A 72,089-nucleotide genomic window follows, 5' to 3' on the forward strand; every position below is an offset into this window, starting at 1 on the left:
TCCATAATAGAAAAAAACCCAAACCATAGTTCAAATAACTTTATAATCCAAAAAATAAATAAATTTAGGGAACTTTAAATAAAATAAGACTCGTATGTCCGTATGTCATGTCCGATCCTAGTATCATTCAATATATATTTCCAAAATAATACATGTTATACATACAATCAATTAGACATCATATCAATGAACCTTTCATATCAATATCAAATAATTAACTATTTAGTCAACCAAACAATTTTGCAAACATGGCTTTAGTCAAGGCCGGTAACGTACCTGATTTAGCCACTTTACCACATTCACTTAGTTGATTAAATAAGCCTGACCAGCAAGCTTAATCCACATTTATATCATATAAAATATTATCAAAATATTCAAGTTTAATAAGTTAGGACCCACACTTTTTTTTTGAACTATTGCAGTACACTAATGAAACCCGCAATTTCTCCTAAAGACCTTAAATTCAGCCTAAATTACAAATAAATATTTTATCAAATTAAGATACTTTTTAATCAGCCCTAAAACACCCTCTTATGGGTTCAGATCAAACAACATATTTATAACAATTTTCTGATTCCAAATTAACTAGGCTCTTACACTAGTTTGATGCGAAGCATATGCTTGAACATTTAGCAGCTTCGCTATCGGTTTGGGGAGTTTGGATTGGCACCTAACACCATTACGTACTAAAAAATAAGTATTTATATAATCATAAAATTATTTAAGCCAATAAATTATCAATTTCTCCTATAATTAAGTCGAAACTATGCACTAGCCGACAAACTACCACATATACGCTTCTCGAATTGTCAGATCTGAATTGTCGAATTATCAAGATTGAATTTCCATAAGTCACATATGATTAAATGATGATTAGAAAGGGTTCTTGGGATCAAAATATTTCTAGAAAGAGATGAGAAAATTTAAAGAAAATGGCATCCACTTTTGGTGCCTCTAGGCAAATCAAGGTTGATTTAAAAAGCCAACTGAAAAAACTTTTAAAGGATGTAAAAATACCCATAAAATCATTAAAATTTCCCCCAAATCTAGATTTTGAAATTTGGGTATTCCCTTGAAATATTCATCAAGAAAATTAAAGAAAAGACTTACACAAGCTAGAAGAAAGGGGCAGCAATGGCACTTCTTGGGAACCAATGAGGATCATTCTTGGAGGTCAAAGATTTCAGATTTATTACTGGAAAAATAAGGGAAAATGGAAGCAAGAAGGAGGAGATAATGGTGCAAGATCTTGTGGCAAAAGAAAAGAAAAATAATATGGTGGTTTAAGGTGGTTTCAGTGACGACAACAAGAGGAAAATAAAGAAAATTTTGAAGAAAATAGAGGAGAGGAAGAGAGAGGGATGGCTAAAGTGGAGTAAAAACAATTAAGTGATGATAAAATTAATTAAAAGTAGTATTTATACCCAAGTTTAACTAGGTATGGATAGCACACACAAGGAAAAGGAGATTTTTGAAAAACTAAATTATTTGCAAGGAAAGGGAATCAAACTTGAGACCTTAATTTAATTTTCATGCTTCCTCATTTTTCTTTTAACCACTAGGCTAATTACTGATCTTTGAAATAATTTTTCATTCCTATTAAGCTATTTGGAATGTTACATCTGTACCTCTGTAATGTCTTAAGTAGGGGAACAGTTAGGAAGCTGCTCATAAATATTTAGTTGTGTAAGAAAGTGATAGAAAAATCTGTTTGCTTTAGTGGTTATGTGTTCTGGGAGTGTTTGAGAAGTCTTGGGTTCAAGCTTGGGTAGGTGCACAAAGTTTTGTTTCTTAAAGGAATAAGCACTGTCTCTTGGCAGTAAGCTTTTACATAATTGTGGGGAAAACATGTCATAAAATACCTACAGGTCTAGGGGTAAGTGGCGTGTGGATTCCATGAGGTCTGAAGTTCGAATCCTACGATGCACAAGGGAGTGTTTTATTTTGCTAAAAATGCTATGGAGGATTTGTGGTTTGATTGGAACACTAATGTGTTTGAGGGGAATTCGACCTAAGTAATTGAGGGATTTGAAGAGGGATTTTAGGAAAGATTAGGGGAGGAAAAAGTGAGATTTGAAATATGGTGCCGAAGTTTGCTTCTTTTCATTTTTAATTAAGGCTAAATACTGTTGTTGTCGCTCAGGTATTTGTCATTTTAGGTCTATTTCGATTTTGCTCTCCACAACGGTGCCTTACTGATCAACTATCTCCTCTCCCTCTCTTTTTATTTTGGGTTTTTGTTCTTGATTGATTGCTTCTCTCTTTTTCCTCCTTCCCTTCCCAATCAGTTTCTTATTGACCAATTGCTTCTCTCCCTCTTTGTGCCGATTCTTCTTAACCTATTGTTGGCTTTGGTGGTAATGCAATTACTCGGTTTTGCTTTTCCTCTCCCTTTCTCCCTCTTTGTCTTTTTAGTCTTTCACTTATCATCGTTGCTGGTTTCTGATAGGGGGTAGTCGTGCCAGTGTTTTCTCTGTCAAAGCGGGTGTTTCCAGTTTTCGTGTTAGCTGTTGGCCGACTGCTCTTTTCTCTAAATCTTGGTTTTGCATTTTGGTAGGTTCCTGCTTGGTTTCTGCCCTTTCGATTTTCTCTATGCTGTGCTAATCCTGTATTTAACACCTTCTTTTAATGTTGATCTGCTAGCAGTATTGGGAGATCAATCTCAGTTAACAGTTTAAGTGGGTTAAGCCACTATTATTCATTCAAGGCAAGTATTAAGGATGTTTTGGATAAATGTTTAAAACGGGTTGTTAACCTATTTTTTAGTGATTAAAGGTAGGTATTGATTGAATGTAGTTTCGGTGCCCATGCGCTATTCGCGCATTCTTGTATATTAGGTGTGTAAACACTGCCCAAACTGTGAATCGACAAAAGTCAAAAAATACGACTATTGATGCTACACGAGTGTGCGATCGCTTGTGTGGTAAACTGAACACGTAAAACATGGGCGTTTGATAGTAGAGGCCACCATTGATGTGAGCACGCTCGAGGCATCTTCAAGTGCAAACCAAGATCTAAACAAGCTGCCTAAAGGACTTATAACTCAAGCTCATGCTAAACATTTCCTAGAAGCTATTTTAGCTTCTAATGCAAAACCTTGGTTCAAAACAAGGGCCAATGCTCACAAAATCAACTTGAAGCAACTATCCAAAGGACCCGTGCATTGTTGGCAAGCTGATCCTAGCTCATTTCCAGCTCCTCGAGCTCTGTCCAGCTCAACTCAGCTCATTTGAGCTCGTTTCAACTCGTTTGAGCTCAACCGAGCTTACTTTCAGCTCCTTCTTTCTTCCTTTCAATAAACTAAGTCTTAATTTAGTTTATAATTAAGTTTGCTACAGCTCATGCCAAAACCCTAGCTCAATTTCAACTCATTAAGTGTTTTGACTATTTTTGAGCTAGCCAAATTTACTTCATAAGTTGACTTATAATTATTATGTTTGAATTTAGTTAATTTCATTAAATTGTTTAATTATTAATTATGATTTTTATGAATAGTTATATTTTAATTAATTGTGTGTTAATTCATGTAGGTTAGCCGAATTTGGAAGATACATTCATGGCATTTAATGCAAGGTGCATGAACGGGAATGTTCATTGAACAGGAGGATACATGCATGGACCGGTTCAATGTTTGGAGGACATACATTCATGTACATGGAAGGTTAATGCATATTGAAAGGTGCATCTCCTTTGGACGGCACACATGCATGAATGGGGGTAATCAATGCAAGTGCATGTACGCAGGTTCAAGGCCCCTTCCAAGTTCCATGTACAACCGATGCATGTGGGAGGACCCTTGGAGTTTCCTAAGCACCTATTCGGCCAAGAGACACCCTTTGGGAGTTTCATGCATCCCATGGTCGAACCTAGACAATCCCATTGGCTTCCAAAGCTTGCTCATACATGAAGCTGCCCATTCACCTCCCATTCGGCCGAACATGGACAAGGACACCATCGGTCATTTTTCTAGAAGGTTCATGTCTTAATTTAGGTTCATTACTTAATCATTAAGTTCATGAATGGACTATTCGGTTAGCATAAGAAACTAGTATCAATAGTTTGTTGATTTCATTTGTAAGGACTTTTGCCAAAATTGTTAATGAACATTTGTTCTTGTGAGGTTGCTTCCTCTCATATCTCGTACAAGTTTCGAAAGACTTATCTGGCTTGTGCTAGTGGCGTCCATCGTCTTGTTTGAACTTATCACCAATCTTGGTGTGGCATTCACCTATCCATCTATCCATACTTTACCTTAACAATATAGGAACCGGGGTGACACTTCTTAGTGTTGAATCATTCCTGACGTTGAGTTTGTTTTTCCATCCCCCATCTTTCAACTTTCTTTCTTGTAACCAAACCAACCCATTTATCCATCACCCATCTTTGCTACACATAACCGAACCTATTAGTAAACTTACCCTTCTTGAAACCTTCCGCTTATTCTAATCCATTATTTTACTTTTATTACTAAAATCCGAGGCGCGAACGACTCTCTCAAACTACGATCTGGCAACTACGTGAATTCGACTCATCTACCCGGGCCGGATCATATCATTTGGTATCAGAGCTTGTAAATTGAGAGGCGTTGACGTTCGTAACAAGATCGAAATAGGTTTGTAGTTAAAAAAATTTCGAATTAAAAAAAATCAAGTTGTAATTTTTGTTCTCTCTCTTGTAATAGTGATATTGTGAAGTATTAAAAAAAAGAGACAAAAAAATACGAAATTAAAAAAAAAAGAAGGAAAGTGTGTGATCAAGATCTATTCTTTTGTTTACATTTTTGTTCTGACCTTCAATCTTTCTTTCCAGCAACTTTTACCCCCCCAAAACGCCACACTACACCAAAGACTATTTTTCTTTTAGCCTACCTGATACAACCCCACCTCCCGAGTTGTCGGCTGCCAATGAAGATCCTCTCGAATTGCCCATAGGACCAATCACCCGAGCTCGAGCAAAGAGATTCAAAGACGCAACAACAGCCTTAGTTGATAGAGTTTGGGGTGAAACCGTTGCTGGACTTCTTGAAAGCTCTTGGACCAGCAAGCCAAGCAAACCATGCATACTCCTTCAAGCTCAAATCAGCTCAAATCAGCTCAACTTCAACTTAACTTAGCTCAACGAGCTCGTTTCAGCTCATTTCATTATTGCGTTTATTATGCTAGAATAAATCATTTAAGTTGCTGTTAGTTTTATTAGTTATTTGTTTTAATAATTAATTTGTCATAATCTGTGATACGATCGCGACCTGGAGTGCATCAAGTTCGAGCAAGAATTCAATGGTGCTGCCTCAAGGACCAATTACGCGAGCTCGAGCTAAGCAATTCAAGGAGGCCGTTTCGGCCTTAGTTAATCAAGTGTGGGGCGAGGCTTTGGTTGGAGAAATAAATCGAGTTGGGACCAGCTTAATAAAGTGTCCTTGCAACATTTTGCAAACTAATTTTAGCTCAATTTCCTCTCCTTGAACCCGTTCCAACTAAATTGAACTTTTATTTATTTCTTTCAGCTTTGCATTTAGTTTGCATTTTAATACTTGCATTTAAGCCTCTTAGTTTAATAAATGAGTTGCTGGTCATTAATACAACTCATCTTAGTTTAATAAATGAGTTGCTGGTCATTAATACAACTCATCTTAGTTTAATTAAATGAGTTTATTTAATGAATTTAATTTAATGAGTTGCTTCTTTAATTAATCTAGTTACTAGGTTAATTTATTGGTGCATGAGTTAAAGTTCATTAAATACTTCTTTTAATTAACTAGTTGTTGGAATAAATGATGCATAAGTGTGTGTTCATTTATTTACGTAGTTGTTAATTTGTTTAAAGTTTAATAATTGAATAAATGTGACGGTTACATATGTTTTAATTGCAGGTGACTTTTCAATTCACAAAGGCTGTTACGCATTCAATAAAGGAGACTTTTCAAGTTATTTTGGTTACAAAAGAGGGGGCTGTTATAAAGGAAGCATTAAGGACTTTTTGGAATATTTTTGTTAATGATATTCTGCCAAATTTGTGAGGCAAACTTTTCTCTGTTTTCGTTCAAAGATTTGTTGGCTACCTAGTGTTCTAGTTGTGTCATCCATTTTCTTTGTTGAAAACCGAACTTATCACTACTCGTAGTGTGGCGTTCAAACATACCAAGGTTCCTACTTTGCTAAGTAGCGGGTCGAGGTTCTCATATTCTCCATCCGGCCACCTTGAAAACTTATAAACATTTGGGTCAATATTTTCTAATTTCGTGTTTGTTTTTGAGATCATTTTCATTTTCATTTCCATTCCATTCCATCTTTTCGTTTCATTATAACCAAACCTACAAAAACTTTATATCCATAAACCCATCTACATAAACTTCATATCCATAAAGCCATCTTTGAATCCTTTTACATAGCTTCCGCCATTATTTACGTTAAAACATCCTTTTGAACAAATCGAACGCTACTTCTTCGTAGACGATCGGGCAAACTCACATACGACTCGACTCACCCCGAGGCGGATCGTATCAATCTGGACATGTTTTAATTATGTTCTAAATTAAGTGATACGATCTGCCTCGGAAGAGTCGAGTCGTATTAGTGTGCCCGATCGTCAACAAGAAGTTACGTTAGGTTTAATTGAAAAGGTCAGATGAAGGAAAGAAGGTATTGGTTTTGGGCTCGGATTAGAATAGGTAAGAAGAGTTTGAAAATTTGGGTTTGGAGTCCGAATAGGTATGGATGAAGGAATTGGTTCAATTAGGTAAATGGAGAAATAGGGTTGAACAAAAAGTGCAAACAAGAACCAATACCGATTTGGTATCGACCCGTTGTTTATAAGCTCTTTTAGTTCGGTTTGGAATTGGTAAAGGAAAAACCTCGACCCACTATCTAACAAGATAGGAACCTCGGTATGTTTGAACGCCACACTACGAGTAGTGATAAGTTCGGTTTCGACAAAGAGCAACGGTTGACACACTAGAACGCTAGGAAGCCAATCGAATCTTTGAACGAAATTTGAGAAAAGTTTTTGCCTAACAAATTTGGTAGCATAACATTAACAAAAGTCCAAAAAAAGTCCTTTACAAAGTAACACAAGCCACAATTTATATTGAATGCAAGGGATAGCCGAATAGGCTCTTGAGGTAGCTAAATGGTTTCTGAAAATTCCAGAATTTTTGATGAAGCTTCCTTGAAGTTTCTTGTGCATGGAGAATGGTAATGGGCAGCTTCTAGATGCCTTGATTCAATAGAAAAATTAAATGAATTGTTTGGGAGCTAAAATGTCATCAATAGGCTCGGCCAAATGCTTGAATTTGGAATTAATACTGCTGCTTGATTCAGCCGAATGTTCATGTGATTAAGGAGCTGTCTAGAGCACTTCAATAGTCTTAGAATGTGAACAAACCGATTTGAACAGCCACACATGTGTGAACAAACAAAACCGAACAGCCCTTGGTGTGAAAGGAATAATCGGGTGAGTGTGAACAGCCTTAATTTGTCTTGGGCAGCCAATCGGTCTTCTTGAAGAGTTGTAAGGTTTGGCTAAATGGTCACTTAGGGAACACCAAAGATCAGCACACCAATTTTAAATCATCCATGCACCTATGCCGTCAAGGGTAATGTACCTACAACATTTAATTCAGCAAATTAAATCCTTTTAGACACATTAAATTCGACAACATAAATAAATCTTGCACCATAAATTAGGCTGGACATAATTAATCTTTGTAATAGTTAAGACATATTTAATTGGTCCTAATTAATTAAGTACTTAATTTAGAACATAATTAAAACATGTCCAGATTATGACAAATTAATTATTAAAACAAATAACTAATAAAACTAACAGCAACTTAAATGATTTATTCCAGCATAATAAACACAATAATGAAATGAGCTGAAACGAGCTCGTTGAGCTAAGTTAAGCTGAAGTTGAGCTGATTTGAGCTGATTTGAGCTTGAAGGAGTATGCATTGTTTGCTTGGCTTGCTGGTCCAAGAGCTTTCAAGAAGTCCAGCAACGGTTTCATCCCAAACTCTATCAACTAAGGTTGTTGTTGCGTCTTTGAATCTCTTTGCTCGAGCTCGGGTGATCGGTCCTATGGGCAATTCGAGAGGATCTTCATTGGCAGCCCACAACTCGGGAGGTGTGGTTGTATCATTAAGTACTTAATTAATTAGGACCAATTAAATATGTCTTAACTATTACAAAGATTAATTATGTCCAGCCTAATTTATGGTGCAAGATTTATTTGTCTATGTTGCCGAATTTAATGTGTCTAAAAGGGATTTAATTTGCTGAATTAAATGTTGTAAGTACATTACCCTTTGGACGGCATAGGTGCATGTATGATTTAAAATTGGTGTGCTGATCTTTGGTGTCCCCTAAGTGACCATTCAACCAAACCTTACAACTCTTCAAGAAGACCGATTGGCTGCCCAAGACAAATTAAGGCTGTTCACACCCACCCGATTATTCCTTTCACACCAAGGGCTGTTCGGTTTTGTTTGTTCACACATGTGTGGCTGTTCAAATCGGTTTGTTCACATTCTAAGACTACTGAAGTGCTCTAGACAGCTCCTTAATCACATGAACATTCGGCTGAATCAAGCAGCAGCATTAATTCCAAATTCAAGCATTTGGCCGAACCTATTGATGACATTTCAGCTCCCAAACAATTCATTCAATTTTTCTATTGAATCAAGGCATCTAGAAGCTGGCCCTTACCGTTCTCCATGCACAAGAAACTTCAAGGAAGCTTCATCAAAAATTCTGGAATTTTCAGCAACCATTTAGCTACCTCAAGAGCCTATTCGGCTATCCCTTGCATTCACTATAAATTGTGGCTTGTGTTAAATATATATATATATTGCTCACTGATTCGCACACAACCTTTCAAATTAGCAATTATAAGATGGTTCCGCACATAGCCCATCCTTATCGATAATTTACGATGGTTTTACCCTTACTCACATATATGTCATAGGCATTTTTACCTATGCTTCTCAATTCACATTCATGATTCAATTCCAATCGATTTAACATGCCTAAGTACATATCGCATACCTGAATAATTTACTTTACGGAACGAATCCACATATCGTATTAGCCCATAGTCTTGTAGCACCACACTTTTAATGGTTTACCTCATCGAAGTTCACATTTAATCACTTTAGTGCCAAGCCATATTTGGCTACCACAAAGGACTAATAATAATAATTTTATACACATCATGGTTTCCTTTAAGTATTTAATAATCACAAATCGTGATATCTCCATCAGCACATAAACAGCATAGTTTATTCATTGTAACACTCATTTAGTGCATCAATTTTCCAAATCCAATTCAACTTAAGGATAATAGCCATAATCGGCTTATAGCCTTAAACCATTACATATTCGGCACATTAACTAAATAAAATTTACATTCCCTTTACCATATTAATTTAACTCTTGGGCATATAAAAAGGAATCAAGCTTAAACATTTAAGAACTTACCTCAAATGTTGCCGAACGATTACAACGACTATTCGATTACTATCTCTTTTCTCTTATCCGAATTTGCCCCTCTATGCTCTTGAGTTTAAAATTTAAAGATTTTAAACTAGTCATTATTCGACTATTCAAGCATCACTTTCAAAATATAATATATATATATTCAACTTTCACACCTACTGATCATAGTAAGCTTATAAGAAATCAATAAGTAACTCATTAACAAATTTTTGTCAATGTTTACCACATAATCATAATTTCACTGCAAGCTGTCTTCCTGAGCAACAGTCACTAAATCATTTATAACTGGAGGTACGAAACTCCAAATCAAGTGCCGTTAATTTTCTCTGAAAATATAGCCATATATCTTTTACCCATAAAATTTTCAGGATTTTTGGTTTGCCCAATCAATACCATATTTTTCTTAAATTTTCCCTTATATCACTACTTGACTAATCTGACCACTCTTCACTACGAATCAAATTTCTCATTGTACAGAATTCAAAATATATTCTCGTTTATTTAATTTGAAACTAGACTCATTAAGGAGTCTAAGCATATAAACTTCATCTTATAACCATTTTTTTATAATTTATAATGATTTTATAAAAATAGAATAGAGGATCTAGAAGTCATTCTGACCCTGTCCCACATCACTTCAAATATCTCATCATCGGTAATTCTTTTGCTTACACGGTTTCTTTTATAAAAAACTAGACTCATTAAGATTTAATTACATAATTTATTCAGATTCTAACTCATCTCCCACAATTTATGGTGATTTTCCAAAATCACGTTACTGCTGCTATCCCAAACAGATTTATTACCAATTCACTCTTTCACACATACCTTGCATGCATATTATTTAAACATGCATATCACAAATCAATCATCACATACCTATAACTTCACTTAAGCATAATCTTCCTTTCATCATTTTAAAGCACAACATTACTCAATATTATCCAAGTTCACATTCGGCCATAATACACACAACATGTTAGCATATTTTCCCCCCCCTTAGCATCTAAGGCACATGCATGCTCATTTGTTTGGCTCAACTTCATCTATTCTCCATTTTTTATCAAAAGAACATGAAACAACAACCATTTCTCTCATTTCCATTCATGACCGAATGCTCACAACACAACCAAAAATCAAAAATATGCTTCATGGGTTAAGGTAGAAACAAGAAAAACCCATGAACATCAAGATAGAAGCAAAGCACCATGAACTCACCTTGGATTTTCTTCCCCAAGTGACTGAACATTCAAGAGCTCTTTTCCTCTCCTTTCTCTTCTATTTCCGGCTACCATGAACAAGGATGGACAAACTTTTCCCTTCTATCATTTTGTTATTTTTAGTCTTTATTTTATGGCATAAAATGACACAAATCAATTAGTACCATAACTTCATGTCTTAAATTATTATTATCTAATGCACATGTTGCTTCCCACCAACATCATGGCCGGCCAATACACATAAAATGGGGAGTTTGACATGCAAATCCTCCCATTTTACACTACAAATTATTTGCCCACTACAATTTGGCCTATAGCATTTTCAGAAATTTTCACATAGGTCCTATTTCATAATTTTACTCTCAAATGACAAAATCAAAGCATGAAATTTTCACACATGCACTTTCACATATAATAAACACAGAGTATAACATTTAATTATTTCTGTGACTCAGTTTTGTGATCCCGAAACCACTTTCCGACTAGGGCCAAATTAGGGCTGTCACACCTTTTATCTTCAGCAATTAACTAAGGTTATTTCAAGCATTAATTTCATTTTAAACTAATGTAGAGAAGCCAATAGTTATGTCTCTTCACTTGATTCTAATGTAGATGAAAAGGCATGTCTCTTCACTTTATTGATGACTTAATGAACCCTTAATGTGCTATTTGGTGTCCCTTCATCTCCTTTAAACTGAATGTCAAAAGACTTGTGCATTCATCTCTTTAATTGGCTCATTAACTATCTTTGAATGCTTTAAAACTGGATAGATTTGAAGAGACACTCTTGGACCATTTGAACAGCCACCATGATGATCTTTGAAGGCTTGAAAAATGTCCAAACTTGAAAAGTCAATTAGCCATATGAAAAATTACCTATTGTAACACCCCAAACCTGGCCTAGACGTTATGGCCGAACCTGGGGTGTCACATTGAAGTGTTTCTCAAAAACCTTGTTTTCATTGAAAACTCTTCTTTAAAATAAAAACCTTGAGTAAAATCCCAGCTTGTATTTGTTGCTTTCAAAGCGAGGTGTATAAAAAAAAACTATTCTCTCTTGTATGATAATAATGAATTTGTAAAATCTCTTTTTAGTTGCAGAAGCTTTATTTAAAACAGATGATCTATGAAAACTTGTCATTTAAAAATTAAGTTGCGGAAACGTAGTATTTAAAAAAAAAGTTATGGTTTAGGAAAAACCATGTTCTACTTCTAACAAATAAAAAGCAAAAAAATAATAATAATCCTAATCTAAAATAACAACCAGAGGAAAGGCCTTATTACACCTCAAATAAAAAAATAATTTAAAATCAAAATATTAAAAATTACATAAAAGACTAAGTCTAAACTTTTTGCTAGTTGGCCACCTCCGAGTCCCTTCATCCGTCGAATCGCCTACTGAGGATCACCTGAAAAAAATTAAAAGGAGGGGGGTGAGTTTCGAAAACTCAGTGTGTACAACCCTCAATGAGTATAAAGCAATCATCAGTCATTTTGAGCCTGAGCCCAATTCAATAACGATGGCCTTTGGGCCTTAGCCCATATTAGCCTCAATTGGGTTGAAGCCCACACTGCAATAATATCACAATAATATCCTACATGCAATGTTGTGCAACCCACCCCAATAATCCAACCGCTACGCACAAACTCTGTCCCCCGGTACACATCATGTGGGGATATAAATATCGAACCACCCATCCGATACACATCAACGGTAGCCCGATTGTGGTACTACCTTCATTGCAGCAAGCTGCTAATCAAATATTGGGCTTAATAGCCATCGGTGGATCCACAATCGTCAAGCAACCATACGATCCTCATATACTTCCTCTGTTCCATAATTCCCAACCCATATGCAACCTAAACAGAATATCATATGAATACAGCAGGTATACATGTAACATCTATAAATCTTACATCCAACACATAGGGGTATTTTAGTCATTTTTCGCCCTTAGGGGAATTTCGATAATTTTCCTTTATTATGGGTTTATTACCTATCTCGGCCCGTTAACAAGTTGCCGTTGGCTAAAGTAAACAGATACTATGCGCCAGGTAGGACTCCAGCGAAAGAGGAGGTGAGTCATTAAGGTGCCAAGCTCTCCCTAGAGCCAATCCTAGACATGCATATACCCATTGCCACACTTTAACCCTATGACTTGTCCACAGTCACGCTTAATTAATTAATTAAGTTTTATGTCTGTTTAAGCAGTTATTAGATACTAGGCCCAAAACCCCTTACAAAGCCCAAACAAGTCTACATACATGCATATGGCCCACTAGGCCCAATCACATTCATATGGCCTATTAGGCCCAAATCATGTTCATATGGCCCATTAGGCCCAAATCACGTTTATATGGCCCATTAGGCCCAAATCACGTTCATATGGCCCATCCAGCCCGAATCAATTCCAAGCCATGTAACCAACTTGACTAGTTCATCACTTGTTACCAAATCAACAAATTCGCTTATTTTGGGCCCACGGCCCGTCGGGCCAATTTAGCCCATTCTGGCCCAGATGGCCTAAGTACGACCCAAATCCATGAGATCGCTTATGGGGCCTCTGTCAATGTATCTATTTCCCCCTTACGAGTGTTTGCGCACTCGCAAGACTATCGTAGCCAGACTTTCGGCTTTTCGACATTTCGGGATTTACCGAACTAACGTGTGTGCAATGTATGTACACACCTTATCACTTGGAGTACTAAGTATTCATAATCGCCCGAGCCTATATTCAACATTATACTCCATTAGTCACATCCGATTAATTCAAAATAAATCCACTACTTACCAAAGAACAACCTATACTTGCCTTGACTAGATTGATCGGCTGCGATCTGCCTACGTAACTTGAAATCTGATGTAGTCCCCCTTCCATATCCAGGCAGAAAGTCCCTAACAGCTGACACTTTACGTCGCTTAAACTTGGGAGCCTCTATCCCAACCTCTCTGCTAGAACCCCCTTTTTCTAGCAACTAATACTTAGCCAGCGATCACACTCCTGAATGAGAGGGAGAAAGAGAAATAAATGGACAAACCATAGGTTAACGAAAGTAATGGTATTGAAAGGATAAAGAAAAATCAACTTTTAAGAGTGTAGAAACGAAAGAACTTAGAAATATTTAACAAAAGCCGAAGAAGATCTAATTCACTTACTGATCGCGAGATTGCTTGCCAACAAGGAATCAACCACGAAAGTGTATGAATCGACTCTTAAATGAAAAAGAAGCAACCGGCTAAGTTAAAGAGGGAAAAGGTTGATTTGATTAAAATAGGGAAGAAAAGATCAAGAGTTTGGCTTAGAGGTAAGAGGAAATGAAAGGTTTGAGATTATTTAGGTATTTGCAAAAAAAAAAAAACAAAAGAGTCAAGAGGTTGGAAGAAATTTCCCCCAAGAATATGCGACTGAAGCACACAAAAACAACAAATGCCCTTACTTGCCCATACGACACACGTATATATACTAAAAAAAATAAAAACCTACACTTCCCAATTGACTTAAACTGGTCAAGTTAAATTCCCTTCAATTTCTCTAATTTTATCACCATCATATCCACACTTAATCCTTATCCTTATCTCCACAGTAACCTTGATTTTAGCCAACAATTGCATTCAAATTGCTTCCACCGAATGGTAATCCTTCCTTGCGTTGCACAGAAAAATTGAATTCCCTTTTGCGCATGAAACCACTCGAACTCCAGCCCTTCAACTTTCCAACACGCTAGTAGCCACTGCATCGTCACCTATCTTGTGCTACCATTCTATCACAATTAACTATGAGGCTTATATGCCTAAGTCTCAGTTTCCTTAACAAATAAAAATTTAAAACTTTACCAGGCCTGGGATTCGAACCTACAACCTCTCAGATCCATAACATGCTTCTCGCCACTGCCCCCCAGGCGCTCTTGTGCCATATTTACACCAAACATATTTATAAGGCCTAAACGCTAGCTTCCCTACTAATCATATGCGCAATAAAAAATTTTGCTAAGGCCAGAAATTGAACCCTGGACTTCCTGCTTTATACCAAGTCTTTTGCCACTAGGCCAAGCGTTTCCTTGTGTCAGATTTTACCAGGCCTTATTAATAAGCCTCCCACCTAATGCTCAGGGTCTTTTAGAAAAAAAATGCAAAATTTTGTTAAAGCCCTGGATCGAACCCAGGACTTTTTCCACACTACCAACCCTTCCTAAATCACTTAACAATTAAACTAAACATGTAATTATAAAATATTTAAACACATTTAAGTTATTAAAGCCGTCTTCTAACCGATCCCAAACTCAAGGCCCATTACTTCTAGGCCCAAAATTCAGGGTGTTACACCTACAAGGTAGATAATTAAGCATTGAAGACACTCATAAGAATTAGCACTATAAACACTCATGCACAAATTCATTAATGAACATGCAGCTCAAATAACCTTATTTAAAATGAAAATAAATACACTTTAATTTATGCAGTAAAAAGTAACGGCCAGATTAAATAAAATACTTATATAAACAAACTCAAACATATTTAACAACTAAGATGCTTAAATGCATGTTTAAGATGTAAACTAAATGAACAAATGAGTTACTTATTGCATGACTTAATTTAATGATGCAAACTTTAACTAACAAGGGAGTTACATAATGCATGTCATAATTTATGATGCAAACTTAACTAACATGATAGTTACATAATGCATGACTTTATTAAATGTAGAACACCTAATAATGATGTTCAAACTATGATATAATTAAAGACTCATACTAATGATGTTCAAACTATGACATAATTAAAGAAACAAACTAAAATAACTTGTAACGCCCCAATTTTTGGGTTTTCTGTGTTTCTGTGATTTTTAAAATTTTTTGTGTGTTCTGGTTGGTTAAAATATATATTTTAGTAGGTTAGTGGGCCTTTGGAAGGCCCAAACTTAAGTTAAATCTGTGGTAGTCTTCGAAATTTTAATTTTATGAACAGGTGATGCAATTGGCGTTTGGGCTTTAAGAGTAAAGGGGTAAAAGATGACACAAAAAGGAGTGTGGTGTAATGGCAAGGTGGCGCCAGTTAATGGACAAGGAAGTGATGCCATAGAGGAAGCAAGGGGTCCAAGGTTCAAGTCTTGGCTCTTGCAATATATTTTAGTTTCTCTTTTCAATAAATCTGGAAGCAAGTAGGTGTGCTTTAAAGTTTAATGTGTTGGATTTATGACACAAATGAGTTGATGGCCTAGTGGTGGTGGCGTGAGTTGGCATGTGAGAGGACTTTGGTTCGAATCCCTTGGCACGAAAAGGTTGATTATTTTGCTATGTTGGGACCGCAAAGTTGGTGTTGGTTTTAAACTCTGGTGATGGAGGGATCCCACAGCGGGAAGCTAACATAAGAGTAGATGAAGATCTGGCTTTAAATAGAGCAAACCATGAGGAGACTAGGCATACCCTTCTTGGCTGATCCCTTTTGCTTTGTGACGTGCTCATTTGGGTTGGGCGTCAGCTAAGAGTGTTTGAAGCGCGGATTAACTGCAGTCTCCTAATAGGTGTGTATTTCTCATTACTCTAGCAGTAAGACGGCTATTTTGGGCCGCGATGGGCTGAAATGGGCCATGTGGTCCCAGTGGGTTCGTAGGTCCAAGTGGATAAGTTGTAGAATTACTAAAATACCCCTGTAGGGTAGGACTACAGATTTACCCCTGGAGGGTAAAATGACTATTTTGCCCCTCGTGCGTAAATGACTAACTTGTGGGATGATTGGGTTAGTTGACGTGGATTTATGTTAGTTATCGTTAATTTGTAAGTCTAATGTGTTAGTGATCGATTGTAGGATTATCGCGTGGGAGATATCGTCATCAATCGTCATCAACCAGGTGTGTAAACGACACCCTCCCTTAGACTGAATCGGTAAAAGCCGAAATACCAAAACGTTGGTATTTTGTGAACTCACGAGCGTGCGAGCACTCGTGAGACAGTTGTTAATGAATATGGTGCATTTGGATTATTAGAGTGCAGAGTGTGTATTTTCGTGCACAACGGTATTTTTGGGCTTAATGGGCCGAAAACGGGCCAATGGGCCAACGGCCCCACTTTGGTAAAAAGACAAGGTAAGTACTTCTGATTACTTGGTAAATGTTAGAATGAGCATGAAACATTAGCAATAGGTAATAATTATTGAAATACCCTTATGCATGCAAAATTACGATTTTACCCCTAGGGTTTTTTTCTGAAAAGCATGATGTTCTGTTTCTGTATACGCATGCCATGCAACAGAAAACTGAAGAGTAACGGCAGCAAGTGATTGAGTTCAGTAGTTCCTCATATAAAATTATTGACTCTAGAGATATAGTAATATGGAGAAGACAAAATTATTTCAAGCAAGCGATGAACCGAAGCGCCCTTGTTTCAAAGAGAGGAGGACAGGTTATTCACATTTCATTTGATGGTCAAAGGCGAATTGAAAGCTAAGCAGTGGTAATTCTAAAGATTCCCATATTATTTCTGTTGCATGGGACATGGGTTTATATTGATGGAGGAAGCGTTCTGGCAGCCTCGCTGCAATTTGGTGGCCTCATCACATATATCTGTTCTGGTGACTTCGTCACAATATCTGGTAGCCTCGTTGCAATCTGGTGGCTTCACCACATATATATATCTGTTCTGGTGGCCTAGCCACAATATCTATATCTGGTGACTTCGTCACAGTATCTGGCAACCTCGCTGCAATTTCTGTGGTGTGTAGCTGTTGGGTGGGTCGAGTAGTCTCCCCACATGGTGTAAGGCTGGTACGGAGGTGTTACGGATGGCTCTGGGTTGGGATTTCTGCATTCATGATATATTTGTTCTATATCTGCTATGGGCCTATGGTTTCATTCTGATTTCTATACTGGGCCAAGGCCCAGATAAGTCTGACTCTGAGGTTTGATCTGTTTTGGGCTATGGTTGGGTTATGTTACACACTAAGTTTACCGAACTCACCCTTTATTTTCATCTCTGCAGGAAATCCCCAACCATAGTGGGCTTGAAGCTGTGAGGGATTCGGAGTGGCCACATCATCTACAAAGTTGGTTTTTCTAAGTTAGTTTATTTTTTTTATTTTTATATTCTGATTTAATTTTGGGTTTTAAGTTGTAATAAGGCTTCTATTTAAATTTCTTTTTTCCACTATGGTTTTATTTTCTGATTATATTTATACTATGACGAAACTGCTAGTGTTAGGCTGTGCGGGTTTTCAAAATTAAAATGAACATTTTCAAGGCTCAACAAGCACAATAAATGGATAGCCTAAAGATTGATAAACCGGCTTTTCATTCAATCACTGTTTTTACAAAGACCACCCCAATCACTTAAACCAGTGAATGCATACTAAGTTGTAAGTCTATGTGACACGTCAGATCTGGCCATAACATCTGGGCCAAGTTTGGGGTGTTGCATTTAGTGGTATCAGAGCCAGGTTGCAACAACTCGACTGTGGAACGGGTCTAAAAATAGGAGTTTGTAAAGAAACACTGAATAAAGGTTTTTGAAAATCGTTTTTCTTTGGAACTTGATCATAAATTCTTTCGAGAATGTTTCCAATATTTTCTCTTTACAAATAGATGATTTTAAAGATTAAAATCAGTTTTCTAAAATTAGGTTTTTTAGAAGGTGGCACACCGAATCTCCAGTCCAAGTCTGTAAGTTTTCTGAGCCTTTCTGATTATTTCTGAAATATCTGTATATGCTTGTACAAAACCTTATCATGGTACTTTAGTTAGGGTAACACTGGAACTATAGAAACTCTGATAAGTAGACTGAGACTGTAGCTAGGCTACCGCAAAAGGAAACAAACTCAAACTCTAAATTACTGTTATTCATAAGACATCTGTAATAAACACTGAAATATTAAATTGATTCATAAATTTCTTAATCAGATAATACGAAATGAGTACACGAGTAGCTTGTGGAAGAGGCCATGGACGTGGCCGAGGTACTGCTCAAGTTGAATCTTCATCTTTAAGACATGCGCCGGCAACAGATGCACCGGTACCACTAGCAACGGAGGTAGAGTCTCATGATAAAGGTGCCGGGGACGATGCTCTATCCCAGGCAATGCTCCAAGTTTTGGAAAGGGTTCTTTGGGGCAAATCGGAAATAAAATTCGGGTCAATTTACGGCGGCTCCGCCAATGGAGCAAAGATATTTAGAGGCGTGTCTGGTGTAGCTCGAATGTGGTGAGTATTGGTTAGAAGCCATAGAGCGGATTATGGATGATCTGGATCGCTCTGTGGAGCGGTGAAGAAGCCATATCGTTACTCGGGGATGAGGCTTATTAGTGGTGCCTCACGGTGAGAGATGGAACTCTTGTTGACATGTGACTTGGGAGTCATTTAAGACGACCTTCAAAGGAAAGTATGTTGGGGCTAGTTACGTGGGCCTTCATGGAAAGAATTTCGAACTGGTCCAAGGGAGTAAGTCGATGGTGAGTATGAGTCTGAGTTTACGAGGCCGAGCCAGTATGCTTCGGGATTGTAGCTACAGAGTATGAGCTTAGCGTACGCTTCAAGGATGGTCTGAAAGATGAACTTAGGGTGCTGATTACTTGTAGTAGGGAGCGTAACCCATTTGCTTTAGTGGAGAAAGCTAAGATAGCTAAGGAAGTGAAGCATCTGAAAAGATGAAATCGTGAGAAAGATCGGAACCATTTTAGGAGAGATTCAGGACTTTCAGGTGGTATGAACAGGAATGTTAAGAGAGCAAGGGTAATGGAGCCGATTCGGCGATCTGATGAATCTTTGTTAGACAATGAGGTTGTAGGAATTGTGGGAAGATGCATATGGGCGAGTGTCAGAAACATTCTGGTGCTTTTTTCTGATGCGGATCTATAGAGCATAGGTTAAGGATTGTCCCCAGTAACCAGATCAGGTTCAAGTTTTAGAGCAGAGGGTCACTCAACCAGTGAGAGGTAGACCATAGTTTCTGAGAGGACGTGGGCAAGGCAGAGGTGGTAATGGAAACGATCGAGAAAGAGGAGCGCCTGGCAAGGGTACTGGATTTGCTGAGGCTCATCAGCCGGTGTTGGTGTATGCAGCTCATCGCCGAGAGGAGGGTGATGCACCTGACGTCATAACTGGTACGTTTATAATTTCCAGTATGCCACACACTGCGTTGATAGATGTTGGATCTACCCATTCATATGTTGCATGTGCTATATCTGGGTCGCTGAGTGTGCGCTCTGAGGAGACCGTGAGTGGGGTATCTGTACTAAGTCCTTTGGGTCACTTGCTTAGGGTAGATAAACTGTATAGAGATGTGCCTATAGAAACTCAAGGAAAAGTTTTCTCTGGAGATTTGATGGAGCTACCTTTCAGAGAATTTGATCTCATTTTGGGAATGGATTGGCTTGTTAAGCATAGGTAGGGCTACTCTGGATTGTGCTGCTAAGCGAATAATGTTAAAGACCATGAAGAATAAGAAGGTTTTGGTGATAGGCGAGCGTAGGGATTATCTGTCTAATGTGGTGCCAGCATTGAGAGCTGAGAAGTGGATTCAAAAGGGATGTGAGGCTTATTTGGCATTTGTAAGCCAATTGGAAACTGAGGATTTGACAGTGGATAAAGTTAGAACCGTCAAGGATTTTTAAGATGTTTTTCTAGAGGAGCTTCCAGGTTTGCCCCCGAACTGAGAGGTTGAGTTTGGAATCGACTTGTTTCCTGGAACGGCACCGGTGTCCATTGCATCTTATAGGATGGCATTGAAGGAGTTGGTGGAGCTGAAAGCCCAAATTCAAGAGTTATTGGATAGAGGCCTCATTAGACCAAGTGTGTCTCCGTGGGGAGCACCGATGTTATTCGTAAAGAAGAAAGATGGGTCAATGCGGATGTGCATCGATTATCGGTAGTTGAACAAATTGACGATTAAGGACAAGTACCCATTGCCGAGAATCGATGATTTATTCGACCAATTTAGAGGAGCTTCAGTATTTTCCAAGATTGACCTTCAATCTGGGTATCATCAGTTGAAGGTTAAGGAGGTGGATATTCACAAGACGGTATTCAGAACTCTGTATGGTCACTATGAGTTCTTGGTTATGCCATTTGGGTTGACGAACGCACCTGCGGCATTTATAGATCTGATGAATCGAGTGTTCCAGCCATACTTGGATCGATTCATGGTCGTCTTTATCGACGATATTCTGGTTTATTCTGAAACTGAGGAGAAGCATGGTGAGCATCTTCGTATAGTGCTGCAAGTGCTTAGGGAGAAGGAGCTTTATGCGAAATTCAGTAAGTGTGAGTTCTGGTTGAGAGAGGTAACTTTCTTGGGGCCTGTTATCTCTACTGAAGGGATCAAGATGGACCCTCGAAAGATTGAAGCGATTCTAGAATGGAAGCCACCGAGGTCAGTGTCGGAAATTTGAAGTTTTCTGGGTTTAGCTGGGTACTATAGAAGGTTTGTGGAAGGATTTTTTGTGATGGCAGCGCCTTTGACAAAGCTTATAAGGAAGGAAGTACCGTTTGTTTGGGTGAGAAACAACAGGAATCTTTTGAGAAGCTGAAGAAAGTTCTGACCGAGGCACTGTCTTGATTCAAATAGAGTCTAGAAAAGATTTTCTTGTATGCGTGATGCATCACATGTAGGGTTGGGCTATGTCTTGATGCAAGAGGGTAAAGTGGTTGCTTATGCATCACGACAGCTTAAACCACATGAAGTTAACTATCCTACTCATGATCTGGAGTTGGCAGCGGTAATCTCTACGCTTAAGATTTGGAGACATTACCTGTACAGAGAAAGGTGTATTATATACACAGGTCATAAGAGTCTTAAGTACTTGCTGACTCAGAAGGAGCTAAACCTTAGGCAGCGGAGATGGATAGAGTTGCTTAAGGATTATGACTACGCGATTGAGTATCACCCAGGCAAAGCTAATGTGGTGGCTGATGCCCTAAGTCGTAGAACTATAACTGATCTAAGAGCCATGTTTACTCGTTTGAGTCTGTATGACGACGGTAGTCTGTTAGCAGAATTGCAAGTTAGGCTGACCTGGGTGGATGAGATTAAGGAAAACAGTCGAGGGATGAGTCCCTAGTTTCTCGATTTTGGCAGGTTAAGAATGGGGATACTTCTGAGTTCGGACTGAACAGTGAGGGAGTTCTGTGTTACCGAGGTAGAGTTTGTATTCCGAAGGACTCTGACTTAAGGCAAGCAATTCTGAAAGAAGCTCATAGAGGTCTGTGTGCTATGCATCCTAGAGGGAGTAAAATGTATCGTGACTTAAAGGAGTTGTATTGGTGGCCTGGATTAAAGCGAGAGGTAACGGAAGTTGTGGGAAAATGTCTGACTGTCAGCAAGTGAAAGCTAAACATCAATTACCTTCAGAACTTTTGCAGCCAGTGAAAGTACCACATTGGAAGTGGGAGAGGGTAACCATGGATTTTGTGAGTGGGTTACCCTTGACACCGTCGAAGAAGGACTCGATTTGGGTAATTATGGATAGGTTGACCAAATCTGCTCATTTCATACCTGTCCGCACTGATTATTCACTTCAGAAGTTAGCCAAATTGTGTATGTGGCAGAAATAGTGCTACTTCACAGAGTGCCAGTGTTGATTATTTCTGACCGAGATCCTAGATTCACATCTTAGTTTTGGAAAAAGTTGCATGAGGCGTTGGGTACGCGGTTGAACTTTAGTACAGCCTTTCATCCTCAGACTGATGGTCAGTCGGAAAGGGTTATTCATATTCTAGAAGACATGTTGAGAGGATACGTTATCGACTTTTGAGGCAGTTGGGAGGATTACTTACTGTTGGCAGAGGTTGCATACAACAACAACTATCAGGAAAGTATTCGAATGGCTCCTTATGAGGCACTGTATGGGCAAAGATGTCGTACATCGAGTTGTTGGACTGAGTTGGATGAACGACAGGTTCTTGGACCTGAGTTGGTGGCAGATACTGAGGATAAGGTCAAGTTGATTAGAGACCGGTTGAAGGAAGCATCTGATACACAGAAGTCATATGCAGATTTGAAGCGCAAGGAAATTGAGTACTCTGTGGGTGATATGGTCTTCTTGAAGGTTTTGTCTTGGAAGAAAATACTAAGGTTTAGGAGGAAAGGCAAGTTAAGTCCACGGTTCATTGGGCCTTATCAGATTCTTAAGCGAGTGGGTCCAGTGGCTTATCAGTTGAGCTACCTCTAGAGTTGAATAGGATTCATGATGTCTTTCATGTCTCCATGTTAAGGCGGTATCGTTCTGACCCTACTCATGTTGTTTCGGTTGCAGAGAACGAGGTCCAAACAGACTTGACTTTTGAGGAAGAGCCTGTGCAGATTTTGGATCGAGATGTTAAGATTTTGAGAAGGAAATCAGTTTTGCTAGTAAAGGTGCTGTGGCGTAATCATGGCAGAGAGGAAGCTACTTGGGAGCCAGAAGTGGCGATGAGTCAACAATATCCTCATCTGTTTGATTCAGGTAAAATTTCGAGGACGAAATTTCTTTCAGGAGGGTAAAGTTGTAATGCCCCAATTTTCGGGTTTTCTATGTTTCTGTGATTTTTAAAATTTTTGCGTGTTCTGGTTGGTTAAAATATATATTTTAGTAGGTTAGTCGGCCTTTGGAAGGCCCAAACTTAAGTTAAATCCGTGGTAGTCTTCGAAATTTTAATTTTATGAACAGGTGATACAATTGGCGTTTGGGCTTTTAAGAGTAAAGGGGTAAAAGATGACACAAAAAGGAGTGTGGTGTAGTGGCAAGGTGGCGCCACTTAGGGGACAAGGAAGTGATGCCATAGAGGAAGCAAGGGGTCCAAGGTTCAAGTCTTGGCTCTTGCAATATATTTTGGTTTCTCTTTTCAATAAATCTGGAAGCAAATAGGTGCACTTTAAAGTTTAATGTGTTGGATTTATGACACAAATGAGTTGATGGCCTAGTGGTGGTGGCGTGAGTTGGCATGTGAGAGGACTTTAGGTCGAATCCCTTGGCACGCAAAGGTTGATTATTTTGCTATGTTGGGATGGCAAGAGTTGGTGTTGGTTTTAAACTCTGGTGATAGACGGATCCCACATCGGGAAGCTAACATAAGAGTAGATGGAGAGCTGGCTTTAAATAGAGCAAACCATGAGGAGAATAGGCATACCCTTCTTGGCTGATCCCTTTTGCTTTGTGACGTGCTCGTTTGGGTTGGGCGTCAGCTAAGAGTGTTTGGAGCGCGGATTAACTGCAGTCTCCTAATAGGTGTGTATTTCTCATTACTCTAGCAGTAGGACGGCTATTTCGGGCTGCGATGGGCTGAAATGGGCATGTGGTCCCAATGGGTCTGTAGGCCCAAGTGGATAAGTTGTAGAATTACTAAAATACCCCTGTAGGGTAGGACTACCGATTTACCCCTAGTGGGTAAAATGACTATTTTGCCCCTCGTGAGTAATGACTAACTTGTAGGATGATTGGGTTTGTTGACGTGGATTTATGTTAGTTATTGTTAATTCGTAAGTCTAATGTGTTAGTGATCGATTGTAGGATTATCACATGGGAGATATCATCATCAATCGTCATCAACCAGGTGTGTAAACGACACCCTCCCTTAGACTGAATCGGTAAAAGCCGAAATACCCAAACGTTGGTATTTTGTGAACTTCATGACGTCGGCCTTCGTGAACGATTGTTAATGAATATGGTGCATTTGGATGATTAGAGTGCAGTGTGCATTTTAGCACTGCGGTATTTTTGGGTTTAATGGGCGGCGGGCCAATGGGCCAACGGGCCCACTTTGGTAAAAAGACGAGGTAAGTACTTCTGATTACTTGGTAAACGTTAGAATGAGCATAAAACCTTAGCAATAGGTAATAATTACTGAAATACCCTTATGCATACAAAATTATGATTTTACCCTTAGGGTTATTTTTTTTGAAAAGCATGATGTTCTGTTTCTATATACGTATGCTATGACATATTATTTCTGTTGGATGGGACATGGGTTTATATTGATAGAGGAAGCGTTCTGACAGCCTCGTTGCAATCTGGTGGCCTCACCACATATATCTGTTCTGGTGACTTCGTCACAATATTTGGCGACCTCATTTGCAATCTGAGTAACCGCCATATATATATATATATATATATATATATGCATCTGCTCGTGGCCTAGCCACAATATTCAGATCTGGTGACTTCGTCACAATATCCGCGACCTCATTGCAATTTCTATGGTGTGTAGCGGTTGGGTGGGTCGAGTAGTCTCCCCACATGGTGTAAGGCTAGTACGAGGGTGTTATGGATGGCTCTGGGTTGGGATTTCTGCATTCATGATATATTTGTTCTGTATCTGCTATGGGCCTATGGGTTTCATTCTGATTTCTGTTGATACGAATCGTCTCGGGAAGAGTCGAGTCGTACGTAGATTGCCCGACCGTCTACAAGAAGTTACGTTAGGTTTAGTTGAGTTGAAGGTATAGTCAAAGTAGAAAGAGGGGTACGAATGGAATGGTAGAACGAAAGGGTAGGAACAAAAGGATATGAACAAATTGGTCAGTTTAGGTTCGATTAGGTAAAGAAGAGAACGGGTTTGAACTACTAAAGGTACTTTCAAGAACCAATACCGAAATGGTATCGACCCATTGATTAAGCCTTTTGAGTTCGGTTATAGGTTTGGTAAGGGAAACCTCGACCCACTATCTAACAAGATAGGAACCTCGGTATGTTAAATGCCACACTATGAATAGTGATAAGTTCGGGTACGTCAAAGAACACGGTTGACACAACTAGAACGCTAGGAACGCCAAACGAATCTTTGAATGAAATATAAGAAAAGTTTGCCTCACAATTTCGTGACATAACATTAACATAAGTTTCAAAAGTCCTTTACATGGAAATTGAACAAGTATTTATAGACCTAAGTCTAGGTAGCCGATTGGCCTTTCATGCTTACACATTAATTAAAGAAAATTCTAGAAAAATGACCCTTAATGTGCATGTCTAGATTTGGCTATGGTAATAGGAAATGAATGAATCTTCATGCTTAAGAAAACTCAAAGTGAATGCATGATGTCCAATGGTCACTTGTAGGTTCGGCCAACCTTGTTAAATGAAGCAATGTTTGGCCAAAAAGTATGAATTAATTGTGGACACTCCAAGGGCCATCATGTGTGTGAAACCGAATGTTGAAGAGTCTTCTAGTGTGAACAAGGTGAACCGAATAGTCTTGCCATGTGAACATAGGTGTGAACGAATTAAGGAGAGTCATGGGGAAGCTAATTGGCCAAGCTATCTTCATGCATGTGTGAGTGTCCTTTGGCCGAATGGTCACCTTGGAGAATGAAGAGATAGCACACCATACATGAATGGAAACATTCATGAACCTTAAAGACATTGAATATGGTCATACATGCACTTGGCGAACATGCACCTAAGAGATTCAAGTCCCCAACCGTCCATGCACCTTCAAAATTCATGCTTGCTTTTAATCTCCATATGTCCATTGCGTTTCTACAAGAAATGTGAGCAAATTAATTCAAACTAATGTGAACACAAATATCAACATTAAATTCGGTTATGACAAATTTAATTATCATCAATAAACACTTTTAAGACATACTTAATATAACTAATGTGAACTAAATTTAATATGTAGGATATTAATTAGCTAATTATTGAACTTATTAATTAAAAAGTCAATAGTAGTCAAATGAATTTAAAGTGAACTCCACGAGTGATGGTTAATTCATGAGCTAAACCCGAGTTGGGCTTAAACTCGTGAGTGATAATGAGTGGTCCCGAGCTAATGAGCTGGTGTGGAGCTACATGGGAGCTAACTTGAATCAAGGTGAGCTCGGTGAGCTGAATCGAACTTGTAGAAAAGTTCGGCATGGATTTCCAAAATGGCCACTAACTGGTTCGATAGGTCTAGCATTGACATCATCCCACACATGCTGAACTAAAGCTATAACGGCTTCTTTAAATTATTTTGCACGAGCCCTTGTGATCGGCCCTTGAGGTAGCACCATCGGATCTCAGCTTGGACTTGACTTATGGGTAGCCGTGATCGTATCATCTGTACTGGGCCAAGGCCCAGATAAGTCTGACTCTGAGGTTTGATCTGTTTTGGGCTATGGTTGGGTTATGTTACACACTGAGTTTATCGAACTCACCCTTTATTTTCATCTCTGCAGGAAATCCCCAACCATAGTGGGCTAGAGCTGTGAGGGATTTGGAGTGGCCACATCATCTGCAAAGTTGGTTTTTCTAAGTTAGTTTATTTTTATTATTTTTATATTCTGATTTAATTTTGGGTTTTAAGTTGTCATAAGGCCGCTATTCAAATTTCTTTTTTCCGCTATGGTTTTATTTTCTAATTATATTTATACTATGACGAAACTGCTAGTGTTAGGCTGCGCGGGTTTTCAAATTAATGAACGTTTTCAAGACTCAACAAGCACAAAAAATGGATAGCCTAAAGATTGATAAACCGACTTTTCATTCAACCGCTGTTTTTACAAAGACCACCCCAATCACTTAAACCAGTGAATGCATACTAAGTCGTAAGTCCATGTGACACGTCAGATTTGGCCATAACGTTTGGGCCGAGTTTGGGGTGTTACATAACTAAAGAAACTAAAATAAATGAATCAAAATCCTTATTTTCCAGAAACCAAATTAACAAACTGAAATTAAAAACTACATTTTGCACTTGGGCCTCTCATGCTTGGGCCAATTTTGATGTTGTCGAGGTGTATTGAAACATGATGCTATTGGGATCGCATCAAGTTAGTTTTTCAAACTCTTTTTCTTCACTCAAAATTTTTTTTTTACTTTCCTTACTCTTTTCTCTTGTTTTTCCTTTCTTTTTTTTTAATTTCTTTTCTTGTAACAGCTCGGTTTTAGCTAAACCTAAATAGTGGTTTTGGGACCACAAATTCGAGGTCTTAAAATTATTTTAATATTATTTTTTGTGTTTATAGCATGTGAATATATATGTGTGAAAGTTTCGTGAGCTAATTTTATCTTTTAATAGCTCGATTTGAGAAAAAGGACTGAATCGCTAAAATGCAAAAGTTACATTCCACTTGTTAAAAGTGCTTAATTGTCATGGCTTATTAAATGGAAAGTCGTTATGTTTTAATTAGACCATTATTAGTGGAATTTGACATAAATGGCCAACGATTAAATGTTTAGTTAATTTTTTAATTAAGGGTAAAATAGCAATTTGGTTATTAAGGTTAATTTAATTAAAACAAAAGCCAAAATTTAGCTTATTTTCTTTCTTCTTGGCTGAATATACAAAGAAAATAAAGCTTTGGAGAGCATTTAGGGTTCGAAACTAATCTAGCTTGATTAAGGTATGTTTTGAGCTCGATTTTTGATGATTTCTATGTTTTTCTGATCGTTGCTTCGTGTTCTAGCTAGCCCATGCTTCAATTTTTGAAAGTTTGAGGATTTTGAAAGTTTCCATTGATGAATTCTTGAATTCTTGAATGTTTGATGATGGAAAAGGAGAATTTGTTGATAGATTATTAAGTTCTATAAAGTGTTTTTTAGTGAAATTGCATAAAAGGGATTAATTTGTGAAAAGAGGAAAATGTGTGGTTAAATGTGTGAATAAATGATAAATATGGGCTAATATGTACACTATAAAAATTCAGCTAGCATGAAATTAGAAAGAAATTGTGTAATTTGTGATTTTGTAAAATAAGGACTAAATTGTAAGAAATGTGAAAGTTTAGGGCCAAAGTGAAAATTGGCTAAATTATGTGTTTGTGGATGAAACTGATTGAGTTTATGATTAAATGGATTAATTTTGAATACATATAGATCCTGAAAGAAAGAAATCAGATCTAGATCGGGGGAAATTAAAAGTTATCAAATAGTAGACCCTGTCTGTTATTTCCGACTACGAGGTAAGTTTATATACAAATAAATGTCTTTGAATTGAATTATACATGTTTATTATCATTGAATTTCTATGAATGTTGAATGAGAAAATATGAGCATGAATCGACGAAGTTACGACATTTGAAAGTCCTGTACGAACCTTAGGAATAGTATAGGATATGAATGTCATGACATTAGGTTATTGAGATGTGATTAAATGTAAGACCATGTTTGAGACATTGGCATTGTATTGAGATTACGTGGGTCTGGGACATTAGCATCGTTAATCGATTTCGTGTAAGACCCTATCTGGGACAGTGGCATCGATATGTGATAGCATGTAAGACCATATCTGGGATATGGCATTGTACGAGCTTATGTGATTTCTGAGTATCCTTAACGATTCCGAATGGTTCAACGGGCAAAGTCAAGTTGAGAAAGAATATGTGAATGAGCTAAGTGACTCAAGTACATACAAAATTCATACAAGTATTGAAAAGGGGAAATATTTGATGAACTTGATTAATACATTGAATATACATTCAATGGAAAGGTTTATGAATTTGAATGATATTAGTTATGTTAAACATATTTGAATTGATATGCAAATGTTTATGTGATGACTTTAGTTGTATATGGCTTACTAAGATTTTAAAGCTTACTTTGTGTGTTCTTTTCCTATTTTATAGATTATCAAAGCTTGCTTAGACTCGGGGATCGTCGGGAAACGTCATCACACTATTGATCATTTTGTCGGTACTTTTGAAGCTTTGTATATATGGTATATCGCATGTATAGGCTATTGTCATTTTGGTACATTTTGAGTTATGATATTAGCCATGAGATTTGGCTTGTAAATGATGATTTGTATGGCCATTTAAGTTGGTTGATTTATATGTTGGCAAGTGATATATGTGATGTTTATAAGTTACCATGTATTTTGGCATGTTTTCCATGGTTGTTAGTATGGCTAAGTGGTTGTTCATTTGGTTAGTTATTAGTTGATATATTAATGCTTCAAAAATGGTATATTTTGGTATGATTTATATATGATGAATTGGTATGTTTGAGAAGCATGAATTGGCTGATTGAAAGGTCAGAAAATTCATTTAGGAAATATGTAAATTGTGATGATTTTGGCACTTGGATTTGATATGTTTTTGAATATGAAATTAAGTAGTTGATATGGTTGAATATAGATGACATGATATATGAATGAATTGGCAAGTTTTGGTTACCCATTTATGTGTTGAATTAGTACCAATTTGGGTTGCTTTATGTATATGAGAGTAGGGTGGCAAATTGACTTTTCAAATGGCCTATTTTTGTCCACACGGGCGTGTGTCTTAGTCATGTTCGACACATGGTCATGTTACATGGCCGTGTGTACCCTAGGGTACCCTTCGAATTAAAGTCAGTATACCCTACAGTTTTGACACAACTTAGACACACGGGCGTGTCTACTGGCTGTGTGTGGCACATGGGCATGTGGTCGACTGTGTGACCCAAGTCAATACCCCCTTAGATTTCACATGGCCTAGCACACGGGTGTGTCTTTGGCCGTGTGGTGCAAGTTAGTATGTATGCCCTATTTTCACACGGCCTATGACACGGGCGTGTCTAGTGGCCGTGTAAGGCACATGGCCTGTTCACACCGGCGTCTGACCTTGAAATCAAAGAAAATTTCCTAAGTTTTCTAAAGTTTGCAAATGTTATTGGTTTAGTCCTGAATCACTTCTAAGCATGTTTTAAGATCTCGTAGAGCCTTATAAGGGACAATGTGAATGAATTGAATTTATTTTGATTATGAATGTGTATATTTATGAATTATTTTGTGATTGATCAGTAATGCCTACTAACCCTATTCTGGCTAAGAATACGGGTTAGGGGTGTTACATTTCTTTTTGTCACTCTTTTCTTTTTGCTCTTTTTTTCTCAATTGATCAATAGAATTTTTCAATTTTGATTGGTCTTCATAGACTTGTTTTGGCGTTAAAGGAGTCAATGTCACGTTCTTTCTGAGATGCTTGAACGTGTAATAGTTCGTGTAGCCATCGTGAATGACTCTCTAATCAAACTGCCACAGTCTTACCAAAAGCAAGTGACTGGCATGAATTGACTATTGAGAAGGCAACTAGAACTTGTTTGGTTACCTTTAACTCTCCACCATCGTTAAGCCATTGAATTTTGTACGGATGCAGGTGTTTGGTCGTTGGCAAGCCTAATTTCTCCACTAACATGTTACTTGCCACATTTGTGCAGCTTCCGCCATCAATGATCACGTTGCACACTTTGCCTTGACATGGCAACGTGTGTGAAAAATGTTCTCGCATTGCTGCTCATTTTCCACACTTTGTAGGCTTAGGCTACGCTTGATAACAAGGATCTCTCCATCAACAGCATACTCGATATCTTCCTTTTCTTTTCTAGGTGCGTCAGATTCTTCTTCTTTCTCCTCCTCCGACTTGATCACATCATTTGCTCTCACGACCATGTTACTTTGATTAGGGCATTGCCTCGTGATGTGACCCCTTCCAAGTCAGTTGAAGCAATTTATATCTCTCGAACGATTAGGAATAGCTTCGTTTTTGCCTTTGTTGGAATCTCCACTAGGCTTGTTAGGCTTCACGGACACCAGGGGATATTTTGTACGAAAAGAAGCATCCCTTTTGCTAGCCTTGAACCCATTCTGAAGTAGCAATGGCGTTGGAATAGGCTCGAACAACACCTTTTCTCTTCAGTCGCTTCACTTTTATTGCCATATACACCATGTCAATGACTTCAACATAATGTTAAAGCTCCACCATATTGGCTATGTCACGATTAAGTCTGGCTAAGAATCTTGCCATGGTAGCCTCTCGATCCTCTTTGACATTAGGACGAATCATGGCAATTTCCATTTCTTTAAAGTAGTCTTACACGCTTTGATTTCCTTGTGTAAGGTTTTGAAGTTTTTGGTACAATTCCCGATGGTAGTATGAGGGAATGAACCTCTTATGCATTATTGCCTTCATCTCAGCCCATGTTGTCACAGGGCGTTCTTCATTTCTCTCCAGCTCGTGGTAAGCTGATCCCACAATATCATCGCATAATCAGAGAACTCAATCGCCGCAAGCTTCACTTTCTTACTCTTTGAGTAATTATGGCACTCGAAGACCAACTTGATCTTTTTCTCCCACTCAAGATATGTCTCCGAATCAGATTTTCCTTGAAATGGTGGAATGGCCATCTTGATGTTCTTTATGTCATCATCAATTCGCTTTCACTCCCTAAGCCCTCGATTTCTTTGGCCTCGTCGTCGTTAGCTTCGGTTTGACACTTGGTCACTCTCCACATCACTAGGATCGTAGAGATCGTCTTGATTGAAGCTCGGTCGACCTTACACCCTTCTTAGACTTTGAAGAGTTCTTTCTCCCTGGCCCCTCTCTTCAACATGGTCCAATCATTCTTGTATGGGCTCTAGCTTTCTATCAAATATTCAGTCAAACTCACGCAAAAGTGTTTGAAGCATTAAATCGGGCACTCCTCCTCTAGTTGCAACATTTCTTACAAGTCGTAGTCCTCCGCCTTCTGCTGCGTTTCTCTCCGAGCTTCGAGACATATTGTTTTAAATCCTTACCCAAAAAAAACCCTCACGATTCACTCACAAAGAAAGAATAGATGACACTCCACTCGTGTTTTCACTCAAAATATTGGCTTTTCCACACTCTATTGAGCTCACCACTCTCTTTCCTTTTACCTCTCGAATTCACTCTCTACGCTCGTAAGTGACTTCATTAGACTTAACAGCAAGTTTTGTGGGTTGGCTTCAAAAGGGTTGCAAAGGTTAGATGTTGATTTCGCTGTTGGGTAGGCTAAAAGAAAAGAATGGGGTATTCAAGTGTGGCGAAAATGGGTTGAAGAGGGAATTTTGAAGTTCGAAACAACAACTTTCAAACCTAGCTTCTTTTTTTTTTAATATATATTCAACACAATTTGTATATTCACTTTTCTTGTATATATTTTTTTTACATGAATTTTTTTTCACAAACTTACTTTAGGAATGCTCGAACGTCCATACTCCTCTATTTTAACTAGCTCTAATACCAAATGATGCAAACTCATGCTCTTGAGTGATTTCAAGTCGCACCAATCGTAAAATGGAGAAGTATCATTCTACTTGGAGTTAAAGTTGATAATTGGTTAAGTAAATGGTTTAAGAAAAAAGTTTGAATGTGTTTTGTTATGTGAAGGATATGATTCAGCCTAGTAAAGAAATAAGGTGATTTTTAAGTCGATAATTAGGATGGAATAGATAGGCTTAAGGTCGAAGAAAGAACCAATACTATAGGACAGTATTGACCCGAATCCTTAAGGTGAGAGATGATATAACCTTGACCCACTACCTATAGGGAGATAGGAACCAAAGAGGTATAGGTTTGGAATGCCACACTCAAAGAGTGATAAGTTCAAAATGAAACAAGGTTGACGCCACTAGCTAAGCTAGATAAGTCATCTTGACTCACAAAAGAACAAAGAGAGTTGAAGTAACTCACAAAAGTTATATTGAACATAAAGGTGTCAAAAGTCTGAATTACATGAAATGAGCTTCATATTTATAGCTAAAAGCTAAGCTAGCTGAATGGACAAAAGCCTAGCTGAATAGTCAACTTTTAGTTCAGCTTAATTGAGTTGAATGCTCTTTTGACCTCTTCCACACGTCTCTTGAAGCTTTCAAAGCAGCTTGGTTTATTTGGAGTTAAGTGATCAGTTGAATCAAGTTGGATATGATCCGCCAAGGAGTGTCAACAAGCTTTAATAGGTTGTCTTGGAGAACTGAATGGTTGGTCACTCATAATGATAGCTTGTGGTGTTAGAAAGTCACCAATGTGAATAGCCAATATTAAATAGCCCTTTAGGTGTGAAAGCTCAAAGCCGAATGGTCTCAAGGTGTGAAAAGAACCTTCAGCTGAATTAAACAAATGTGAAAGCTTTGGTGACCTTGGCAATGCATGGTAGGTTGCTTAGGAGATAGCAACCAGGAGCTCACTTTGGCTTTTGCTATACACGAAGAGGTGCTTGGAGGATAGCAACTATCAGCTCACCATCATCAATGCCGTCCATTCATCCACCTACAATATAAAATAAATTCAGCTAATAGATATTAAAGTGGTTTGAAACTCAAACATGCAATTAAGATGTCTCAAATTAAGACACATTAAATGCCTATTCAATATGTATTAAACTAAGACATAATTAAAACCCTTAATTAAAATGTTTAGATTATAACATAATTAAACTCATATTAATGTTATCTAAATTATGACACAATAATTAACTTAAACTAAATAAACTATATTAACCATAGACGAATTAATTGTTTATTCTAGCAATTAAAAATGCACAAATTAAAATGAGCTAGAGTTGAGCTCAATGAGCAAGATCAAGCTAAATGAGCTTGGAGAAGGTTGCAAGGCGCGCTTGGATTGCTGGTCCAAGATCGTTCGATGAAACCCACAATAGTTTCTCCCCAAACTCGGTCAATTAAGGCCACAACAACATCTTTGAACTTCTTAGCTCAAGTTTAGGTTATCGGCCCTAATGGTAGCTCCATAGGATCCACGACAGCTCTAGGGTGGTCTTGGGTCTTGGCCGTATCACAATTGTACTTTTTACTTTCTTAGTTAATTTACTTATTTAATTTTTAGTTTTTACAAACACTTCTTCAAATCAACATATTTTTCCTTCACCAAATTGTTTAAAGTTGTATTTCATAAATATTCTCTTCCACAATCCCTGTGGGTATGATAACTCGACATTCTTGTCACTTTATTACTTGATATGATTTTGTACACTTGCACATTTCTGTTATTCCACCACATAGGGTATTCTTTTCAAAGGATGTCATGGCCACAGACTTTTCCTTCAAAGTTCATATCAGAATTCGTGTTTTCAATCCCAACGAACTCGATTAGACACCACCACGATGAACAAACACAGACTCTTTTGACGGACTCTTCATGCATTGACATAATCTAATATTAACCTTTTACTTCACTAACATACACCTAAACAAAACAAACATCTAATAACATACATTTCAGACATATACATACTTAGCCATACTTCAATGTTCCAATACTCATGCACCAATCATCACATACTATACTCTTCATGGCTTCAGATCCATAGTTAAATAAATTTTCTATAGATGACTCATAATATGAATTTTATACATGCAAGAGTCAGTGTAGAACTCATCTGACACCCACGCAAAGTAGATTGAACTCTAGATTCAAACTTCCATCATGAAACCCAATAACTACTGCTTACAAAACATAAGAGCACTGTTAATACTCTTATACATACAAGTTGCTTATCATTTCAATTGCTATTAATCCTATGTAGAAACCTTATACTTACAGTATTACCATTTAGTTACCAAATGCAGATTTACTCATTCATAACTTACCATGCAGAGCTAAAATACTTACTTTAATGTGAAGTAACTATACCTTAGCCTCTAGATCATCGAGGTAGGATACATTCGTATTTAAAGAAGGTTTTAGTAGATACCACTTAGGGAAGAGAAAGAAGAAGAAAGAAGAACCCCTTTCAGAACACATTCTTACATATAAATATGACTCATATTACTTAGTGTGATTTAACAAGTGTCATACATATCAGAACTTGCCTTCTTATTGGCATATAGTTTCCAAGAAAAATATAAATAAGTTCCCTTCATCAAACTTATTAGGATAAACTATACAGTTGGTTTCTAACCAGATTACTTAATATCCAACTAACACATTATTCTATACAATTTAGGCATACTATACCTTTGGCAGATACATCCCATATTTCCCTTTTATTTCTCAACACAAACCTCTCGTTAATACATGGTGAAACATTAGAAAATCAAATTCTTACTTACTTTTGCAACGCTTACTACACGCCCACACGTATACGTCAAAATAATCTTTTGGGTGGATAACACTACAGTAGACAGACTATTTATTGCTATACGCCGAAATTTTGGATCTAGCAGATCTGAGGTGTTACAAAATATACTATATCAAGTAGGCTTCAACCATTTCCAAGTCATATTTTTCAATACCATGTATCAAAATGACTTTCAAACATCATCAAGACTTCATTCATTTAAGATTATACCAAAACACCTACATACATGTCACAAACCCAAGGTTCAAAATGATCAAATATCTACCGATTCAGTGATGGGATAGTGTGAGCTTCGAATGTTTATCTGGCTTGACACATCCCTGCAAGACGATCTACAAAGGAAGGAAAACAAATGAGGTAAGCATATACGATGCTTAGTTAGTTCATAGGCATTAAACAAAAACTTACCTCATATTACAACTAAACACAGTAAGCTACTTAGCTTGAAAAATTTTGACTAAACATGGCAACGCATATCAATAAGGTGAGTTTAACATATAATCACATCTATTCGTAATTCAAACATACATCAATTCAATTCACAAAAATTTCAATTTCTTAATATCATAATCATGATCAATTCAACAACCATTTGAATATCAAATTCATATCATATACAAGTATCCTGATACACCAATTACTCATCCGAGCTGAATAAATAAACATGTCAAGTTACCCGTCTAAGCTAAACCTTTAAATTGACGTCATGTTACCAGTCTAAGCTGAACTTGTGTCACAAGTATCTTCAATACACCAATTTCTTCAAGAAATTATCAAGGGAAACTTTTCAAAACTTTAACAATTTTATAAATTGGTACGCGAGTTAGCTAAATCAAGTTCTCATGACCTCAAAACATAATGTGTGACACCCCTCACCTGTATTCAATGCCAAAATAGGGTTACAGAGCATTACCAGACCTGTAACACATATATCCGTACTTTTCTCATTCATTCAATCAATTAATACAATCATCATTCATTCTCAAACAATTTGTCCCTTATAATAGCCTACGAGGCCTTTAACATGCTTTCGGAGCAGTTCGGGACTATACTGATAACTTATAAAACTTTCACAAAACTATGTAAACTTTTCTCAAAATAGAGGGCACACGCCCGTGTGAGCAGGCCGTGTGTCTCACACGACCACTAGACACGCCTGTGTCACCGGTCGTGTGAAAATAGGGGGTACATACTGACTTGGGTCACACAGCCAACCACACACCCATGTGTCTAGCCCGTGTGCCCTTCGAAGTGGCCACACATGCCCGTGGGCCAGGCGGTGTGCTAGGCCGTGCCAAACTTGTTGGGTATACTGAATTATATAACACGGCCAAGTTACACGCTTGTGTGCCAGGTCGTGTGCCAATTAAGGGGTATATTGACTTGTACCACAAGGCTAGTCACACGCCCGTGTGTGAGACCGTGTGGAGCATACTAACTTTATTTTAATATCAACACCAGGGGACACATGGTCGTGTAACATAACCATGTGTCACACACAACTAAGACACACACCCGTGTCTCTGCCCTTGTAGACAAAAATAGGCTATTTGCAAAGCCATTTTGCCACCTTAATATTACATAGCTACACAAGCATAAATTGCAACATTTATAACTCAATAGGTAACCAATTCACAACATGTTATACACATTTTATACCTAATTTAAATCATGCATTTTCCATTCATATGCCCATCACATATCAAGACAACATTTGCACATTTCCATTCTATCAACTACTTGCCAAAACATACCATATTTGATGACTTATTCACAATCAAAACATTATACCAAGTTAAGCCAAATCACATGGCTGTAACATATACCACAACATGTACCAAAATCATCATATTAAGTAACTATAACTATCATCTTTATAACTAGCCTATACATGCCATATTTGCATATATTCATAAGTTCAAAGGTACCAATTGGCAACTAGATAGTGTATTGCATAACTCTGACTTAATCCGAATCGAGTGAGTTATCAAACCTCATAAAACATGGAAAAGAAACAAAGTAAGCTTTATAGCTTAGTAAGCCCATATAATTCAGAATTTAACTTACCATTTATACATAATCAAACAATTAAGCAAAGTATATCAAATTCACTTGTCAAATGCCTATACACAAGCATTCATCAATATGTTAGTCACATAAGTATATGTAATCATCCATTATCTCAATTTAATACTCAATACATTGTATCATATCAAATTCATATATCATGTACATCATTTGTAACATTTCACTCTCAATCATATAAATAGTAAATCATTTGATAACAGTAACTTATCCGTTTAAATTGTACTTCATCCATATAACAGTAATTCACCTGTATAACACAAAAATTTTTCACATAACCAATAACATAATTTATGCCCGTTGAACCTTTTAGAACATCGATAGATACACGGGTGATACACACTATTAATAGCCGAGTTTAAGCTAAATCAAAATAGTGGTTTCAGAATCACAAATCTGATGTTAGAAAATTATTTTAATATTATTTTATATGTTTACAGCATGATTGTATGTATGTGTGAAAATTTAGTGAGCTAATTTTATCGTTTAATTACTCAATTTGAGAAAAAGGACTAAATCGCGTAAAATGCAAAAGTTGCATTCTATTAGTTAAAGGTGTCAAATGACTTTGGCTTTTAAATATGATGGTCTTAAATGGTAATTAGGCTATTAAATGTGTAAGTAGACATTAATGGACATTAATATGATGATGTTAATGTTTTTTCATTAAGGTTAAATAGGTACTTTTATAATAAAACAAAACATAAAAATTGTTGCATTCATCTTTCTTATTGCCGAAATCTAAAGAGGAAGCTAAGAGAGAGCATTTAGGGTTCGACACACATTAAGCTTGATTAAGATCAAGAAAGAAAGAATTCATATTTAGATCAGGGGAAAAGCAAGGTTGTCGAGTAATCGGCCCGAAACGACAATTCTGAATACGAGGTAAGTTCGTATAATTGAACTTAAATGTGTATCTATTTATTTGATGGATAAAATTGAGATAGTATTTATTCTATTGGATAAATGTTGAGATATTAAATGAAATGTATGGATTGAGTAAGGCAAGTTTCCAAATAAGACCATAACAGGGTTATGGCATGTGAATGAAAGACCACGACAAGGCCTTGGCAATATATGTGTAAGACCATAGTAGGACTATGGCATCGAAAAATCGATGAATTTGTATAGTAAGCATTGGTAAACTGGAGTGGTTTGATAAAAGTATTGATGAGAATTAGAAATGTATTGAATACAGTGTGTACGGAAAACTATTCAGTATTGAACTAATGGAAGTTGAGAATTTCATACTTATTTAGTGATTGAGACTTTAATGTAATTTATGTCATCTATTTGGAATTGCTAATGAATGATGAGAATTATTTTATGTTCACATACGAACTTACTAAGCTCATAACTTATTTTGTTTATTTGTTCCTATGTTTTATAGTTTTACGAAGCTAGCTCGGATCTGGGAATTGTCAGAGACTTCATCGTAATATCGATCATCATTTTGGTACTTTTGAAGTTATGTATATTTGGTATATGGCATGTATAGGCTTGTGTCAATTTGGTTTGTTTGATGGATGTGTATTTTGGCCATTTGTGTTGGCATAAGATGATAAACTTGATGATGTTTTATAAATGTGCAATGGTTCTATTTTAATGTTTGGTAATAGGCCTATATTGAATAAATGTGGTTAAAGTGATTATGAATATTTGAATTGGTTTAGTTAGATGAATTATATATGTGAATTATGCTTAGTAAAGCAAGATAAATTGATTGGTATTTGAATAGGTAAATGGTATGGATTTGAGTATAGAATTTAGTTGAGATGGATATGGTATGATTATGTATTGGTTGATGAAATTTGGCTGCATATTTGTGACTTAAAATGGTACCAATTGTGTTTACTTAGGTATGTTCAAAAAGGGTGGCAAATTGGCTTTGCAAATGGCCCATTTTTTTCCACAGGGCAGAGACACGGGCGTGTGTCTCAACCGTGTGTGACACGTGGTTAGGTTACACGGCTGTGTGTCCCTTAGTGTTAAAATTGAATTGAAGTCAGTATGCTCCACATGGTCTCACACACGGGCGTGCGACTGGCCTGTGGTATAAGTCAGTATACGACCTAGCACACGGGCTTGTCTGGTCATTTCGAAGGGCTCACGGGCTAGACACACGGGCGTGTGGTTGGCCGTGTGACCCAAGTCAGTATACTCTTCAATTTTCACATAGTCTGGCACATGGGTGTGTCCTTGGTCGTGTGATACAAGTCAGCATGTATGCTCTGTTTCTACACGGCCTAAGACACGGGCATGTCTACTAGCCGTGTGAGGCACACAGCCTGCTCACATGGGTGTGTGACCCTTCTATAGATGAAAAATTTCTAAAGTTCCCAAAATTTTTGTATGTTATCTGTTTAGTTTTGAATCACTTCTAAAGCTTGTTTAAGGTCTCGTAGGCCCTTATAAGGGACAATGTGGTTGTATTAAATGATGTATGAGAATAAATGCTTTATGATGATAAATGTATGATATATGTGATATGTTTTGATCGGTAATACCTCATAACCTTATTCCGGCAACGGATACGGGTTAGGGGTGTTACACACTAGGTGTATTAATCAGTAATCCGTCAATTCATCATCATATTCATTCTTTCGAGCTATGATCTATAAGCTCCTTCTGAGCTAACAGATAGTAAGCTCTATTGAGCTTAAACAGTAAGCTCTGATGAGCTGAGAATAGTAAGTTCTTACGAGCTGAGGTGAGCCCGTAACACATGCAAGATCTCGACCTAAACAGTAACCCTAGTGACATGTCACTCGTATCCTACGAATTCCTACTGTAACACCCTGATTTTGAGCCTAGTCAGAACAGTATGAAAATTTTATTTTTTTATTATATTTTTATGGTCTACAATTTCACAAAATAATTTCGTGAAAATTTCGTTCAAAAATTTTGACATCCGGGCACTTAATTTAGTCAAAAGGACTAAATCATAAAAAGTGCAAAAGTTGAGTTCTACATACTAGAGGTGTCCAATTGTTATGAAATTTTAAATTTAGGGTCCTTAAATGGTAATTAGACCATTGGTTAATTGCTAGACAAAAATAGACATGAAATGGGTGTAATAAAATATTTTTAAGTTAGGGGTATTTTGGTAAACTAATAATTAAAAGAATTAAAAAGGGAAATAAGCCAAATTAGCTATCATCTTCTTCATTCAATCATTTCTACCAGCAGCAGCCATGGTTAAGGTTTGTTCAAACTCCCAAGCTCGATTGTAAGTGCTCCTTAGCCCCATTTTTAAAGTTCTTTACATTTTTGAAATCCCGGTAACTTGGTTAAGCTTATTCTAGCAATAATTTGGAAAAATACCAATAGGTTAAATGTGTTTATTTTGATGTTTTTATAGTAGAATATGAAGCTTGAAATTGTGTTAAACAACTTTTACTAAGCGATTTTACGTGAAAACGAGTAAAACGCCATAATTGGTAAAAATACCTAATGTTCATAAGTATATGTTAGAGTGTGAATTTGATGTTGCTATAGAAGGGAAAAATGATCAGCATGTCATAAAACATAAGAAAATAGGACGAAGTTTAATTTACGAACATGCTTTCGGAGTAGTTCGGGTCTATACTGATAACTTATAAAACTTTCACAAAACTATGTAAATTTTCTCAAAATAGAGGACACACGCCTGTGTGAGCAGGCCGTGTGTCTCACATGACCACTAGACACGCCTGTGTCACCAGTCGTGTGAAAATAGGGGGTACATACTGACTTGGGTCACACGGCCAACTACACGCTCATGTGTCTAGCCCGTGTGCCCTTCGAAGTGGCCACACATGCCCGTGGGCCAGGCGGTGTGCTAGGTCGTGCCAAACTTGTAGGGTATACTAAATTATATAACACGGCCAAGTTACACACTTGTGTGCCAGGTCGTGTGCCAATTAAGGGGTATATTGACTTGTACCACAAGGCTAGTCACACGCCCGTGTGTGAGACCGTGTGGAGCATACTAACTTTATTTTAATATCAACACCAGGGGACACATGGTCGTGTCACATAACCGTGTGTCACACACAACTAAGACACACACCCGTGTCTCTGCCCTTGTAGACAAAAATAGGCTATTTGCAAAGCCATTTTGCCACCTTAATATTATATAGCTACACAAGCATAAATTGCAACATTTATAACTCAATAGGTAACCAATTCACAACATGTGATACACATTTTATACCTAATTTAAATCATGCATTTTCCATTCATATGCCCATCACATATCAAGACAACATTTGCACATTTCCATTCCATCAACTACTTGCCAAAACATACCATATTTGATTACTTATTCACAATCAAAACATTATACCAAGTTAAGCCAAATCACATGGCTTTAACATATACCACAACATGTACCAAAATCATCATATTAAGTAACTATAACTATCATCTTTATAACTAGCCTATACATGCCATATTTGCATATATTCATAAGTTTAAAGGTACCAATTGGCAACTCGATAGTGTATTGCATAACTCTGACTTAATCCGAATCGAGTGAGTTATCAATCCTCATAAAACATGGAAAAGAAACAAAGTAAGCTTTATAGCTTAGTAAGCCCATATAATTCAGAATTTAACTTACCATTTATACATAATCAAACAATTAAGCAAAGTATATCAAATTCACTTGTCAAATGCCTATACACAAGCATTCATCAATATGTTAATCACATAAGTATATGTAATCATCCATTATCTCAATTTAATACTCAATACATTGTATCATATCAAATTCATATATCATGTACATCATTTGTAACATTTCACTCTCAATCATATAAACAGTAAATCATTTGATAATAGTAACTTATCCGTTTAAATTGTACTTCATCCATATAATAGTAATTCACCTGTATAACACAAAAATTTTTCACATAACCAATAACATAATTTATGCCCGTTGAACCTATTAGAACATCGATAGATACACGGGTGATACACACTATTAACAGTCGAGTTTTAGCTAAATCAAAATAGTGGTTTCAGAATCACAAATCTGATGTTAGAAAATTATTTTAATATTATTTTATATGTTTACAGCATGATTGTATGTATGTGTGAAAATTTCGTGAGCTAATTTTATCGTTTAATTACTCAATTTGAGAAAAATGACTAAATCGCGTAAAATGCAAAAGTTGCATCCTATTAGTTAAAGGTGTCAAATGAATTTGGCTTTTAAATATGATGGTCTTAAATGGTAATTAGGCCATTAAATGTGTAAGTAGACATTAATGGACATTAATATGATGATGTTAATATTTTTTCATTAAGGTTAAATAGGTAATTTTATAATTAAAGTTAATTATAATAAAACAAAACATAAAAATTGTTGCATTCATCTTTCTTATTGGTGAAATCTAAAGTGGAAGCTAAGAGAGAGCATTTAGGGTTCGACACACATTAAGCTTGATTAAGATCAAGAAAGAAAGAATTCATATTTAGATCAGGGGAAAAGCAAGGTTGTCGAGTAATCGGCCCGAAACGACAATTCTGAATACGAGGTAAGTTCGTATAATTGAACTTAAATGTGTATCTATTTATTTGATGGATAAAATTGAGATAGTATTTATTCTATTGGATAAATGTTGAGATATTAAATGAAATGTATGGATTGAGTAAGGCAAGTTTCCAAATAAGACCATAGCTAGGCTATGGCAATCAAATAATAAGACCATAACAGGGTTATGGCATGTGAATGAAAGACCACGACAAGGCCTTGGCAATATATGTGTAAGACTATAGTAGGACTATGGCATCGAAAAATCGATGAATTTGTATAGTAAGCATTGGTAAACTGGAGTGGTTTGATAAAAGTATTGATGAGAATTAGAAATGTATTGGTATAGGTATGTACGGAAAACTATTCGAGTATTGAACTAATGGAAGTTGAGAATTTCATACTTATTTAGTGATTGAGACTTTAATGTAATTTATGTCATCTATTTGGAATTGCTAATGAATGATGAGAATTATTTTATGTTCACATACGAACTTACTAAGCTCATAACTTATTTTGTTTATTTGTTCCTATGTTTTATAGTTTTACAAAGCTAGCTCAGATCTGGGAATTGTCAGAGACTTCATCGTAATATCGATCATCATTTTGGTACTTTTGAAGTTATGTATATTTGGTATATGGCATGTATAGGCTTGTGTCAATTTGGTTTGTTTGATGGATGTGTATTTTGGCCATTTGTGTTGGCATAAGATGATAAACTTGATGATGTTTTATGAATGTGCAATGGTTCCATTTTAATGTTTGGTAATAGACCTATATTGAATAAATGTGGTTAAAGTGATTATGTATATTTGAATTGGTTTAGTTAGATGAATTATATATGTGAATTATGCTTAGTAAAGCAAGATAAATTGATTGGTATTTGAATAGGTAAATGGTATGGATTTGAGTATAGAATTTAGTTGAGATGGATATGGTATGATTATGTATTGGTTGATGAAATTTGGCTGCATATTTGTGACTTAAAATGGTACCAATTGTGTTTACTTAGGTATGTTCAAAAAGGGTGGCAAATTGGCTTTGCAAATGGCCCATTTTTTCCACAGGACAGAGAATTGGGCGTGTGTCTCAACCGTGTGCGACACGTGGTTAGGTTTGATACGAGCACGCCCCGCGAACTTTATCGAGCAAGTCTGTCAAGCCGAGCAATGACATGTTGGCAAGCTAATCCCAGCTCGTTTCCAGCTCCACGAGCTCCGTCCAGCTCAAATCCAGCTTATTCGAGCTCAATCCATCTTGTCTGAGCTAAACCGAGCTCACTCCTAGCTCACTTTCAACTCACGAGCTAAACCTTAGCTCAACTTCAGCTTAGGAGTTTAGCCTCAGCTCAACTTTAGCTCACGAGATAAAGCTTAGCTCATTTTAGTTTAAACTCTGTTTTGTCTTTAATGCATTAAATAAAAATTTGCACATATTTATTTAAGCATTAAACTTGTCTTATATTAATATTTGTTATTAATATGTCATATTCATTACATAAATTGATTATGTTCACATAGCTGAATTAATGCATGACATTAATGTGTTCACATCATGCCGAATTTATGAGTGTTCATGAGATATCTTAATGACTTGTTTATTTCATGTAGGTACATCCCTTTGGACGGTACAATGTATGGATGAAGAAACATCTAGTCCAAGTGAATGCAAGTAAGTAGGATCCAGAAAAAAAAATGAAATAAAAAGAAAAGAGAGGCAAGAGGCAAGCAAGAGAGAAAATGAGCGAATCTTGAGAGAACTTGAAAAAGCCTTTGAAAAAGCCTTTGAAAAGAAAAAAGAAAATGAAAAAGAAAATGAGATTGAAAAAGAGAACGAAAAGAAATTTGAGAGTGAAAAAGAAGATGAAAAAGAAATTGAAACAAAAGAAACGAGTGATTCAGAAGAAAAAGAATCGAGTGAGAAAACAAGTGAGCAAGTGAGGATTATTTCTACTAACCCACCTGCTCGATCTTCTTGTGAATTAACTTTTTAGGTTCCTAGAAGTTTGTGTGACCAATTCCATCTACATTACCTTCCAAACGAGAGGTGTTTTAGGTTGTTCGAAAAAGGTAAGTTCGCGAATGACTACCACCCACTTGCGATCGAAGGTAAGGAAGGTAAGGATTCTTTGTTTATTGAATCAAAGTCACTTGATTTGGATAATTTTGTTCACTTCTTGTTGTTAACGAATTTGTTTTAAAAGGTGCCATATACGGCTTTTCTTATGACGATTACTACATTGGCAAATTTATTGACAACATTGGATTAGTTTTCTCTAAGCGAATTTTGAACATGTTTGATCAAAGTCTGTCACGTAAAAATTTTGATGTGTTTGACCCTGCAAACTTTTTGAACTCATGTGTTAAATCTTTATGTTTAAATATGCATGCTCAATTGATTTGTGATAAAACTGCCTGTTTGAAAAGTTGCATGTTCGTTAAAAATTCTTTGTTTGGCATCCATGTTAAAATATCTTCACATGATATGTGCAATTGTATTCTTCATGAACAATCTTTGAGTTTTTGTGTGAAATTTCCATGTAGTGATTTGCATTCCCGATTAATACTCTTGAAGTATGAACCTTTGCATTTTGGTATGCTCGGTTTTGTCAAATCAAAATGTGTGTTTAAACTAGTGAAATATAATTCGTGTGGTGAGTTGATTATATCTTTTTCTAATATGTTGCTTGTTGGAATTCCTAAACAAGTTCGTGTGTTCAAGCCTGGTATTTGCTACATGAATTCATTTTATGGAAACATTAAGCACTTTGCATCATTTGCAATCAAAATATGTTTGCTTGATGTTCAAACTTTTGACAAGAAGGTGAAATTCAATGATTTGGGTTTCAATTTTGATTCATTTATTAATCACCTTGTTTGGCCACATCTGAAATTTCGTTTCATTTCGAGAAGGTAAGGCCAACCTATGTTTTTGGAATTGAATCAAATTTCCATGGTAACTTTCCTTTTCCATTTAAGTCCATAGTTTTCAATAATACTAACCAGTCTTATTTTTGTGAATTCCACCCCTCGAGGAGCAAGACATGTCATGGTGCGTCACCACCTATTCAAATTTATCGGAGTAATAGGTTTGTCTTACGTTATCTATCCAAAGAGAGAAGATTCATTTTGACCGAGAAAGGTAAACCCAATCCTCAATTGTCTTCTCTTCATATTCATCAAGGTAAGTCATCTGAAAATTTTCAAATATCTTTGCTCAATTCGATTGAAGTTGAAAATTCCATTGATTAGTTGTTTGGAAATTATTTATACTTTGATGTGATGGATTTTTCCTTTTGGCATTGTGATGATGTGATTATTACGTTGAAATTTGGAGACTCCCCTCATGTTGTTCAAAAACAAAAGGAAGAGTTAGCATACCTTTTGTAACACCCCGTACCCGAGACCGTTGCCGGAGTCGGACACGAGGGGTTAACGGGCTTAATCCACTTATTTTCACAGTCCATTTGAAAATTTTCCAGACAAGCTGGTTACTGCGTCACTGTCGCCTTAAAAATCATATCTTGAGGTTCAAAACTCAAAAACCAGTTTTGTAAATTTTTCCCGAAACTAGACTCATATTTTCATCTACAAGTTATTTTCTAGAATTTTTGGTCGAGCCAATTAGTACAGTTTATTAGTTAAAGTATCCCTTGTTTCAGGGTTTGACTACACTGACCTTTGCGCATTACGACTTGGGTATTTCCTTGTACAAGGTTTCAATACTGATGCGTTTGTTTCTATAGAAACTAGACTCGAAAAGGAATCTATACATATATGGAATGACTTCTAATTATCTCTGGTTAATTTATAATGAATTTCCAAAGTCGGAACAGGGAATCCAGAAGCCGTTCTGGCCCTGTCTCACGAAAACTTAAATATCTCATAATATACTGTTCATATGATCGTTTCGTTACTTTCCTATGAAAATAGATTCATCAAGGTTCGATTAAATAATTTATTCACTATTTAATTCCATTCCTACTATTTTTAGTGATTTTTCACATTCACATCACTGCTGCTATCAGCATCTATTTTTAAGGTAGACTTTACCTATTACATAGTTTCCATGATTCAACTAGCCCTTTTGCATAAATAGCACAAAATATGATCATGATTAACCATTCCAATGGCTAATTGTTCCCAAACATTTCCATACCTCTTAATGAACATCATACAAGACGATTATAATACTAAGCTCAAAGTGTATATAAGCCATTTTCGCATGGCTATCCAAATTTATACAAAACCAAAGGGTCCATGACCAACAACAAAACGGGTAGTCCTATACATGCCATTTCAAAGTTCAACCAAAAGTGTACCAAAAGGGGCTTTGATAGTGTGGGCGACTTCGACTTCGACACTCCCGAGTCCGATAGCTGACGAACCAAAATCTATAAAACAGAGATTCAAAGAAACGGAGTAAGCATTTAATGCTTAGTAAGTTTTGAGCAATGAAATTAGGCTCCACTGAAGTATAGCATTCATATAACTAAACGGATAATTTCATATACACATATATTCTCAAAAATCAGTCCTACTTCACATTTCCAACCCTTATATTCATACATAAGGGATCAACTTAACCAAAAACCGGAAGCTCCTTAATCGACTGAGCGAATGCTATTTAAGAGGAATCAATTAATCCAATGCATGTACAACACATACCTCGTTGTTGAGATTTTACGGCGTGTTAATTGAAATTATTACAGCAGATCGCTCATTCCCAAACTCAAGTAATCTTGAGATTTAGCGGATATAACTACTTGCACAAGGCCTTGGTCTTAGCCGGATATGGTCACTAGCACAGATGCCTTCGGACTTAGCCGGATATAGTCGCTAGCACAAATGCCTTGGTCTTAGCCGGATATAGCAACTTCGCATTGAATGCCTTGGATCTTAGTCCGGTTATAGTCACCTAGCACAAAAGCCTTGGGACTTAGCCGGATATCATTCGAATAACCATGCACATATATCAATAAATCATGACACATCCATATTTCATTTTCATTACCAAAGCTCAAACACAAAACACTTATCACACTTACAAATTTCGGCTCAATAGCTGCATACAAAGAGCATGATTTTGATTTACTTAAGACATAATCTAATCGAATCATAATCTAAGCTCCATTACTCAAAAACTTACCTCGGATGTTGTCGAATGATTTCAGCGGCTATTCGATCACTTTTTCCTTTCCCTTATCCAACATTGGTCCTCTAAGCTCTTGAGCTAATTCAAACAAATTTAACTTATTAAAGTCTCATTATGCTAGCTTATGGCCGAACATGACAATGAATTTGATGGGTCATATGGCCACCTTTAGTTCAAATACAAAATGGTCATACGCATTTTTAATCACATTAAGCAATTTAATACAATTCATTCGAACATCAAAAGAGAAGCTCAAGGTACTTAGCCCTATATACATTTGACATTAGAGTCACATATGTACGAAATCACGAATCAAGTTCAACATATTAGCTAATATTCCCCTTAGCCGAATTTTCTAAGTCAAGATAAAGGCATCAATATGCTTGCCTCTAACCGAATACATGCAACACTAATCTTCTCATGTGGCCGAGTATGCATGTATATGTTGAGGCCAATTATATACTTAATACCACACGTAAATGGCATACCAATACATCATGTGCAAACATATATATATATATATATATATATATATATATATATATGCAAGAGCTGAATCATAAGGTTGATTATAACCATTTCACATATTTTCATCATGTACCCGAATGCACAAATACATTACAATAACTTCCAACTCAAATCATGTTACAAATTTATACTTCACAAGGATAAATCATTAACCAAATATAAACATATATCCGAATTCACATGTATATTTTATTTTTACATGAAGCATAGCCGAATCATTTTAACCATGAGTAACATAACAAGCATAAATCATACTTATGGATATACCATGGCCGATTGTTTCATGAAGTTGCTAAGACCTACCTTTTTTTTTCAAATTCTCACACACACTCTATCATCTTCATACCTCACCAGCACAACATCTAGCATCCACCAAGAAGACAACACCCATGGCCGTGTATCATCTCCCTCACATAGCAAAGATTTAGACCATGGGCTAGGTAGGACTCAAGCTAACAACTAAAATGTACATGAATCTCATGGAGCAACATCAAACATACCTTAGCCTAGTTACATGCATGGCCGAACCTCTTCAACCTTTCTTCTTCCTTTCTCCTTAAAGTTTTCAGCCAAAGATGTTCAAGGATGAACACTTTTTTTTTTTGTTTTCTTTCCTTCAACTCACGGCAATGGGGGGGGGGGAGGAAACAATCACACACATTCTTTCTTTCTTTTTTTTTTCTCATCCTACTAACACTAATACTTTATTGCCCATGCTCTTTATTTTATTATTATTGCCCATGCTCTTTATTTTATTATTCCTTACATGAAGCATTAACCCAACATGTTTATGACATGTTTTAGCCATAACATTTGTCCACCCTCATGCTCATGGCGGCCACTACTAATTAGGGGGAAAATTGACATGCAAGTCCTCCTTTTGATTACATGCACTATTAGATCCTTATAGATTAGCCTATCACATTTCAAAAGTGTCACACAAGTCCTATGTACTACATTCACATGCAATTAACTAAATCGAAGCTTAAAATTTTCGCACATTCATATTCACATATTTTAGACCATAAATATCACATTCAAATAATTTGGTGACTCGGTTTAGCGGTCCCGAAACCGCTTTCCGACTAGGGTCACTATAGGGCTGTCACACCTTTGGCCATGGCATACCTTACATGAGCAAGACAAGGGACCAAATGAGTTACTATATTCTATTAAAGAAATTAAAATGTTTTGGATGAGGAATAATGTGTTTAAGTGCCTACCATCATTTTCAACCAATTATCCCTTGATCCAACTTAGTTTTCATGTTTGTAACGATGGTCTAACGAAACTCTTTGATAAATTTACGTATGCTTGCTTTGTCCAGTTGAGATTTTTGGCATATGTTCGATTGAATGAATATTTTATGAACTATCAAACACATTTGAATTTGACTCCTTTGAGTTTTTTTTTTACCGGCTATGGTAAGAATTTTTCAGGTTTGTGTGACATCTTCCATCCCATTTGATCGAGGAAAACCATGCATGAGTCAAAGTTCTCCCATGGATAAACAGCTCGACTTGAGGACAAGTCACCTAAAGAGGGGAATGATACGAGCACGCCCACGAACTTTATCGAGCAAGTCTGTTAAGCGAGCAATGACATGTTGGCAAGCTGATCCCACTCGTTTCCGCTCCACGAGCTCCGTCCCAGCTTAAATCTAGCTTATTCGAGCTCAATCCATCTTGTCGAGCTAAAACGAGCTCACTCTAGCTCACTTTCAACTCACGAGCTAAACTTTAGCTCAACTTCACTTAGGAGTTTAGCCTCACTCAACTTTAGCTCATGAGCTAAAGCTTAGCTCATTTTAGTTTAAACTCTATTTTGTCTTTAATGCATTAAATAAAAATTTGCACATATTTATTTAAGCATTAAACTTGTCTTATATTAATATTTGTTATTAATATGTCATAGTCATTACATAAATTGATTATGTTCACATAGTGAATTAATGCATGACATTAATGTGTTCACATCATGCCGAATTTATGAGTGTTCATGAGATATCTTAATGACTTGTTTATTTCATGTAGGTACATCCCTTTGGACGGTACAATGTATGGATGAAGAAACATCTCTTTTGGACATTCCACACTCATGAATGAAGAAGTATTAAATCTTTGGTACATGTACGGCTAGATGCAAGGTTTCTACAAATTCATGCATGTGTCGAATGCATGTATGGACATTAAAGGCTAGTCCATGAATGGATCAAATGCATGGGATGATAGAATGCATGAATGGCTTAAGCGCATGTATGGTGGCTGTCTCCTAACTTTCCAAGGCACTTATTCGGCCAAGAAGTAGCTGTTCACACTTTGAATTGACCTATAAGCTACTACGCATGCATGGATGGGTTCAAGAACGTCCAAAGGAAGGAATTAACTCAATAATTCAACACATTGATTGAATTAAGTGTATGCACAAAGGGGAGAACGAATTTACTAGGTTCATGCTGCCATTTATGAACCTACATGCTATTAAAGAGTTTAATTATGAGGATACATGTTCCATACAAGTGCATGAACGTCCCAAGGAGATGAATGCAACCTTTGGTGCACATACAAGTCCCTTGAAGCCTTTCTTTATGATTAAGCATTCATGCACACACTTAGGGGGAAGAAAGTGTCCATTCAACTAGTTCATAAATCTGCCGAATTTATGAACTATTTTAATACATTAGTGTGAACGTTTTTATTATTGTGTGAACACCTAGATGACTAATTTGAATGGTCATCTATGTGCCTATAAATATTTGTTTTTCTTTCAATTGTAAGAAAACTTTTTGCCAAAATTTTTATTGAATTTAATCTTGTGAGAATTTCTTCTCTAAACTTTGTTTGAGACTTTGTTGACTTATCTACCTAGTAGTGGCGTCAACCCTGTTTCCTTCACCCATATACCGAGGTTCCTACTTTGTTAAGTAGTGGGTCGAGGTTCTATCATTTTCATTTTCGCCTTGAAAGCCTATAAGCATTTGGGTCGATATTTTCTAATATTGGTTCGTGCTTGCTTTTGAGTTCCTTCTTTCCATTCTTTCATTTACTTTAAACTGAACCTTAATATTCATATTTTAAACCCTTCATTTGAACCCCTTGAATAGCTTCCGCATAATTTATTTAGAAACATCTTTTTTGAACAAACCGAGCGATACTTTCTCGTAGACGATCGGGCAAACTCGCATACGACTGGACTCTCCCCGAGATGGTTCGTATCAAGGTTACACGGCCGTGTGTCCCTTAGTGTTAAAATTGAATTGAAGTCAGTATGCTCTATATGGTCTCACACACGGGCGTGCGACTGGCCTGTGGTATAAGTCAGTATACGACTTAGCACACGGGCATGTCTGGTCATTTCGAAGGGCTCACGGGCTAGACACACGGGCGTGTGGTTGGCCGTGCGACCCAAGTCAGTATACTCTTCAATTTTCACATGGTCTGGCACATGGGTGTGTCCTTGGTCGTGTGATACAAGTCAGCATGTATGCTTTGTTTCTACACGGCCTAAGACACGGGCATGTCTACTAGCCGTGTGAGGCACACAGCCTGCTCACATGGGTGTGTGACCCTTCTATAGATGAAAAATTTCTAAAGTTCCCAAAATTTTTGTATGTTATCGGTTTAGATTTGAATCACTTCTAAAGATTATTTAAGGTCTCGTAGGCCCATATAAGGGACAATGTGGTTGTATTAAATGATGTATGAGAATAAATGCTTTATGATGATAAATGTATGATATATGTGTTATGTTTTGATCGGTAATACCTCATAACCCTATTCCGGCAACGGATACGGGTTAGGGGTGTTACACACTAGGTGTATGAATCCGTAATCCATCAATTCATCATCATGTTCATTCTTTCGAGCTATGATCTATAAGCTCCTTCTGAGCTGACGGATAGTAAGTTCTATTGAGCTTAAACAGTAAGCTCTGATGAGCTGAGAATAGTAAGTTCTTACGAGCTAATATATTGGTAAGCTCATACGAGCTGAGGTGAGCCTGCAACACATGCAAGATCTTGACCTAAACAGTAACTCTAGTGACATGTCACTCGTATCCTACGAATTCCTACTGTAACACCCTGATTTTGAGCCTAGTCAGAACAGTGATTTTGGGACCACAAATTCGACGATGAAAATTTTATTTTTTTATTATATTTTTATGGTCTACAATTTCACGAAATAATTTCGTGAAAATTTCGTTCAAAAATTTTGACATCCAGGCACTTAATTTAGTCAAAAGGACTAAATCGTAAAAAGTGCAAAAGTTGAGTTCTACATACTAGAGGTGTCCAATTGTTATGAAATTTTAAATTTAGGGTCCTTAAATGGTAATTAGACCATTGGTTAATTGCTAGACAAAAATAGACATGAAATGGTGTAATAAAATATTTTTAAGTTAGGGTTATTTTGGTAAACTAATAATTAAAAGAATTAAAAAGGGAAATAAGCCAAATTAGCTATCATCTTCTTCATTCAATCGTTTCTACCAGCATCAGCCATGGTTAAGGTTTGTTCAAACTCCCAAGCTCGATTGTAAGTGCTCCTTTGCCCCGCTTTTAAAGTTCTTTACATTTTTGAAATCCCGGTAACTTGGTTAAGCTTATTCTAGCAATAATTTGGAAAAATACCAATAGTTTAAATGTGTTTATTTTGATGTTTTATAGTAGAATATGAAGCTTGAAATTGTGTTAAACAACTTTTACTAAGCGATTTTAAGTGAAAACGAGTAAAATGCCATAATTGGTAAAAATACCTAATGTTCATAAGTATATGTTAGAGTGTGAATTTGATGTTGCTATAGAAGGGAAAAATGATCAGCATGTCATAAAACATAAGAAAATAGGATGAAGTTTAATTTATGAGCCTAGGGGAAAAATGTAATTTTGACAAAGTTTAAGGGCAAAATTGTAATTTTTCCTAAATATGATTTCGGGTCAATTTGAATAATGTGGATCCTAATTAGGCTATATTTCATAATGATAGATCAAGGAAAACTAAAATTCGGGCTAAAATCGGTAAAATACCAAGTTGTGGACAAAATGGTAAAAATGACCATTTTCGTATACGAGGTAAGTTCGTGTGTTAATAATAATGCAAAACCATACTTGAATTGTAATTTTCTATTGTTATGGCATAAATTGTATGATTTAATATGTTTAGGAGAAGTTGATGGATGGTGTGTATGATATGGAAAATGTGATGCTTGTTGTGTCACGTGAAATTGAATGGCAAATTATTGTTATATGAATTGAATGTTAAATTACTATTACATGGGTTGTATGAATTGCTACACAATTGTACCTGATGAGATTTCGACAAGTTTGTACGTAAACAATTTATCGATTCTTTTTATTTTATTATATTTTGTTATCATATGAAATGTGGCTGCCTATAGAATGATTATTTGTTGTAAACTGCAAATTGAAAAAGGACTATGAATAAATTTGTAACATGTTGGAAAGTGAGGAATTTCCTGGTTGAGCCTTCGGAATAGAAACGATATGAATGATCTATTGTGAGGTCACGTGTGTAGTACTAAGTGCAGGCTACTACATGTACCAGATAATTGGTCGCATGTGTAGTACTAAGTGCAGGCTACTATGCGTACTCGATAACTTCGATTACGTGTGTAGTACTAAGTGTAGGCTACTATGGGTACCCGATAACTTCGATTACATGTGTAGTACTAAGTGCAGGCTACTACGTGTATCAGATGGTTAGGTCACGTGTGTAGTACTAAGTGCAGGCTACTATGCGTACCAGATAGCCTTGTCTACAAGTGTGAAAATATGTGCAGGCAACTGAGCATTAGTTACTATTCCGAAGAGTTCAACGGGAAAATCGATTAAGTAAAAATAGATGTGAACATGATTATATGATGAATAAGTGTAGGTATATGTTTATGAAAATTATGAGCAATGTGCTTGATATTTGAGTGAACTTCGATAAGACAAAATGGATTAAGTGAAATTATGTAAGAGTGAATTTTAATAGTAAAACAGTGTTGGATAGTAGCAGTTGCGTGTCTTTGAAAATTCACCAAAAATTGTGTAAGTTGAATTAAATTTTAAAAAAATTATGGAATTAAATATTAATGAGTATATTTTCATATAAAAGAAACATGGAGAGAAAAAGAGTTCTATATTATGTGATATTCTAAATTCGAGATCCTCTGTTCTGACTTGGAAAAGTTGTTAAAAATTGTACAAAAATAATTATGAGTTATAATTTATATGAATAGAATCTTCAATGAGTCTACTTTCAAGAGGAATGGACGGAAACATCATCTTAGTCCCAAATTTTAAATAAATAATTTTTAGTGAAGAGAGGTCAGAACTGTTGGACAGCGAAACAGGGGAAACTTTAATGAGTGTTTACTAAATGGATAAACCAAAAATTCTAGAAATTTTATGGAAGAAAGGTATATGAGTCTAGTTTCAAGAAAGATTAATGCAACTAAATTTGGAGTTTTGTTGCTCCATATATTAATGATTTTGTAACTATAACTCGATAAAACAGCTTAACCTGAACATGTGTAATTGTACAATTATAGTGTTTTATCTTGAAAAGCATGTTAGTAATTGCTTATTAATTTCATATGGACTTACTAAGCGTAAAGCTTACCCATCCTCTCCACTTCTTTAGTATTTGCAGGTCAGCTCGGGGTTAGAGATCGTCAGAGGCAAAATCACACTATCAAACTATCATTTTTGGGAGAATTAATTCAAATATTAGAAATATCAAGTGAGTGGCATGTATAGGAAGTTGGTTTGTGATATTTATTATTATTATGACTTTGTCCATACGTATCAGTCTGCATTGAGTTATCGTATATGATCATGAGATGTGGTCCTTATCCATTATGGTTTATAACTTTAATTAATCATGCCATGTCCTATGTTTTGATGTGATGATATAGTTAGCTTTGTTTGTTATGCATGATTGGTAATACATCAGGTAAGTTAAATGCAGGCCAGTGGATCATGAATTAAATGGAAATGAGTAATGTTGCCTTGAATATGGATGTTTATGGACAAATTGGTAACTATGTTATGATGGTATAAAATGAGAATAAGATTTAGCATGTCTAGTTCTAGTTAATGTAAGAATGTATATTATATACAGGATGGTAAGCAAATATGTTTAAAGTAAATGACATGTTATTGCATGATTATGGATGTGTAAGTGCTCATTTATGCCACGTTATATGTCTTTAAATATGAGTCTATATGCATGTGTTCGAAAAGTTTTGAATTAAATGAAATTTTATGGCCCGGTTTTAGTCTATTTGTATGGTTAAGTCTGGTAATGCCTCGTACCCTGTTCCGGCCTTGGATACGGGTAAGGGGTGTTACATTTGGTGGTATCAGAGCTATGGTTTAGTCGATTCTCGGACTAACCTAGCATGTGTAAAAGTGTAGTTATACATGCCACGGATCTGTGATAGTGTGATGTCTCCCGATGCGTAAGAGCACCGTCTTATTTAGACAAAGGTACTCTCCAACTGAGCTGCATCGACCATGTTCAAGGTGATCGAAGGTATTTGAGTAAAATTATGATTATGATAAGTCTCGGTTCAGAAAAGTATGAATAAAAGTTTATGATATATATGTGATAACATGTGATATGAAAGTTTATGTTGTGATATATATCTATATTTTCTTAATGCTCATATGATGTATTGCATTTAGCTTACTTGACAAGTTGAATAGGATAATTGGAAAATTGGTGTAAACCAACATGAATGTTGTGTTGCCTAAAATGAATGACATGATTTTGATGATGTTACTATGATGATGAAAGTTGTGTCATATGTATATGTATAAGAAAGTCGAGTCAGAGGCCCTACATCCCCTCCCCCTTATCGAAGTGGTGCTTATAATAGAATTCCATGAGATTTGTACTGAATAAGTTCCCGGTTGAAAAACCAAAGAGTTCAATGATAGAATAATTATAAGTATGATTAGAGATTGAGAATGAGTTGATAAGTAAAGTCAAAGCTAGAAAAGTATCAGGTTGACATAAAGATTATTGGAGCTATGCACTGTCCCAGTTAGAGAATGAATTTACTTTGGTAAATTGAATTACTCAGGTACAAGGTCGAGAAAAGTGTAAATCAAAATTTATTCAGAACTGGTCTTCTTTAGTGAAAGGTCTAACATGAAATTTGTGATGGCAGAACTAGTTGTGGGAAATGATATTTGAAATGTGTAATATCTGAGTGTGACGATTATGGTGAACAGTTTATGATTTCTTCTGAGACGTTCTATGTATTTATCCGTTCTCAGAAAAATTTCTATGGCTGTTGATCTTTTGAAGAATTTCTATGGAATGTTTTCTAATCTTGATGTTAGATAGAAACATTGGTAGTCTGGTTGGTTTATAATTTGTATTGTTGTATTTCTTCGGGCATTTTATTACATTTCATCTGATAAGAATTGATGAAAGGATATGTATGATATTATGATATTGTTTCTTCTACTTGATGCTCCATTTGATATATATGTATGGGAATATACATTGTTCTTGTATATTTGATTCCAGTGAGATTAAATGATGTTTTCTTCTGGACTTCTTTTCTTTGAGGAATTTTCGAGATCTTTCATATTTTCCTATGAGTTTGGTTTTTAATTTTTCGGCATGGTATCGTATCTTGGATTTCTTTATTCGATTTTCTTATTATCTTCATTCCATAATTTGTCAATTATGACTTATGTTCGAAGTGCGTTCTTCAGCTCGTGATAATCATGACAAGCATGACTATACTTCCGATTTAATCTTGGTAATGTGGTGATTTCAGTATTGGAATTTCTCAAATTTCCGTGTAAGGATTTGACAACAGTAAATGATAAAAGCGCGAGTTTCAATCAGTATTGTGGATTACTTCTCTCAAGTAAGTCAATTATAGTTAATGTCTTCAATTGAGATATTTTGGTTACTTGAGCTAATGCAATTGAGATGGTTTTTGTTAGCGTAAGGAATGAATAGTAAAGGACTGTATGATGAATTGTTTAGTAACTAGAAGAAAGGATTACTTGAAATGTCATTCAACGGTGTTTAAATCGGCTCAAGTGTTTAATCTGTGTGAATTATTTATTTGAAAGATTTCATATGACAATTATGTCAGGATCATTTTTCACAAATCTGATAATAGAATTTCATTTCTTTACGGGTAAAAGGCAAATAGTCTGAATGAGAAGTGTATATCTCTTAGAAAATTTTGATATGAGTTAAAGCTACTAAGAATGATAAAGTTTTCATCTTGTGAAAGTTGAAAAGTTTATTACATGTTAGCAAGGTTTGGACAGATGAGAATATTACTAACCAAAGCGTCTGAACTGGACTAGTCTGCATTTAGTAAAGATTTCCTAATTTTTAGTAATGCATTGTGGTATGAAGGGTGATGTGTTTCAAGAAAATAAGGAAAATGTGATAGTGAGTAGTAAACTAAAAGAGTACAGTGAGGATCGACTTCTGATGTTGAATTTGATTGGATCGATTCATGGTAGTATTATTCGAGGCTTATCTGAAAGAAGCTGCATTTAAGCTCACGGTGAAAATTTGCCTATTTATTCAGAGAGTAATAACGTGTACTGTAATTTGATTCAGATGTTATTGGATTGTGATTTATCAATGATGAAAATCTGTATGATTATTTTGAAAGAGTGTAGGTCCCTTTGATTGTTGGATTTCTTGGAATTCTAGTCTCCATAAACCAAATTGAGATCCTGGTTTTATGTCATGATATCATGGGAAACTGAGAAGCCTTTGAAAATTTAAGAACAATTGGGAGTTGAGTCCGTAAGCTTTCAAATCATATGAGAAATTAAAGAGATGTATTGGAGGCACTGCCTGAGCGAAGGTACTTTGGTATCGAGTATGAGATTGAGGAATCTAAGTGAAGATCACTTTTCCGGTAAGATTTTCGAGGACGAAAATCCCTAAAGGGGGGAGAGTTGTAACACCCTGATTTTGGGCCTAGTCAGAACAGTGGTTTTGGGACCACAAATTCGACGATGAAAATTTTATTTTTTTATTATATTTTTATGGTCTACAATTTCATAGAATAATTTCGTGAAAATTTCGTTCGAAAATTTTGACATTTGGGCACTTAATTTAGTCAAAAGGACTAAATCATAAAAAGTGCAAAAGTTGAGTTCTACATACTAGAGGTGTCCAATTGTTATGAAATTTTAAATTTAGGGTCCTTAAATGGTAATTAGACCATTGGTTAATTTCTGGACAAAAATAGACATGAAATGGGTGTAATAAAATATTTTTAAGTTAGGGGTATTTTGGTAAACTAATATTTAAACGAATTAAAAAGGGAAATAAGCCAAATTAACTATCATCTTCTTCATTCAACCATTTCTACCAGCAGCAGCCATGGTTAAGGTTTGTTCAAACTCCCAAGCTCGATTGTAAGTTCTCCTTAGCCCCGTTTTTAAAGTTCTTTACATTTTTGAAATCCCTGTACTTTGGTTAAGCTTATTCTAGCAATAATTTGGAAAAATACCCATAGGTGAAATGTCTTTATTTTTATGTTTTATGGTAGAATATGAAGCTTGAAATTGTATTAAACAACTTTTACTAAGCGATTTTACGTGAAAACGAGTAAAACGACATAATCGGTAAAAATACCTAATGTTCATAAGTATATGTTAGAGTGTGAATTTGATGTTGCTATAGAAGGGAAAAATAATCAGCATGTCATAAAATATAAGAAAATAGGATGAAGTTTAATTTACAAGCCTAGAGGCAAAAATATAATTTTGACAAAGTTTAGGGGCAAAATTGTAATTTTTCAAAAATATGATTTTGGGTCAATTTGAATAATGTGACTCCTAATTAGGCTATATTTCTAATGATAGAGCAAGGAAAATTGAAATTCGGGCTAAAATCGGCAAAATACCAAGTTGTGGACAAAATGGTAAAAATGGCCATTTTCGTATACGAGGTAAGTCCGTGTGTTAATAATAATGCAATACCATACTTGAATTGTAATTTTCTATTGTTATGACATAAATTTTATGATTTAATATGTTTAGGAGACGTTGATGGATGGTGTGTATGATATGGAAAATGTGATGCTTATTGTGTCATGTGAAATTGAATGGCAAATTATTGTTATATGAATTGAATGTTAAATTACTATTACATGGGTTGTATAAATTGCTACACGGTTGTACCTGATGATATTTCGACAAGTTTGTACATAAATAATTTATTGGTTCTTTTTATTTTATTATATTTTGTTATCATATGAAATGTGGCTGCCTATAGAATGATTATTTTTTGTAAATTGCAAATTGAAAAAGGACTATGAATAAATTTGTAACATGTTAGAAAGTGAGAAATTTCCTGGTTGAGCCTTTAGAATAGAAACGACACGAATGATCTATTGTGAGGTCATGTGTGTAGTACTAAGTGCAGGCTACTACGTGTACCGGATAATTGGTCGCTTGTGTAGTACTAAGTGCAGGCTACTATAGGTACCCGATAACTTCGATTACATGTGTAGTACTAAGTGCAGGCTACTACATGTATCAGATGGTTAGGTCACGTGTGTAGTACTAAGTGCAGGCTACTATGCGTACTAGATAGCCTTGTCTACAAGTGTGAAAATATGTGTAGGCAACTGAGTATTTGTTATTATTTTGAAGAGTTCAATGGGAAAATCAATTAAGTAAAAATAGATGTGAACATGATTATATGATGAATAAGTGCAGGTATATGTTTATGAAAATTCTGAGCAATGTACTCTATATTTGAGTGAACTTCGATAAGATAAAATGGATTAAGTGAAATTATGTAAGAGTGAATTTAATAGTAAAACAGTGTTGGACAGTAGCAGTTGTGTGACTTTGAAAATTCACCAAAAATTGTGTAAGTGTAATTAAATTTCAAAAAATTTATGGAATTAAATATTAATGAGTCTATTTTCATATAAAAGAAGCATGGGAGCAAAATAGTTCTATATTATGTGATATTCTAATTTTTGTGAGACAGTGTCAGAATGAATTTGAAATCCCCTGTTTTGAATTGGAAAAATCGTTAAAAATTGTAAAAAAATAATTATGAGTTATAATTTATATGAATAGAATCCTCAATGAGTATAATTTCAAGATGAATAGACAGAAACATCATTCGAGTCTCGAAGTATGAGATAAACAATTTTGAGTGAAGAGAGGTCAGAACTGTTGGACAGCAAAATAGGGGAAACTTTAATGAATAAACTGTACTAATTGGCTAAACAAAAAATTCTAGAAATTTGATGGGAGAAAGGTATATGAGTCTAGTTTTAAGGAAAATTAACAAAACTAAATTTGGAGTTTTTTAACTCCATATAGGAATGATTTAGTAACTATAACTCAATAAAACAACTTAACCTGAACATGTGTAATTGTACAATTATAGTGTTTTATCTTGAAAAGCATGTTAGTAATTGCTTATTAATTTCATATGGACTTACTAAGTGTAAAGCTTACCCATCCTCTCCATTTCTTTAGTATTTGCAGGTCGGCTCGGGGTTGGAGATCGTAGGAGGCAAAATCACACTATCAAACTATCATTTTTGGGAGAATTAATTCAAATATTAGAAATATCAAGTGAGTGGCATGTATAGGAAGTTGGTTTGTGATATGTATTATTATTATGACTTTGACCATACGTATTAGTCTGCATTGAGTTATCGTATATGATCATGAGATGTGGCCCTTATCCATTATAGTTTATAAGTTTAATTAATCATGCCATGTTCTATGTTTTGATGTGATGATATAGTTAGCTTTGTTTGTTATGCATGATTGGTAATACATCAGGTAAGTTAAATGCAGGCCAGTGGATCATGAATTAAATGGAAATGAGTAATGTTGCCTTGAATATGGATGTTTAATGGACAAATTGGTAACTACATTATGTTGGTATAAAATGAGAATAAGATTTAGCATGTCTAGTTCTTGTTAATGTAAGAATGTATATTATATTCAGGATGGTAAGAAAATATGTTTAAAGTAAATGACATGTTATTGCATGATTATGGATGTGTAAGTGCTCATTTATGCCACGTTATATGTCTTTAAATATGAGTCTATGCATGTGTTCGAAAAGTTTTGAGTTAAATGAAATTTTATGGCCCAGTTTTAGTCTATGTATGGTTAAGTCTGGTAATGCCTCGTACCCTGTTTCGACCTTGGATACGTGTAAAGGGTGTTACACCTACAGTTCAAACAGGGCTCGATGAACATCAAACCATATCAATAAGGCATTTGAATTTCAAGTAGATCATTTACTCAATTATATACATTCATTTCAAATAATTACAAGTATTTAAAAGTTCGATTCTAATTATACAAACTTACCTCGTATCGCTTGGATAACAAATATCGGCTAATCATCAACCTTTCCTTTTCCCCGATCTAGATTCAATTCTTGCTTATCTTAATCTAAATATTACCAAAATCAGCTTATTTAATCAACTATTTATTCAATTTAGTCCAAAACATAATTAGGGTTATTTTACACATTTGTCCCTAAACTTTACATTTTTACAATTTAGTCCTTATCCCAAAAAATTGCAACCTCATGCAATTTAGTACAATTTCATGCTAGCCGAATATACTACATGTTACTAGCAGTCCATATCTTCAATTTATTCACTTTTACCCACATAATTTTACATTTTCACAAATTAATCCCTTTTTGACTTTTTTTTGTCAAAAATCACGTTACAAAACTAGTAAATCTATCAATAAACCTTCATAATCTATCACAATTCATAAAATTACTCAAGCATTCAACAATGGAAACATGATAAATCTTTAACAATTTTGAAATTCAAGGTACAAGCTAGCTAGAATACGAAGCAACGATCTTAAAAATAATAAACGGATAGAAAGATGGACTTACAAGTAAGGTTGAACTATGGTCGAATGCTAGGTGTTCTAAAATGGCTTTCCTTTCTTCAACAATCAGTTGAGAAAGATGAACATGCATGTTTTTATTTTATTTTCTTTACTTAATAACTTTTAATTATAAATTACAATATTAACCTTACTAATAAAACATTAAAATCACATAATGGTTGTCCAAAATTGTCCACTCATCTTTCAAATGGCTTAATTACCATTTAAGACCACCATAATTAATAGCCAAAGCTATTTGACACCTTTAACTAATAGAACATGCATTTTACATTTTACGCGATTTAGTCCTTTTTACCAAATTAACCATTCAAATAGTAAAATTTCTTTGCAAAACTTTCACACAATAATTCTATCATGCTGTAAACTTTAATAAAATAATAAAATAAATATTTTAACCTCAAATATTTGGTCCCAAAACCACTATTCCAATTTGACTAAAAATGGGCTGTTACATAATGATTACAAGAAAATGACTTAAAAATAACTTACAATTATTGACTGAAAGTTTGAAAGCTTCAAACCCTGTTTCCTTCTTTTGTATTCAGTGTAGAAGAACAATAAAGAATATGACTATTTGATTTGGTTTTATTTTAACTTAAATACATTATTTTAGCATTAATTGCTGGTTACTCTCTTCCAAGCAACTTTTCGTGGAAGGCAATGGACACAAGTGTTTTCACACTTGTCTAATCAGCTGGTTGCTAAGTTCACACCAAGTGACCGTCCAATTTTGGCTATTCACACTTGAAGGCTGTTCGTGCACCACAAACAGCATTAAAATGAAGAATGCATATTTGACTTCCCAAGAAAGCATCAACCCATGTTCACACCTTCTAAACCGATCAACTACTTGAACATTCAGCTCAACTTAAAGTCCACACAATTTGGCTGTTAGGCAATTGCAATTGACATGGCTGTGGGAGTCTTCCATGCATAGGAGTCTTTAAGAGCCTTGTTGGATATTTCAATGGCCATTCAACTCAATTAAGCTGATTTAAATCATGTCCATTCTACTGGACCTTTGTACAACCTATACATACAAGGCTTAAAACATGTAATTGGAACTTTTGAACCTTTGATGAATTTTATATCTATTTGTGAGTTATTCAACTCTCCTTGTTCTTTTGTGACTCAAGTTGACTTATCTAGCTAGTCTAGTGGCGTCAATCTGATCCTTTGTGAATTTATCACTTTGACAACTGTGGCATGCAACATATACCGATTGGTTCCTATCTCTTATAGATAGAGGGTCATGGTTATCAAGCTATCAATTCTATTCCATGCTAACATAAGAATTGGATCAATATTCCCTTTAATATTGGTTTATTCTTCAGCCCTTAAACCTATCTTTAAATCAACCACCCTCTATACCAACTAAACAACACTTTGTTCAAACCAAACTTGTTCGAGTACAACCCTTTTCAAGAACTCAGCATTGATCGGGAACATAAGCAGCTCGATTCATCCAACGAGTATGAGATCGCATCAGTTGGTATCAAAATTGGTTAAAATTGAGTAAGTATTTACGTTCTAGTATTTTCGGGTAGAGATTTAAAAAAATGTGTAAAAAAAGAGGGATATATAGTATATTGAAGTACAAAATTTGAAAAAAAAAAAAGAAAAAAAAAAGATTTGAAATTATATATATAAAAAGAGAAGAGAAAAATTAGTTTGAAAGTGATTGTTTTCCTAAGCCAAAATTTACCTTTACATCTATTTGGCCATACTTCAATTACCCTTCTTTTTTTTCTTTTAGCCTACCCTACACCTGATATCAACTCCCACCCTTTACAACACTTTTTTGAAGCCGACCCACAAAGATTTGTTGTTAATTCTAAGGCGGTCACTTACGAACTTAGAGAGGCGAATACGAGTGCAAAAAGGCAAGAGAGTGGTGAGAGCATTAGAGAGATAAAAAAGCCAAAAATTTAAGTGAAACATGAGTGGAGAGCACATCTATTTTCTTCCTTTTAAGTGAATAGGTGAGGTTTGTGGTGAGGTTACAACATTATGTCACGATGTCCCGAAAGGAACGCTTCTAATAGCAGTGGTTTTGTAGTCTGTACGAAATGTAGCCGATGGTGGTGGTGTACTAGACCTAACTTATGAAGCCCTTATCCACGAGATAGATTGAATGCTCCAAAGATGTTTAGAACCCATGCACGAATAATTAGAATAATTGGAAGAATGGGTCCAACAAGAAAGAATCCAAAAAATCTAAGGAGGGAGCGAGGTCGACCAAGACTAAACTAAGATGTCTATGATCCTAGAGATGTGGAGAGTTATCAAGCCTCCAATCGAAGTGAGAGACGACAAGGCCAACAGAACCGAGAGCCTAGGGAGCATGAACGAGTGGATGATGATCTGAAGAACATTAAAATGGCGATTCCTCCATTCCAAGGGAAGACCAATCCCGAGGTGTATTTGGAATGGTAGAAGAAGATTGAACTTGTCTTCGAGTGCCACAACTACTCAGAGAGCAAGAAAGTAAAACTTATTGCCATAGAGTTCTCTGACTATGCCATCATTTGGTCGGATCAACTTACCATGAGTCGGAGGAGAAATGGTGAAAGTCCCTTGTCCACATGGGCTGAGATGAAAGCAATCATGAGGAAAAGGTTTATTCCAACCTACTATCACCGTGAGCTATATCAAAAGTTGCAAAATCTTACGCAAGGCAATCAGAGTGTAGAAGATTATTATAAAGAGATAGAAATAGCCATGATCCGAGCTGAAGTCAAGGAGGACTGGGAGGCTACCATGGTGATATTCCTTGCTGGATTGAATCGGGATATTGCCAACATGGAGGACTTACAACACTATGTTGAAGTAGTTGACATGTTTCACATGGCGATTAAAGTAGAGAAACAACTAAAATGAAAAGGTACCATCTGATCCTATCCTAACTCCACTTCTACACCCAAGTGGGGACAAGGAGCCAACAAGAAATATGCCCCCTTTTGTAATATCCTGAATTAGGGCCTAATCGGAATAGTGGTTTCGTGACCACAAATCCAAGGTAGAAAAATTTATTTTATTATCATTTTAAGGTCTATGGCATGATTTCATGATTTTGTGAAAATTTCGTTGAGAAATTTTATAGATAGAGGGTCCAATTTGATATTTAGAACTAAATTGCAAAAGTTGTAAAATGTGTGTTCTATAGTTCACAAAGGTATTAAGTACTTGTGAGTAATGGGTTTTTAAAGTGGAGGTCCTTGGATAGTAATTAGACCATTATACTAGTTTGGACAAAAATACCTAAAGGAAGATAAAACACCATAGTTTTTAATTAAGGGCATTTTGGTCATTTAGTTATTAAAACGAATTAAAAATAAAATTAAAAGCCAATTTTTGTCCATATTCTTCATTAGGCCAAAATTTCAAGGGTTCTCCATAGCTAGGGTTTGTTTCAAGCTTCCAAGCTCCATAGTAAGTGATTCCAAGCCCCTGTTTTTAATGTTCTTTACGTTTTTGGAATCCGGTAGCTCGATTTAGCTTATGCTAACAATAAGTCAACCTAGGATTCATATTTGGAAAAATACCCATAGGTGAAATTTGTGTATTTTGGTGTTTTATGATAGAATATGAGGTTTTAATTTATGTTAGACAACTTGTGCTACTCGATTTTAAGTGAAAACGAGTAAAAGGGCTTAATCAGTAAAAATGCCTAATAGTCATAAGTACATGTTAGAGTGTGAATTTGATGTTTCCATAGAAGGGAAAAATGATCAGCATGTCATAAAACATAAGAAAATAGGATGAGGTTTAATTTACGAGCATTGGGGCAAAAGTGCAAATATGTGAAAGTTTAGGGGCAAAATGGTAATTTTTCCAAAGTTCGTACTAAGGGCTGTTTTGATGAATGTATGTATTAAATAAAATTAATTTGGCATTATAGATCAAGAGAAACGTGATTCAAGTCGCGATCGAGGGAAAAATAAAGTTTACGAGGAATAGGCTCGATTGCTAATATTTTGTATTGAGGTAAGTTCATGTGTAAATAAGGTAACATAATTTTTATTTTAAGTGATTTAATGATATTTGTATGATATGATATTTATTATCATGAAATATTATGCTTTATGAATTATTATTTGTAATCATAAATTATGTGAATAATTTAATAAGTATGAGATGTTAGCAAATATCGATTTCTATATTCCAAAGAAGGCGATCAAAATGTGTAATTGAAAAGAATCCCATTTGAACCTTGGGAATAGATTAGGGTACAAGTGACATGTCACTAGGATGGTTGAGTTTCGAACTCGTTGAGTTGAGTCCGAGTTCGTAAGATGTAACTAGGCATCTGAGCTCGTTCAGTTGAGTCCGAGTTCACTTATGGATTCGAACGCCTAAGCTCGTTGAGTTGAGTCCGAGTTCCTTTATGGGCGGGTTACATGGTAGCTTGGCTACATAGATTTCAAAAGCTATTGAGCTTGTTTAGCTATGAGTATAGCACTTATGTGTACATTATCCGTGTATCCGAAATCATATTCCGATGTGTTCAATGGGAGATCTCTAATAGAATAAGGAGAATGCCTAATATGAAGGTGACATGTTGGTAAGTGTGATGAATAAGAAAATTTGACAGGTATGTCTTTAAACCCTCGGGTTGAGAACTTAGTGTGATGAAATTGTAGTAAGATATTAAATGCAAATGTAACATGAATGTCTTGGTGTTGTTTATGCAAATAATGTTTATGTTGAATGGCATGATTATGTTACTTGTTATTTGCATGTGAACTTACTAAGCATTTATGCTTACTCCCTCCTTTTCATTCATTGTAGTTTTGACAAGCCGGCTTGAGAATCGGGATAGGTCGAAGGCTCGCTCACACTATCCGAAGACCTAAATTGGTAAAGTGGCTAGTATGTTATGAGTGTGGCATGTATAGCAATATACTCACTTTGTATAAATGATCATATGTATGGTTATGGTTTGGTAAGAAAAGGGTTTGTAAATTATTAGCTATTGGAATGGCTAATCAAGTTTATATATGATAACATGTATGCTTTATGTCTTAACTAAACCATGAAAATCCTTGGAATGGTAAAATTGGGCATAAAATAGAGTCATACAGTAGCAGTGATGTGAATTTGAAAAATCACTAAAAATAGTAGAAATGGAATTTAATGATGAATAAGTTATGAAATCGAATCTTGATGAGTATATTTTTATATGGATGGAACAAAACAGTTAAATGAGTTATAATTTATGAGATATTTAAGTTTTTGTGGAATAGGGTCATAATGGTCTTTGAATCCCCTGTTCCGAATTTGAAAATCTACCATAAATTGTAAAAAAATAATTAGAAGTCATGTTTTATATGTATAGATTCCTTGTTGAGTCTAGTTTTATGAGAAACAAACAGTATAATCATTGAAACTCTGTACAGGGAGATATCTGATTTGTAATACACAGGGGTCAGAGTAGTCGAACCCTAACATAGGGGAGACTTTAATCAATAAAATGTACTAATTACATCATAAAAAAATTCTAGAAAAAAATTAGTAGATAGATATATGAGTCTAGTTTTAGGAAAAATTTACAGATCTTAATTTTGAGTTTTGGAACTCAAGATATGAATTTTTAAGCGATTGTGACGCAGTTAGCCAGCTTGTCTAGAAATTCTAAAATAAATTGTTTAAGCCATTTAATTAATAAATTAAGTTTAGTAACACCTCGTACTCGACTCCGGTGACGGTCTAGGGTACGAGGGCGTTACATTTAGTGGTATTAGAGCAGGTTTAGTTAGTTCTCGGGCTAACTTGTTGTATGTACGAGTTTTTCTATACATGCCATGCTATATATATTGTCATAGTGTGACGACTTCTGACCTTTTAAATGATTTTTTTATAGTAAATGGATCCCGATCCAGCTGTGGCTGATGATATAGAGAGTAATACACCAGCTCCGACTGAAGGGGTGGTGCCAACTGAAAATCCACCTCCTACTGTTGGTCAAGGAGGAGGAGAAGGGGCTCGAGAAGCCTTTCTCCAGATGATGAATGCCTGGTATACTGAGTTTGTTCGTACGAACTTGAATGCACAACCCCCAATGCCTTAAGGTATGGATCTGATGAAATTTCACAGAACTCCAGTGGACAGAATCCGCAAGCAAGGGGCAGAATAATTCAAGGCAAATGTTGATGATGATGCCGAGAAAGCAGAGTTTTGGCTTGAGAATTCTATTCGAGTATTTGATGAATTGTCTTGTACACCTGAGGAATGCTTGAAATGTGCTATATCATTGTTGAGGGATTCAGCCCAGACTATCATTGGTGGAAGACGTTGATTTCAGTACTACCGAAAGAGAAAGTAACTTGGGAGTTCTTTCAAGAAGAATTTCAGAAGAAATACATCAGCGAAAGATTTGTTGATCAAAAGCGTAAAGAGTTTCTTGAATTGAAGCAGGGGAACATGACAGTTATTGAATATGAAACGGAGTTCGTCAGGTTGAGTAAGTATGCTAGAGAATATATTCCTACAGAGGCTAAAATGTGTAGACGATTTGAAGACGGACTCAATGAAGACATTAAAGTATTTGTTGGGATTCTCGAATTAAAAGAAATGGTAGTACTTGTTGATTAGGCTTGCAAGGCTGAAGAACTATTTAAAGAGAAGAAAAAAGTAGAGGCTGAGACTAGAAATTGGAAGAAAAGATCGACGAGTAGTTCATTCTCACAGCAATCTAGAAAATCTAGAAATATAAATCCTCGTTCTCGGGTTTCAGTCGGACAATCATATGGAAATTCTAAGAAGGAAAATGTGGGTCTTAAATCTCAGACTACTTCCATAGCTAGTGTGGGGAATTCAAGATTTGCTAAGCCCAAGTGCCAACGGTGTGGTAGAAATCATTTGGCTCGTCCCGTGTAGAGCGAATGAATGTTTTCGGTGTGGTTCTCTGGATCATTTTATTAGAGACTGCCCAGAGAGAGTTGAGAAGGAAAAATTTCAGAGTGTAAAATCTAGTGGTGCCTACTCGAGGGGAAGATATTCGAGAAAAGCTGGAAATGAAGCAAGTAGCAAGAATGTAGTCAGAGATTCAGCAGCTAAACCTGAAGCAAGGGCTCCAGCTAGAACTTATGCCATAAAAGCACGTGAAGATTCTTCATCACCTAACGTGATTACTGGTATATGATGTTAATGTTAATGCTTTGATTGATCCTGGTTCTGCTCATTCATATGTGGGAATAAAATTAGTGTCTAATATGAATATACCTGTTGAGTACATAGAATTTATGATTAGAGTGTCGAATCCATTAGGAAAATGTGTATAGTTGATAAAGTATGCAAGAAATGTCCTTTAATGATTCGGGGTCATTACTTTTGGGCTGACTTGATATTGTTGCCGTTTGATGAATTTGATGTTATTTTGGGTATGGATTGGTTGACATTGCATGATGCTATAGTAAATTGCAAAGAAAAGGTTATAGAATTAAAGTGTGAAAGTGGTAAAATTCTGCGGGTTGAATCAGGCAAATTAGAAGCATTATCTAGTGTGATTTCTTCAATGTCAGCTCAGAGATATTTGAGGAAGGGTTATGAAGCTTATTTGGCATATGTACTTAATACAAAAGAAATTGAAAAGAAAGTTGAATCATTTCCGATTGTGTGTGAATTTGCGGATGTATTTCCAGAAGAGTTGCCGAGTTTGCCTCCAGTCAGGGAAGTAGAATTTGGTATTGAGTTGATACCGGGAACAGCTCCGATCTTGAATGCTCCGTATAGAATGGCACCAGCAGAGTTGAAAGAATTAAAGTTGCAATTGCAAGAGTTGACTGATAAAGGCTTTGTGAGATCGAGTTTTTCACCTTGGGGTGCTCCCGTGTTATTTGTGAAAAAGAAGGATGGTTCTATGAGATTGTGTGGTGACTATCAGCAATTAAACAAGGTGACAATCAAGAACAAGTATCCGTTACCGAGGATTGATGATTTGTTTGATCAGCTAAAAGGAGCAACATGGTTTTCAAAGATTGACTTGAGATCTGGATAGAGTCGGATATACCTAAAACTGCTTTTAGAACAAGGTACGGTCATCATGAATTTTTAGTTATGCCATTCGGGTTAACAAATGCTCCTGCTGTGTTTATGGATTTGATGAATCGCATATTTCGGCCATACTTGGACAATTTTGTTGTGGTATTTATAGATGACATCTTAATTTATTCGAAAGATGAGACCGCACATGCCGAACACTTGAAGATAGTTTTGCAAACTTTGAGAAATAAGTAGTTATATGCCAAGTTTAGTAAAAGTGAATTTTGGCTTCGGGAAGTTGGATTTTTGGGTCATATTGTTTCAGGTGATGGTATACGGGTTGATCCTAGTAAAATTTCGGCCATTGTTGATTGGAAACCACTGAAAAATGTAACCGAGGTTAGAAGTTTCTTGGGGCTAGCTAGGTATTATCGGCTGTTTCTAAATGTATTTTCTATAATTGCTGCTTCTATGACTAGACTACTCCGAAAGGATGTTAAATTTGAGTGGACGAAAGAATGCCAACAGAGTTTTGAAGAATTGAAAAAGTTATTAACTGAAGCACCAGTGTTGGTACAACCCAAATTAGGTAAAGAATTTGTGGTGTATAGTGATGCTTCTCAAAATGGCTTATGATGTGTACTTATGCAAGAAGGAAAAGTGGTGGCTTATGCTTCGAGGCAATTAAAATCTCACGAAAGGAATTATCTGACTCATGATTTGGAATTGGCTGCTATAGTGTTTGTTTTGAAGATTTGGTGACATTATCTGTATGGTGAAAAGTGTCGAGTATATACCGACCATAAAAGTCTTAAGTACTTGATGTCACAAAAAGACTTAAATTTGAGACAGTGAAGATGGTTGGAGTTATTAAAAGATTACGAGCTTGTTATTGACTACCATCCGGGAAAAGCGAATGTGGTTGCCGATGCTTTGAGCAGAAAGTTGCTATTTGCTTTGAGAGCTATGAATACTCAGTTAAAGGTATCAGATGATGGGTCAATTTTAGCAGAGTTAATAGCAAGACCAATGTTTTTACAAGAGATTTGTGAAGCTCAGAAAAGCGATGAAGATTTGCAAGCCAAAAGAAAACAATGTGAGGTTGATTCAAGGTCAGATTTCATAATCGGTTCTGATGGTTGCTTGATGTTTAAAAACCGAATTCGTGTACCGAAAAATGATGAGTTGATTCAAAAGATTTTGCATGAAGCACATAATGGGTGTTTGGCGGTTCACTCGGGCAGTACAAAAATGTATAATGACTTGAAGAAAATGTATTGGCGGAGTGGAATGAAAAGAGATATCTCTGAGTTTGTATCAAAGTGCTTAATTTGTCAACAAGTGAAAGCTGAACACCAAGTACCTTCGGGACTACTCCAGCCTATCATGGTTCCTGAATGGAAATGAGATCGGATTACTATGG

The sequence above is a fragment of the Gossypium arboreum genome, chromosome 3, assembly GCF_025698485.1.
Source record: "Gossypium arboreum isolate Shixiya-1 chromosome 3, ASM2569848v2, whole genome shotgun sequence".
Classification (NCBI taxonomy): Eukaryota; Viridiplantae; Streptophyta; class Magnoliopsida; order Malvales; family Malvaceae; genus Gossypium; species Gossypium arboreum.